Source organism: Lytechinus variegatus, chromosome 1 (assembly GCF_018143015.1).
Source record: "Lytechinus variegatus isolate NC3 chromosome 1, Lvar_3.0, whole genome shotgun sequence".
Lineage (NCBI taxonomy): Eukaryota > Metazoa > Echinodermata > Echinoidea > Temnopleuroida > Toxopneustidae > Lytechinus > Lytechinus variegatus.
Genome location: NC_054740.1, coordinates 61,067,725 through 61,139,813, shown reverse-complemented (window position 1 = coordinate 61,139,813; position 72,089 = coordinate 61,067,725). Strand labels below are relative to the sequence as shown.

Here is a 72,089-nt window from a genome sequence, read left to right as displayed (position 1 = left end):
GATTTTGATTTTTTTTCCTTCCATCTGGTAGAGCTTCATGAGGTTCACCAAACTTCTACACAGAAATTTTGACTAGAACAATTTTTATGCTAATTTATGTGAAAGTAATGTATTCATATTTTTAAAAATTTACATAAAATGCTTCTTTATTTGTTGACTGATTTTGATTTTTTTTCTTCCATCTGGTATAGCTTCATGAGGTTCACCAAATTTCTACACAAAATTTTGAAATTTTGATTAGAACAATTTGTATGCTAATTTATGCAAAATTAATTTACTCATATTTTTACAAATTCACATAAAATGCTTTTTCTTCTTTAATTGTTGACGGATTTGTATTTTTTTTCTTCCATCTGATAGAACTTCATGAGGTTTACCAAACTTCTACACAGAATTTTGAAATTTTCAATAGAAAATTATTTATGCTTATTTATGCAAAATTTATTCATAAATAACAGAAAATGCCTCTTCTTTATTTGTTGACAGATTTTGATTTTTTTTTCTTCCATCTGGTAGAGCTGCATGAGGTTCACCAAATTTGTACACAAAATTTGGAAATTTTGCTTGGAAAATTATTTATGCTAATTTATGCAATATTCATAAATCACACACAAAAAAATTCATCTTCATTTGTTGATCAATTTCAATTTTGTTTGCTTTATATGATGGCTTGAGGTGGTGATACAAAATATCAAAACAGAATTTTGAAATTCATTAAATATGCTAATTTATTCATATATTTTCGAAACTCACAAAAATTACTTATTTTTTTGTTGATTGATTTTGATTATTTTTGTTCCATCTGAGAGCTACATGAGGTTCACCAATGTCCTACACAGAGTTCAGAAATTTTTACTAGAAAGTCATTTATGCTTAATTTATATGAAATTTATTCATAGATCACAAAAAATGCTTCTAAGTCATTTCTTCATCAATTTCAATTCTGTATCAATTTATTTCACCAATATAATTCACAACAGTGTCAACTGGGCTAAAATTAAAATTATGTTAAATTTCGTTGCGAGATGCTGGATGAGCTCCACATCATTGATGTGCTAGTTGGACCAGCACCTCTACGTTGATTTATATTTTTTCAAAACAAAATATTTTTTTAATAGACCCAATTATAAAAAAAAGTATTTAGAGAAGGGGTTCTACTCGCCACTGTTTACTTCGTTAGCTAATTGAGCTGATTTTAGCGGACCATCGCATATTTGCAATCAATTATGGTGTTGTCAAGAACATTATGGACATTGTTATGATTGTGGATGTAAGGATAATGCACAAGTCCTACATGTAGGTCACATGACCAAGGTTACAGCCAATCGTCATTTATGATGACCCCGTAATGAATTAAATGTTTTATGGTCGCATGAATGGTGTTTCTTTAAAATCATTATTCCATCAGTTGTTCGCATAGTCAGCACTGCTGTTATTGCTATTGAACCGCATAATGCAGGCGAGACTGCCAGAGACATTCCACTTGTTTAATTTATAGAGATGTTTAGTTTTACTGTTCGTGTAGACAGGAATAACCGTCGTTTCTGGGGATTTATTCAACAATTTTTGACATTTACTATCATCCCCATTCACCGATTGTAAAGTGTTAGTGTGAGCTCGCATGTGTTATCACGCCCTCCCTTTTGTCAATTGACTGTCCAGATTTCGATGTAGTTTTTTACATTGAATTTACACTCTAAGAATTTATTAACTACAAGATATCAATTTATAATTTCTAATCAATTAAAAAATGTAAAAGATTTATATTGAAAGGTATGAAAATGGTACTTTACCGATGTTTTCTTGAGAATCACTCCCAAAATGGCAGCCCAAAATTACAAATGAAGCGTGCATCGACAACTTACGAATGTGATATCGATATTAATTATAATGGGATCTGCTCCACATGCGAGCTAAACCGCTACGATCACAGGTAGCAGACAACATTCGATATATTGAGACATTAACGATAATGACGTCATTCAAGATGGCAACTTGCAAGAAAAACCGTCAGCTCGGGTGAAAATGTCTAAGATGAATGGTTTCTGGATCATCCAGAGGATTTTTATCAATAACTCCGGTCCAAGGTACACAATCACTTATATTTCCCTGATAATGGAAACCATGAAACTAAAGCTAAAGTTATACGTTGGCTGTTCGTACGGGCCTCCAAGCTCTTCAGTCTATGTATTGGTGAGTGAGCCAACGTAGTTCAGCGGAACAACCCAAATACAGAGACTGAAGCTCTTGGTCTAGGATTCATGGGTGAAAATTGGTTGCTTGAATCAAACAAGGAATCTGGAACTTAATAGTAAGGCCTACAGTTTGAAGTGAATGATCTATTGTAAAATTTTGACAGTGATTTGCGATTGATTACTTTAAAACATTTTCTTGTAAATCCCCTTCAATATTTTTTTGACAGGAGTGATGGAATACACCCCAGGGGTGAACCAAGAAAGGATCCACCATGTTGAGTTTGTCCATCTCCTCTGCCTGTTGGCTGACGGTGAGAAGGTCGACCTGTGTTACACCAGGGGAGATGAAGCCCATCGTACACCCCTGGAGATTGCCTTGGATAACGTCACCAAGCTCGAGGAAAGCCTGAAACAGAAGAGCCCGATGCGGAGCGAAATGGCCGAAATGAGACGACTCATCAAGATTCAGGTGAGAAAACGTTCCCTTTTGTTTTATTCTGCATATGACTTACTTTTGTTGGTGTGAACTGGGTCATTGTTGTTGCCATACATGTGAATCAATACACTTGTGATTCCATACTCCACAGACCACTGCTCCAGTGGATCATAAGTGAGGGGGGAAATTCTCCCTGGTGTAAATTTGGTTAAATAGAAACACACACACAAAAAAAGAAAACATTGGTGAAGATTTGCCAAAAATCCATCCAAGAATAACATGGTTTTGGATTTTTGACATTTTTGTAAAATGTGCTAAAGAGCAATTTTTTATCAGCAAAGTCCCAGTCACACTCCCCTCTAAATTTCAAGGCAAGAATTCCTGATTCTGAAATAAAAAATGTATAAAATTGAATTTGAAGCATGTCAAAATTGGGCCCAATATGGGGAAGAATGATCGTTTTGAGGAGACAAGAACCACATGAGGTTATTCTTCATTTGTATAATTTTTATTCTATGTGTCATTTTGGTTTGTAGACTAGGCTGTTGTTTGGTTTGATTGTGGATGTGTGCAAATACTCAATTTTTTAAGATAATAGATTATATTTTTCATTGTCAGAGTTTTCAAAGCACAACAATTATTATCCCAGCATTAGTTTGAGCTACATATGCCACTTCATGTACCCAGATACCTCACCTGGGTTGATAGCATTATACTATGGATCAGTTTCTTGCTGAAGAAAATTACACTCTGTCTTACATTTGAAGACATCTTTTTTGAATCCTTGAGACTGGGCCACAATGCTCCATTAGATCAACATGTTTCCTCTGTTCATACAGGCCGTTCTTGCTCTGTTGACGGCTCAGGACACAAGTCTGCTAAGGATATTCTAGCCAAAGCAGGTTAAACGATCAGTTTCTTGTTGAAGGATTACACTTTGTCTTACATTTGAACCCATGATCTCTGTTTTAAAGTCCAGAGACTAATCCACTGGGCCACAATGCTCCATTAGATTTGTTAACAATGTATCAACATGTTTCCTCTGTTCATACAGGCCGTTCTTGCTCTGTTGAGGGCTCGGGATACACAGTCTGCCAAGGATCTTCTGTTAGCATTGTGGCCAAAGCAAATTAAACGATCAGCAGAAGACAAGGTAAATAAAAGCAAAAAAAAAAATCAAAATATGATGTGCTGGACACCGTTCTCATTATACTTTCGAAAACTAGTTTACTGGAAACTGGTTCAGGAAACGAGTTTGGAGATCGCTTTGCTAGCGTTCCCATTTGATCACCCGAAAATGGTTTTCAAAACCACTTAACAAAAAACCATCTTGTTGCCATGGGAACACTCAGTGGGGTGACATGTTTCGCGCGAAATTTGAAACCACAGCATCGGCATACAGTGTGTGGAATAGCGCGCTCGAAATGTGCGAGGATCGCTTCCTGTTGTGTCCACACTAAATTCAGTTTAACGAGGCAAAGCAATCTTCAAAACTCCATCGCAAGGTGGTTTTCTGAACCGGTTTGGAAGATCACTTCCAAGACCTCTTTGACCGTTCTCATTACTCATTAAACAAGTTTCCAGTATTAAAACTAGTTTTAGGACAGTAGTTAGAACGGTGCCTATGTATCCTAGCAGTCAGGAAAGACTTTCACATGTACATTTGGGCAATTTTTAAATTGGCATTGGTCATAGATTGCAAACATTTATTACTGATAAGTTCAGTTTTTGGGACACAGGGCCCTCCACTCCTGTATGTATACAGTGGAAAATTCATCATCATAATTTTATTCAGTCAGCATTTTGACTCATGAATTTAATCACTGCTCTTTCTATACAGGAGGTTGTGACTACTCTGAATGCCATGATAGAAGGCAAGAAGAACAAGGCATTTGATGCGGCACACAGCCATCCAAAGTTCTGCCAGTCGCTGATACCCATCCTGAAGCAGGTCCATGACCAGTTCAAGAGGCCGTTCCTCATCGAGGTCAGTTCAGGTTTTCTCTTCTGCGTGTTGTAATAAGGACCCAATCTGATTTTTTGCTCATTATTGCTAAATTTAATGCAGCAAATGTCAAAATCCTAGTAATTTCTTGTGAGTGGGCTGTATGTGCGCATAGCCATAGAACTTGCACTGTAACTGCATTGGCGATGTTGAATTAGGGTTTCATTAAGCTGGAGCTCTTCGCCTTTACAACATTTAATTTTCGCAGTATACAAAATGGATTTCATGTTGATACTGCTCTTTGGTTTACTTGTGAAAAATATCAGGTGAGACATTTTTGTCTCCGATTTTCCGACGGCGGCAGCGTCAACATCAAATCTAAACCCAAGCTTAAGTTTTTGAAATAATATCATAACTTAGAAAGTATTTGGACCTAGTTCATGAAACTTGGACATAAGGGTAATCAAGTATTACGGAACAATTTGCCTTGGTTTCAGGCCACATGACCAAGATCAAAAGTCATTTAGGGCCAATGAACTTTGGCCATGTTAGGGGTAGTTTTTGAATTGCCATCGTAACTTTGAAAGTTTATGGATATAGTTTATGAAATGTGGACATAGGGGTATTCCGGTATCATTGCTCATCTTGGACAAGTCGTAGGTCACTTGATCAAGATCAAATGTCATTTAGGGTCAATGAATGTACATGTAGTAGCATATTATATGAGTGGTGTTTTAGGGGGAATAATTATATCATAGTCATTTCCAAAGTCAGCACTGCTGCTATATTGAATCACATAATGCAGGCAAGACTGCCAGAGGTGCTCCACTTGTTCCACTTGACGACAAGTAGTGTGAATTCTCATTATTGCAGTTCACTGTCAAAAGGATGTTTACATGTACATCAAAGCTTTGCCATAAAAAAAGTTTGCTGGGCATTTGTGGTGATTTCCAGGTAATCTATTATGTTGACCGTATAGCAGGTTCAAGATTAAGTACTGTAGGTGACAAAAAGTAATATTGAGAAAGGGTGTCCTTAGTTAGAACCAATCTGATGCACCAGTCGTGTAATTCTTATTCCCTTAGAGGATGTTAAGTCTTTTGATTTCCGTTTGAGTGCTCTGAAATTGAAAGAATTTTCTCTGCAGGTTAAAGCGAGAAAATTTATCAAGAGTGACATTCCATGCTATGAAGTGAACATGTACATTGTATATGGTTAATGGTCAGCTCCCTTGAGAGGAAAACTCCCCTGGTGACTTCATCAAATGAGCTGTTGTTTGGGTAAAAGCTTTCTCCTGGGAGATTTTTCCCCTTGCCAGTGAGCTCTCCTCTCCAAGTGGTGTGCTTTAGGGTGCAATAAAGGGAGATGAAATCCTGCAAACCAGTTGTGAATACAAAAAATAAAAAATAAAATCAATGAAAATTTGAGAATAAAAAATGGGTGCAATAAAGGAAGATGAAATCCTGCAAACCAGTTGTGAATACAAAAAATAAAAAATAAAATCAATGAAAATTTGAGAATAAAAAATGAATGAATGAGCTTCAGATCACCAACACTAACACCAAACATGAAATCATTCCAATCTCTGGGGGTGTGAGTGGTTGGTGAATCAGGAAATTACATGTAAATCATCAACACCAGCTTCAGCAGACAGCATCCAACACCAGCATTCAACACAAACTGCCAGAAATATGTCATATTTTTCAAGGTCAATCCCAACACCAGCCTGATTTCAAGTATGGTGTTGGTGTTGGTGTTGGTGTTGTCACATCACCAACACTTAAATTCTGTACTTCAACCTAGTTAGATTACCCATTGTTCATGTGGGAATCGTAAATGGAGGAGTTATCCCATACTTGCAAACTGTCCCTCTATATATTTTTTTCACCTTCTCTGTTTTGGTGTCCCTTTTTATGTGAACATTTGCCCATACATGAAGGCTTGTTCTTTATTATGAGGTTGTCCTTTGTCCCTGTTACATGTACGTGTGGACTTACAATATTGGCAGGTAGGTTGTCCATGTGATTTTAAGATTCCCTTGTGGATGAACTTTCACCTTTACTGTTCATGGATTTCTTTATAGGTAATTGCCAAGAAGAAGGACATCCAGACGGCAAAGCCAGCTACCGTCATCCCTCATAGTCAATTAAAGAAGGCATGTGGACCCAAAATGTGGAAAAAAGTCCTTGAGGCATCAGAGAAAATGGTACTCGTATCACTTTCTCTCCCTCTCTACTAACAGTATAGGGGTGTTGGAGATAAATGCCAGTTGTGGTGACGATTTCAAAATGAGTTCTTACGGAATCCACTAAAATGACCACTTAAGTTTTTGTATGTATGAATTAAAAAGTATGTGTCAAAAGATTGGCAGACAAATATTAATAATATATCAGGTTAGCCAACTTCACTTAAAAAGATATAAAAAGATCAGCAATGATATAAATCATTTTTGCAATTTTTAAGTGGTTACTTCAGCTTTAACTTCATATTTCAATAAATATAAGTTATTTCTTTGTCAAACAAAAAAGTGAAAAAGAAGAGAAAAAGGGACAGAAAAATGAGACAAAAAAGGAGAAATAGTAATAAAGAATAGAGGACATTATTTATTGATTTTTAAAAACCGATTACGATTATGGTCCATTACGATCGGTTATGATTTCATGCATGTTATAGAGCATATCCGGGGATGGGGAAAAGGGTGTGGTTAATCTACCAGAAAATATAAGGAATAATATTCCACATGATAGTTTACCAAAATAGCAAAATTAAAACAGTCGTTACTCCCTTATGATACTGGTCCAAGAGCCTCTTTATTCGACTTTTTATCCAATATTGTAAGTTTGATCACAAATTTTGAAGATAAGAAAAAAAATTACTGTTAATGTTATTTTTTTCATATTTTGTTTTTCTTATAAGTTGGTGAAGATTTGAAGATAAAGGAAAAATTCCTGTCATTAATGTTCTTTCATATTTTGTTCTTATTTTAAATTTTCATAGGTGGAAGAAGGCAAGGCCTCCAGTTCAAGCTCATCTCCGAGAAGTACTCCAAGTAAGATGTTCAAAATTCAAGTTTTGCGGGGCTGCCAACTATTAAGAAAAATTCACAATTTCATAGCAAACTATGTTATGTTGGTACGTGTACAGTGCACCAAATAATTGTGCACTTAAATTGGTCCTAATTTCATTTTATTACTCTTTGAGTGAGGTTGTGTTATGGGAAGCCAGCAAGAAATGAACCTCATATTTGTCTCACCTGCATAGCAGAGTGAGACTATAGGCGCTGCTTTTCTGGCGGCGGCGCCGTCAACATCATATCTTAACCAAAGGTTAAGTTATTGAAATGACAGCATAACTTAAAAATTATATATATATATATTGTATAGTTTTAACATATGAAATCCCAACATTTGACAACCTTCGCATCAACGAAATGATTTTGCGTCTTGGTAATTTTTTTTAGGACGTGGTCTAAAGTTGCCGGCTTCATCAACTTCAGAAGAAGAGCCTAGTCCTGCGAAAAGGTGAGAAATTAACATTTTTAATTGGCAAGTCCTCTCCAAGATAAATTGGTTTGGATATGAATCAAATGATAGTAGACCCAAAGGTCAGTCTTTACTGATTTTCCCTTATGGGCAATCCCATGAAATGCGAACGTCAGACCCCCTAACACAAGACTTTCCGTGAAGGAATTGTCTTGTTCTTGTTCTTATGAAAAGTTATAATGCTCTCAAATTATCAAGACTAGAGCAGTTCATGAATTGAAGTAAGTACGGAGAAACAAGGTTGACTATTTCATGGAATTCTGAAACTGTCTAAATAAGGACAAAAAGAACACCAACAAAAAGTAGGCTGAAATGCCCACCCCCCCCCCCCCCCCCCCCCCGAACATTTCAAGGCAAATGATTGTAATTGCAGTAAAAAACTGATTTCATGTCTGTAAAACCAAGATCAATTTTCACAATCCCATTTTAGACCAAGATCTGGGACAGTTGCACTAATGGAACTGTAGGAATCATGAAATATCAAGCTGAAAAAAAATCACCTGAAGATCAGTAGATCACCAACATGGATAAACACTTGTGGGACATTGTATTATCATTGCTTGGAAAAATGGCACGACATTTGACTGGCATGCCATGCTCAAATATATTCAGCAATTTCATAATTTCTTCATGAATCCTTTGGTACACACATTTTTTGTATTTATGCAATGGTGCTCAAAGGTGAACCCCACCAAAAAAGTGAACATTTAAAGTGTTCAAGTTCTGCCATGTTTTAAATGAAGAGTTTGATGGCAAAAGGGGTTAGGTCCACTCCAAGAAAATCATTTGTTTAACTCTCCCATACATGTATTGCAATATTCATATGCAAAACTTAATTTTCCTGATACAATACCATGTGAACATATAATTATATAACATATAATTATAATAGTGTCCTTTGGCAAGGCGTTAATCCACACTTTGTCACTCTCGACCCAGGTGCTAAATGGGTACCCGTTAGGATGCGAAAGATATTGTATGTTTGATTTTGCCAGCGCCATAATGAGGCTGCAAGGAATGCTCTCCAGGGAGTGGAAATTGTGCAATTTCGTGCGGGATTGAAATGAATCCAATGTCCGGGGAAATATGCTGTAACGCGCTTTGAGCCATTCTGGGAAAAACGCTTTATAAAAATTGGCTATTATTATTATTATTTTATTATTACCTTGCTCCAGGGGAAGAAGCATCCGATCGCTGAGGTATGGACAGAGTTCCAAGATTGCCAAGAAGTCGTCGGATCCTGAAAAGAATCCAGAGAAAGTTGAGTGGGACAGCATCATTGACAGTGATGAGGAAGGTGAACTGAAAACGAGGATAAATGGTAAAAAGTAAGTTCTATTTCTTATTCTACATTTATGGTTATTCTTCTGTGAAGGTAGAATGGGAAAACATAATGGACAGTGATAGTGACTGAACTAAAACATGAGAAATAAGAACTGAAAATATTGGATTTGTTCTTCAAGTAAAATGAATGTGAAATTTAGAAGCTCGTATTCTGAACTCCACGTTAACTTACATGATGATATAAATCTATGGTTTAACTATGGATAGCCAATCTATCCATCAATCACAAAGAGATTGTGTTTGTTTAACCACTAGACATTATATATGAATGATATTTGCGATGCCTTTCTTTTCCATTAAAATCATCTGAAAGGAGTGAAGTTGATATAAAAAAAAAAATGGTTAAAGCAGAATTTTTACGTCTTTGGCTTTTCATAATTTAAACTCATGTTGATTTTAAACCAGAGAAATCACAATACAGGCTATTGGATTACATTGAGAAACGACATGTATTAAGAATAAGGATGTACAACCGAACATAAAATGGGGATAAAAAAAGATGAATTTGTATGAAGGGTACTGATTTTTTCAAATGCACTATGAAAATGTTATGACCTCTGACAAAGTTTCAAGTTGTCATGTTTGCATTTTGAGGGTTTCTATTGATGAGTTGTCTTTAGTACACGTATGTATGGAAATCAAGAGATTCAATTCTGTAATTTATACATAATATTAAATCAGGAGGATAATATGATAATCTACAGTGTATTGAAGTCATATTAATCTTTATACTACTCTTCAGATTCTCTTTCATTATAATTTGCATTTTTTTTCTATCAGGTGACAAATCAATCAACACTCCTGTGATAAATGCCACCCTTGGAGAAATCCCAGGTAATATTCCACATCGAAAGCATCACAAGAACCCTACACCAACAAAGAGGAGGCCCTGGTCTTCGGAAGAAGAGGAGGAACTGAAGCTTGGCATCAACCGCTTCGGGGTCGGCAAGTGGGCGGAAATCAACGAGGCTTATAGTTTCAACAACAGGACAAACGTGCAGCTGAAGGACAAGTACAGGACAATGGTGAAACAAGGCCTTATTTAGACAGATATGAATTGGACTATGATAAACTCAGGCCTCAGCGTCAACTTGTCGTCTGGCGAGATGACTGCATGATGAATACAGGACAATGGTGATTCAATGTCTCCCTAGATCAGCAACTAGTCGCCTGGCTAGTTTGTGAGACAGCAAGATAAGTCGAGGAAGAAGATAAACAAGGCCTCCGCAGCGACTTGCCATCTTGCTTCTTTGTTAGACAGCAAGATAAATCAAGAAGAATGGTAAACCTAGGCCTCTGCAGTAATTTATCATCTTGCTTGTTTGTTAGACCGCAAGATAAGTCAAGAAAAATGATAACCAAGGCCTCCGCCACAACTTGTGATCTTGCTTCTTTGTTAGACTGCAAGATAAATCAAGTACAATGGTAACCCTAGGCCTCTGCAGCAGCTTGTCTTGCTTGTTGGTAGACAGCAAGATAAATCAAGGACGATGGTAAATTGAGGCCTCCGCAGCAACTACATGTAGTTTATCTTGCTTGTTTGTTAGACAGCAAGATAAGTCAAGGAATAACATAACCAAGGTCTCCACAGGAACTAAAACTCATCCTGCTTGTTTGTTAGACCACAAGATAAGTCAAGTACAGTGATATATTAAAGCCTCCACAGTAACTAGTCTTCTTGCTCGTTTGTTTGACAGCAACATAGGTCAAGTGCAATGGTAAACGAAGGCCTTCGCAGCAACTAGTCGTCTTGCTTGTTGGTAGACAGCAAGATAAGTCAAGGACAACAGTAAACCAAGACCTCCGCATCAAAGTTTGAGATTTCACAATGTTTGTCGCGAATACTGCGCATCAATTTTCATGCATGATGATGTCACAATGACCTTCTTGCATGATAGCATTTTTACAATTGCTTTCATCCAAAATATTAAATGCCAATTGACCAATCAGATTGCTGGTATTTTGATACCCATTCTGTAATATGTTATATTTGTCAGCAGTAATCTGTGTAAAATTTTTGTCTATAATGCTGTATATTGATTGATTGTTTTATTTCCATGGAGTAATGTTTCATGGTGAAATAAGTCATTGCATATATAGGAGGGGACAGTCACTAGTACAAATGTTTGAAAAAGGTGCCCCTCATGTAGAAGGCTTACACTATATATCACGTACAGCATCAACCCGGGAATTTTGCTGCATGTGTTAACAAATTGGTGTATTGCCAGCAAAATATATGTGTTTCATCGCAAGTTGGGCGATCATTTTCTGTTAATCTGCTTACCACTTCCTTACCTTTGGTTGACCTGGTATGACTGAGATCAGGACCCCGTAGCACAAAGTTTAGCAATTGATTGTAGGGCTTCATTTTATGATTGATCACGCACAATAATCAATGCAATCAATGGGAGAAAGCAGCCCTACGATCACTTGCTATGATTTATGTTACGGGACCCAGTGCCCTGTTTCACAAAAGATTGTTGTTCAATTAATCGTAATTGGAAGTCCATGGTAAACCATGTACAAAAAGTTAAAATCAATTGTAAAAATGTTACAATCAGATGTAGATATTATAGATATCATATCTTTTAATGTTGCACCCCCTGGAATTTAATATTTTTTTATTGCTGAAGCTAATGCCGTCCAAGGCAATTAAAAACTTGACACCTCACAAATCCGCAATTTGATACCATATTTATGTGATATGTCTTCACGCTTGGATAATGAGTAGGTATTCTTCGCAGCGATGTAAATTTTGATTTATGCCACAAAGTAAGGCATGAATGCAATTAACGAACCACAGATGCCATTGATGTCGTAATCGTACACGAGTAAGTTAACATTTTTGCAAATCCATTTTCAATAAAATTTACTTGAGAATTAATAGGTTTTTTTTTTAATTATGTAAATTACTGAAAAAGTGTTTTGTAATGGAATTGAATGCAACCCTTGTAGGATTATGACATTGCCATCTGGATTCATTCATTACAGTCATGCCTTACTTTGGCACAAATCAAATTACATCACTGCAAAGAATACCTCCTGATCATCCAAGCGTAAGCACTTACCACATAAATATGGTATCAAATTATTTGGGAGAACATACTCTTTCAGGCCATACAGTGTATGTATGATAATTATGTGTTCATGACATATTTTTTCCTTAAATCGAGGATTTGTGAGGTGTCAACTTTTTTACTCGCATGGTATACTGAATGAATGTATACAAATAAAAATCATTTTGAACATCGTAGCCATGGATCACATATTTGTCGTTGATTAAAGGGGAGTTTAACCTGTCATCTTGTTTATTTCAATAGAAGCATAAACTTTGGCAACAATGACAGTTACAACTTTTTATAGTGCCAAAACATGCGAGCAGCACACTGCTCATCGTATGTCATGTAATGTAAATTCTATTGATTGCCAATTATGAATGGTTCCTGAGTGATCAATTTTCCTTTGTAGAATGTATACGTGAAATGATTATATTGACTGGCCTTGAGGGGAACGTCAAATATATTGCCTGCAAAAGAATCATATTGGCCTGAGTCTTTAGACGAGGGCAATATGGGTCTTTAAGGGCAATATATTGGATGTTCCCCGAAAGGAGAACCAGTCAATATTTTTATTATCATCCAAATCAGATATCTAGAGCAAAAATCTTGATAATGATGATATTTCTCTTAAGAATAGAGTTCTATTGTGCCATGTTAATATCAGGGTCTAGGCTCTGCACTTTACCATTAAGATGTACTAGCAAGTGCCCTAATCCAGCGTTGTGACGTATATTGTTGGTGCGCAGATCATCATGAAGCGTATCTCATTATATGCATCTTGAAATGCCCGGATGTAAGACCAGGGAAAATACAAAGGTATATTTTGCGTCGTCTCTGCATGCAAAGTCAATATTGACATTGAAAACGAGGAAAATATACCTATTCCTTCCCTATATATTCAGAAAATGTAGGGCAATATGGTTTGTGATTACCAGCTCAGATGTCTTATACGGATAATAATATGTTTTATTGTTAATACATGATTGCATAGGTAAAGATATTTTTCAATTTTCTGTGATATTTTATAGAGTTGATACTCGTATATCATGTGATATATAAGGGAGCTGCTTGCTTGTGGTTCCACAAATTTAAAACATTTACAAATCTGGTATCCTAGATCTTAGAACTGAGGGTTGTGGGTTCGAATCCCAACCATGACATAATTTACTCCAGCAAGAAATTTATCCACAATGTTTTGCTGCACCCAACCCAAGTGAGGTAAATGGCTACAAGGCAGGATTAATGTGCCAATGAAGAGGCAACAAGAAAATCATGCCTCATAAATGCTCTATATTATTCTTATCATTATTAATCTTGCCAAACCTTTGTTGATAATTTCTTTTATTATTCGGGGTTTGTTTTGTCCACCAGAGGTGAAATAAAGACTGAGAAATCTATTGGGATTTCACAAGCAACTTGCAATTAATTGCAAATCAATTTCAGTCCCGTTTTATCCGACAGTTACCATAGGATCAGTGCCTCTCAGCCAATCAAAATCATGGAAAGATGTCAGATCTGACATCTTGTCGGATGAAAATATTGATGAAACGCTCCCCTGATCACCCATAACTCTTGGTAAGACGGGGCCCAGGGCCCTGTTGTACAAATTGATCCGATCAATCGTAACTCTATGGAAATCCATTAGTGTCATAATTTTTTCTACGAAAAATTTCCTTTTTATGCAAAGAGAAGCGCAGTGAATTTTCAAGAAAACAATGAATGCATGAATATACATCACAGCCAGAAAATGTTTTGAACAAACATGCATAATAGATGTTAATGTTGCTGGCCGTCCATAGTTGCGATTGATCGGATCAATTGCATATCAATTTGTTGTGTACAAAAAACGCTCCTCTTATAAGGCATAGAAATGGGACGTTTAACGCACAGTCACTAATACGCGCCCCTGTCTTCGCATCGTGCAGGCAGTCTACGTGTATAGTGGCGGGCTGCTACATTGCGGTGCAGGGGTGTTCAACTTACATATCGTGAGCGCACTCAGCTGCGTGTTTTCACTTCTTCTCCTTTTCTTGTCATTTTTCCTCGCATTACTTGTTTTCATAAATTTCCCTCTCACTTTCCTTGTTTTCTCACTCCCTTCAGTTTTGTAACTCTTCTTGATCACTTGCATTCACTGGCACACCCCCGGTCAAAAATGGTACGGTCCTATCCAACATACACTCAAGTCGTCGCTATACGAATAATGAAAACTTGCAAAATTCTTCACGCGCTGCGTTGCATAGCTATGCGTGTGTACTGTGTACACACAATGCCATCGGCTGAATCCGCCAAACTATAGTGACCAATTATTGCAAAAGCTTTTGCAAATGTGAAAAGTGACAGAGGTTTTTTTTATCCAATCAAAATAATTCTTAGGTATTCGCAATCTACAGCATTTTCTGCAAAATGTCTTTTTTTGATAGGGTCTATTGTGACGTATATATTTTTTTACAACAATGTGAAGTTGCACCAAACGTTTCGTTTCCAGCACTTGCCCATTGGCTCATGTACAAATGGATTTCCAAAATCATCAAGAAAGGTTCCAAAAACCTCAAAAGTGACAGAACTTAATTTGACTAAAATTAAATGAAAATCATATCATGTTCAAGGTGAGAATCTGCTCTATTCTATTCTGTTTTGATAGATCACCTTGTTGACGCGTTTGGGAGATATCTTAGCAAATCCGTCAAAAACGGCGTATTTTTCTATTATTCTCCATAGGGAAATAATTTAACACGCTACGCACTGCAAAAAAGGAGCGCAAACAAATTGATATGGTAACTCTTTGTACAACAGGGCCCAGATCTGCTTCTTGCGGCAAGGATGATGAATAACTTTGCTACTGCTAACATTGATTTGTCACTTGTAAAATTGTCACAGAAATTTTTAATTGATTGGAAATACTTTCTTGGAACCCACTCCCCCCCCCTCCTTATCTTTCCATCTGCAAAAATTAAAGTGCAAGACTACACTTGACATCATTTGCTGCAGTACTGCCTAGTAGTATTGATTTTCAGTATTTAGTACTGAAAAATGAGAATACTGATGGTTTCATGCAAAATCCTGAGTTCTAAAGTTTCAGTTTCTCACGCAAAACCTTTTATGAAATATGAAATATTTTTATTTTCTCGTCATTGTCATGTGAAATGAAGTTTCATTCCTCCCTGAACACGTGAAATTCCATTATTTTAACATTTTGTGCTTCAGGCAAGGAGGTCCTAATCGTCAAATTCGTAAAAACTGAAATATTGTATAATTCAAACAATAAAAAACAAAAGAAATAGTGAGTGAGTGACATCATTGACTCTCTCATTTGGATGTAACTGGCTCGTTCATATAACTATTTTGTTGAAAATAAGCGAAACTTTAAAATGTTATAACTTATTTTACATCCGATTTTGATGAAATTTTCAGCATTGTGCTTGTCTGATTTTTCTATATTGATTCACATCAACATTTTTCTGAGGTGGACTTGACCTTTAAGGTAAAGAAAGGGAAATTGTCTGTATAATGACTGATTGTGCATTGATGATTAGCTATTTGTATAAAATGTTTTTTTAAATGAAATTCATTAATCTTCATTTATGAAATACACGAAGAGTAATGAGCGTATGACACCTTGATTTTCTCATTTGCATTCATGGGGACAGTGATTTGCCATAAAAAAAATTGTCCTTTCTGTTCTGTTTCTGAAACCTGTAACTCCACTTCAAACTTGATCTGAAATGGAAATTCTGATTTTATCATTAAAAAAATGTACATATCGCAAACATTAATTCTGTTTTCAATTAATTTTCACACGAAAAGTAAAGATTTGAAACGAGTTTCCAGTTTTGATTTACCAGGATAAATGAAAAATCACTGTCCCTGTGCTGTACATATCATTCTTGTATGTAAAATTTAAAAAAAAGAGTAAAAAACTGACATCTTCCATTCGTTTTACAACCTATTTTGAACATGTGCCTTTTATAGAATTGCTTTGTTCAAATCAATTTAATGTTGGGTAGACTTTTAGGTGTTAAAAAGTCCTTAAGGTCTATGTCATGCCTTGATCGATGCCATCATAATGATGTGCGGTACAAAAAAAAGGGACGCCTCCCCCCTATATTTTCCAAATTATCATATAGAAAGAAAGAAAAGGGAGAAGAGAAAAGTTGAAATAAGAAGGAATGGACATAAAGAAATGAGAAGTATGAAAAAAGAGGTATTTTTCATGTAACTGTGTTTATATCAAATTGATCGAAAAAAAAATGATTGAAATATATGTTCCTGGCACTGCTCCTCGTTATAACTCAAAAAACTATATAGGCCTACTGGGGTACTTTAGACCCCTTCTATTCAAGAATTTATCTTTTGTCAAATATGTACTTCTATTACAGAAATATTGTTTAAAAATATGTGTCCCTAATGAATTCATCCTTACGCACACACAGGCTACCTGTGATCTATATTTATTCCTTTTCTATAGGTACATGTATACCTTTATATGTTTATTTCTGTCTTTTATATAAGTGTTCTTTATAGCTTTGATGCTTGATTGCCTCAGCAAATGAAATGTTGTTCTCATTCAAATGAATCGAGCAGGAATTTTGTCTTCAACTGTACGTTTGCATAAAGCCATAAACCATGGCTCTAATGTGCTGCTAATATTTGATATGTGATTTGTTCGGGTTTTTTCTGTCTCAAAGCAATGGAGACAAGAAGAGGAAGAGCGAGGGGGGGGGAGGGTGGAAGGAGAGAGAAGTGGGGAACGGAGAGGGGATGGATGGAGAGAGAAGGGGAGGGGTGGAGGTGAAAGGGATAGTAAGGAAGTATGGATGGAGAGGGGAAAGGAGAGAAAGAGCTAGAGAAGATAGTGAAACATATAATAAGAGCGATTCGTGTACATCAACTGATATATGGCTGTCGATCCCATCGACTTGAATAATGTCCTTTCTGAAAGGGGGAAAAACCATTTCAGTTTTCGCACAAGAATGCGAGTTCTCACTGCATTAACACAAGAAATGGTCGTCCTTGCCCTGTGACATAGAAATATTTGTGAAAATGAGAATACGATATCTTGGGATTGGGTATGAAGGTATTTTTGCATCAGGGGGGTCGCCCTGGGAAAAGCAGCGGATTTTCGGATATTGCCACGTAAATTAATTGAATTACCGTCCCCTCTCTTCCTATAATAAGATCACATAAATTGTACTTTCTTTTTTTCATTGATTCAACGCATTAATTTTCACTGAATACCCTTAAATTTCTGACTAATTTGACCTTTTAAGTGCGAAATCCTTGACAGAATAAAAAAGTCGGATATTTCATCTTTTAATTGAGCTCCTTTTTTATGAATTTTAGTTATCATTCCTAGACTTTCATTTATAAATTTGCGTTCTCAATGGGCGGACAATTTTGATAGGGGCGGGGGGAAATGACCCGAAGTGGTTTATTTTATACTGGGTTGAATATAATGGATCTTTTAATAGGAACACGCCCATACCTGTCTTTTTATATTCTACTCGTGACTCTCTTCGCTCTTTTTTTTCTCCCCGCAGATGCGAACATTTTTTTTTTATGATGTTTAATCGCTCTGAACTTGTTTGCACTTCATTAGTTAACAGTCCGCAGCATTTTATATATATTAACCATTCGTCCGTATGGCAAGCCTTTTTTAACATTCAATCCTATTTCTTCATATCAAGAATTCATTTCTTGATTGTATAAAGAATTCGATTTCTAGATATCAAGAATTCAGTTCTTGATATCATGAATTCGATTTCATGATCAAGAATTACCAAGATCAAGAATCACACAAAACCATTTCTTGATATCAAGAAATAGGATTAAATGTTCAAAAGGCTTGCCATACATCCGTGACTCTTAGTTTGTTTTTCATGTCTCGCTCATTGTCATCTTTTTCAGATCACCTCTCTTTGTCATGTCGCCATTGTCCTTTTTGCGGGCCTTTTTGGTTCTCATGCTTACTCACGTGTAAGGAATTCTTATAAGGATCACGTTATATCCAGTCACGTGATATACATTTTAAAAGAAAAGTTCAGACTACGAGCTAACAAGTCTTGGCACTGCGACGCAGAACAGATTCAAGAACATGGTTAAATGCAAGTCAAATCACAATCAACAGCTGGGAGGTATTTGTCGAAAATGGGTGAACTGAAATAGCAGATCCATCCTTAGTTTCTTAGTAAACTGTAGCCCTCCTCTCTATCCGGTCATCGATCGTTGGATGTTGGGTGTAGATTAACGCCACCTTCTATTTCAAACATTACGTTACCAATATAGATTGGCCTACTTAGAGGCACTGCCCCCCCCCCAAAAAAAAAAAATCATGTTAGGATACTGAAATATCAAGTATATTTTCGACACCGTTCACCAATATATCAACATGAATTCGGGCGACACGCCCCTTTTGATACCTGTACAGAACCACACACACACACGCACACACAAATAATATAATTGATCTATACACCGCCTACACAATTCGCTTATGAATATAATGATTTTCGGAGATAATAGATGAACGATTCCGTGAATAATGTCCACTGTAAACCGAAACTTGTCATGTTCCGTTGAATCGAAATCCCGGCGAAATCCCTTGAAAGATTGCGCAGAGATTTTTTTTGTAGTCGGTTGAAGGAGAAAGATATCGACTCCGCTATGAAACTTACAGGGGGTTTTTTTTTGGGGGGGATGGGGTGGGGGCACCTATTGTTCTTAATTATTCTTAAGTGTTGATAGACAGTACTCCCATTCAATAACTTGTATCATATTCTGCCTTGCTTTAATCGATTCGCACAATGTCAACCTTTCATTTTTATATTTTGTTATTTTTGTTGCTGTTGTTTTTCATGATTGTCTATTGTTTTTAGCAGTTTCAGATCATTTTTAATTGCTTGTAAGTACTGTGATTACAAGTGACTGTAACTGTTAATTCACATGATTATACAAGACGGGACCAAAAGTTAAACGAAAAAAGAAATCCTTGTAGTTTCTTTTAAACTTTTTTCGAGGGGTGTAATTTTACCATTTGTTGTATTCTTTTCATAGATGCATATGATTCAAATGCTAGTAACATAGATTCGTCTTCTTATTATTATCCTCCCCCTCCTCCTCCTCCTCCTCTTTCTTCTTCCTTTTCCCTTCTTCTTCTTCTTCTGATGATGAATTCTCCCCCAAGTAATTAGTTAATGCTGGATCATTATATTTGCAGGTTTCCAGCAATTTTACAACCATAACCTAGAAAATTTCTTTTTTTTTCAAATTATCGCATATTTCTAATTGCATCTAAAATAGTCATAACAAGATTGTTTTCCCCCATTAGCCTCAATTTAAGTTGGTTCATTACATTTCATTAAAAAAAGTCTTCTAGAAAGAAAAAAAAGATTTCGAATTTGCTTCCGCATCTGTCAGGTACCTATATAGTTCGGTCATGACCATGTATAATCCTCTCACACACTCCCTGATTTTGCCCCCAATCAGTTCTCTCTCCCCTTCCCTCTCAGTGTCTGTCTGTCTCTATCCCCCACCTCTGCCCCCCCCTTTTTTTACTATACCCCCTCCCTCTCTCCTATTTTGTTCTCTATTTCAAAAGGGTTTATCATGAGACTGCACCCAAACACAAACAATAGAGTTTATAATAAAAGAGAAGTTCAGCATTCCTCTGCGTTTTGAAAGAGATGGGTTTTCATTTTACACCCGTGAAGGAGGAACATATACAGCCGTTTCCACAAAGCGAGGTCTTTCATCATCATTAATTGCTGTTATAATAATTGCTTGACAATGGCGAATGGGTATGTTGTACATTTTAATCCTTCTTTGAATAAGTTCGACTTTCTTTGCTTTCTAAAATTACCTAAAATATCCGGATAAATTCGGTAAAAAAGTATATTTATCTCCACTAAAGGATTAACCAAAATATTAATTGGGCGACCCATTTTGAAGCCAATTGTTACGGGTGTGTAAATATGAGGAAACCCGATTACCGTGATTTATTACCGTGATTTTTAATTTTAACTTATAAGGAACATGACTACGATGATCAAGCTAGATATTAAGTCAGTATTCGAAATAAGTTTTAGGTTTCTCTCTGGTCATTTATCGCTGAACGCCATGCATGAACTGCGTGGTAAAAGTTGTGTCAGATCATACGGGGTCAGATATCAGGTGTTTCCCTATTATAATCGGGAAATTGACCTTTTTGCCACGAAGAATTATAATACTCTATCCAGGCCTATATCAATTGCACTGTGTTTATCACTATTAGGCATCTGAATTGAAGTTTCTAATTGTTATTCATTTTAAGAAAAAAAAGGGTTTCAGATGAAGAATATATTTTTATGTGCTCAACAAGCTTTGCTTTTATACAGACCAACTCTTTCCCATACTGAATTTTATTTTATAATAGTTATGATATTTGCTTATAATATTCTGTTTTGTTATTTTTAGGTTGCTCACAACGAAAACAAAATAACAACGAAAATGAAAATATACATTATATATTTTTGGATGCATTTCATGAAGGCAAATAATCATTAGAATTCTGTGTAATTACATTTTGAGTGATAATACTGAACAATCGCCTATTGTAAATTTGAGGTAGCCCTATAACTAGTTCGATTTTGAAAGGAATATCTATTTTTTTATAATGCGATTGGTCTTACCTGAGTGTGAAAAGGATTCAAGATTATTTTTACCCACTTTGCCTAATTCTCTTTCATATATATACATACATATTTGTTCGAGACATATATAGTTTTTAATTGTACGGTAATCATGGTGTAAATCTCAGATTGTTTAACACCATCATCATGATCATGGTTACATTACCTTGGTTTACTATACCAGATTGGCGTAAGTACTGCATTGTAAAAACATTTAAAATTCTAAAAATTCTAATTCGTGGAGCGTTGTGACCCAGTGGATTAGTCTTCGGACTTTAAAACAGAGGGTCGTGGGTTCGAATCCCAGCCATGGCGTAATTTCCTTCAGCAAGAAACTGATCCACAATGTGCTGCACTCAACCCAGGTGAGGTAAATGGGTACCGGTAGGAAGTAATTCCTTAAAAAGCTGTGTGCGCTATGAACACCTAGACCAACCGAATCATTCGGTTGGTCTACAGTAGACGAACTGGGATTATACCATCCGGGATGGATAGTAAACAAAGCGGATGTGGACCAAGTGGTAATTTACAAAATGGTCCAGTTGGGTTTACTTTTAGACGAACTGGGGGTAGACCATGTGGGATAACACCAAACGAACAATTAGACAAAGTGGGTAAACCAAGTGTCAATAAATTTATTCAGGTGGTAGATTGATTTCTTTCCCAAACTTTCAAACTTTACTTTTTTTAATCCTGTAGTCGCATTTTTCTTCTTTTCTCCATCAGTCATCATTACGAGTCTGGCGTGCCGATCGTGAAGTCGAAAGGGACACCGAATTCGGTGATTTGTGTCGTACTCGTCATCGTGCTCATAATCATTGCCGCTCTCGTTGGCATCGCGATGCACATCTATACCTTAGGTGAGATCTCAAAGAGAGAGAGAAAGAAATAGGGGAAAGATAGAAATCAAGAGAGATAGATATACATAGAAAGAGGAGGGTGGGGAGAAAGCAAGAAAGGGGATTTAAAGAGAGGGGGAGACGGAGTTGGGGAGAAGCAGAGGGGGGGGGGTGAGTATAGTAAATGAACTTTTTTTGATAAAATACTTTGGATTACTATGTATTTTATTTTGTTTTAATACTTTGCTTAATTTATTAGAAAATACAGAGAAGCCCATTCAAAAATATATTGGTATCCCACGAGGCCATGTAACAATGTACATAAAGAAACATTACTTCACAAAACATTATACACACGCATATATATATATATATATATATATATATATATGAGAGCTATATATGAGAGCTATATATGAGAGCTATATATAAGAGCTATATATGAGAGCTATAAGAGCTATATATGAGAGCTATTTTTGAGAGCTATGCTCCTTTTAAAATCTATGATTTTATTTCTACGGCATTTACTATACCTTTTATGATTATTTTATTCCATATGCCGAAGCAGACTATTTCTCTCTCTCTCTCTCTCTCTCTCTCTCTATATATATATATATATACAATGCGTATAAAAAAAAGTTTATATTTAGAAAAAATCCTGTAAATTTATACATTTTTTAATATCCTGAAGATTTTTCTACATTTCAACATTTTGTACAGATCCATAATAAGCAAATGACGATATAACTGTAGAAAAATATTTCCACTTGAGTGAGTACCACTTACTTTTGAATAGTGAAAATAATTTGCGCAGAACTTTGAAATAATTACGCGAATAAAAGGAGACCTTAATCATGAAGAACACGTGGGATATGGCTAGTAGAATTGATTTGAAGATATCTTTTACCATTTTTAAACTTGTTTCCTTGCCCAAAACACTTCGAAGAGTGCATTGCGCCCCGGGCCCCACTCCCCCACACACCGAGGCCATTGTGACGATATTTGCCTTACACTGAGCTGTGATTTACATGAAATGGCATAGGCTTGATTTTCATTTTGTTAATCATTGTCAAGCTTGAAAAAAGTGTGGAGAAACTAGTATTAAATGAAAAATGAAATGTAAACCCTCTTTAAATGATAAAAACTTAATGAAAAATGCAGGAGCTGTCTGATATAAACTTTTGTTGAGATTCAGTCGACCTCAGAACCAGCTGGCACAAAAAGGATAAAGGTTGTACTTACTAAGTGTTGAAATTTCAATTTTGGTGGCAAAATTGTTACAAAATGCTTGAATGTGTCCGTTTTATTTCACTTGACTAAAAGTGCAAGGGAAATGTATGAGAAATGTTTTGCAGGGTAAGTTTGAGTTCGCTATTTCCCCTTTACACAACGTGAAAATCTGCGCAAACAAATTTCTGCGAGCTTTACAAAAATGGACAGTTCTCACTCAATTGTAACATTCTGTCCAAACTGTTACTTTCTTTGGATAGATAAGACCCAAACCCAAGATTATATGTGAAAAAAAAATACCCACATGTTGTATATTTTCGAATTCCCAGGGCTTTTTCAAAGTGTAATTTTTGTTTGATACGCACTATATATATATATATATATATGCACAAGTAGAACAATCTCAAAGCCAAAATGATATTAGTTGGATCTGGATGTGTAACCATCCGGGGTAACCATATAACAGAAAGACCTTTATGTGATGACGATAACTTGATAAAAACATCTTTGTTGAATATTTTCACATGAATAGTTTTACCTATTTTGCGTTAACCTTGCATTTTTCTGGGCCTTTCCCCCACTCTTTCCCCTTGGTATGTTTCTTTCATTACCATTGTTCTAACCATAATGACAAAAATTACACAAGCCGAAAAGTGCAATGAGATTTGTCTGTAAACAAATGATGAAAGCAGCCTCATTGAAATTGATTTGTATTGAAGGAAAAAACACGATTGGTTCAATCTGAAAGGGGAAAGAATACACAGTCGGCGGCTAAACGTCAATCGTGAGCCTAAAATTGACTTCGAAAAAAAAACCGTTCTAATATTCAAACGCCATACAAATTCTTAAGCATTGTTCGAAAAGTATTTTTATGTTTTTGTTATTGTACTATATATATTACATAAGAATTTTTTCATAAGTTTATAAAACCTTATTGGCTTGTAGGGCCTATGTGTTCATCCTTCCTGGTGCTCGCATTGTCTGTTTAGTGAGATAAATAATCATGCTCAAGGAGGTTAAATTCATTAATAATAAAAAAACATGGACCTACAACAAGTTTATGCTCAAAACGAACCTCTTTAACTCACCGCATTCGCTTCTTCTTGCCAATATCACACCCCGGTAAATCTAAATGTGTTACCATTATAAGTCTTGCAATTAATTGTGAATTCGCGATTGATTGCTAACCTACTTCTGGAAACAAGAAGTGTAATCTGATTTGCGATACAGTTACAATAGAATTGATTTATCAATTGTAAAATTGGAACAGAATATTTGTAATTGATTGCAAATATTTTCATGCAAGTTTCAACACTCCCGTGGAGTATTATCTTGCAACGAAAAATAAAAACATGCTATCCATTTTTAAAAGTGTCGATTTAAGTACTTACTTCCTCTAATAATGTTTTCTTCCTGGTTGATAAGTGTATACCCTTTTGTTTTCTTATTTTCCCTCTTTCCATGATTTGTAATTTGTATTACAATATGTTATTATTTTATAGCTGTTGATACTAATTAGTATATATTCCAAAAAATATTGAAAGATATTTTTTTGATATATATTTCTGATTTATAATGTATTGCATTGACACTAACTGTATTCTATCATATTCGCATTTCTTTGTTTTATTGCTCACAGGCTATTTGAATACTCAAAAGCTGATAAAATGCATAAAATATACATGTATATCAGCACACCAATTTGTCAATGTAATGGCAAAGTGAATTGTACGTCAATTTTTTGGTGTTAAATCGACAGTTATTTGATCTTGTATCTTGTATTTTACTCTTATCATTATTTTCCTTAAAGACTTTCAAGTAGACAGTGAACAAAAAAAGTTACTGCGGGTGTTGCTGCCGAAGATGCTACTACCATTATTACCGTTGTCATTTTGTTGTTACTACAATTATATTGTCTAATAGGTGTCACACGCTTAATTGCAACAAGAAGGCAAAAAGTATTAATTCGACCAAACACATACCATGGATTTGTAATTTGACATTATTTGGCCAATAGGCCAAAAGGCCTTTTTACATAATGCTTAACCATCTAACGTTGATTCTAAGAAGGGCATTCACTTCACTTTCTTAGAAGAAATATCACTTAACTTTTGGAACTATTTGACTGGAGGAATTGATCCGGGTTGTCTAATTCTTTCAGTAGATGAATGAGATCTCGTCACTAAATTTTTCATACATGTTGATTTATTTTTTTTTTTCATTAAGCAGTCAATGATGATCAGCTATGATATCTCAGATATATTTCCTGTATACCGGTCGTAAACGTTCAGTCCCCCTAACTTAATCCTAATTTTATAAGATTTTATTGTGGATACTGCCATCCGACTTGTGTGTTTACTGAGGAAATATTTACAGGTGTGACACCTTTTCACAATGAAATACCAATTATATGGCACGATCCTTGTACACTGTCGCACGTTAGTTGAAATACACATTTTAGATATATAGTTAAAATTGTCTTATTTTCATCCCCTTCTCTCTCTTTCTCTCTCCCTCTTTTCCACAGAGCTTTCCAGACAAGGTAATTTGAAACCAGTTCCAAGTAGGCATATATGTTACTTTTAGCTATTTTTTGCATTATGGGACAGAAGTATATAATCAAATTGTGTCATTGTATGATGTCAATCGCTGACATTTCGTGGTTTTTATTGTTGCAATTCAAGAATGATTAGAAATATTTATATAAATCAAATTTTCTTTAATCAAGAAGAACACTTTCCCATATATCAGATACACAAGCTTAAATTTGATAAGACAGTAGTAGTTGATTCTATTTCAGACAAACTAAATATAATACATTACAAAGTTAGATGTATTTTTTAAAAGAATTATTGTGCCAATGCACGAAATTCCCATATTCATATAGTTGTTAGAAATCAGATTAAGTGACCAATACGTTCAGTGGAAATTTAACCACAATAATAGGCACTTGAAAAATGAGGTTGCAATTGGCATATAGTTTAAGATTATTGATTCTAAATTACGGTACGGGACAGAATTAGGGTGGCCTGTTACAAAGTAACATGACTGTGTTTACTACGCAATAACAACCTATAGAAGTAGGAAAGAAATATAACTCGAAGAACAAATACGTTTATGTTGATGAAATTTGGTGTAATAATGGATAAGTAGTTGATCCCACAACAGGATATCAGGGTTTTACTTCGGGCATGTCGGGTGTACACTGCAAAAACTCTGGTGTTGATTTAACACCAGCCCGGAATCTATGTCCACATCAGAGAAGTGTTAAACAACACCAGTTTCGTTTTGGTCTTACACCGGATAGGTGTTTATACAACACCAGTTAGTATTAAAACAGCATCGGTTTGATTCCAAACTGAAGTAGTTTCAATATTTCCTTGTGGTGTTAATAATCAACATCGGAGTTTTTGCAGTGTATGGAGCAATACTGTGGATAGGTAGAAAACTAGTTTGGTTTGACGGTAAATTATAGATATATCTGAAACAACTGATTCATTTGTTCCCCTCATGTTATTTTTATCATTAGGTGGCAAAGGTATGGTCAATAAGACGGTTACCACGGAAACGCCGGAGTCGATGACCACGACTACCACTATGCCAATGACTACCCCCGAACGTATGTACTGCGTCTCTTACTTTCCCAATATAGCATGAATCTGGGTTTTTTTATCTGCTGTATCCTTTAACCCCCTACTAATCTCTTAGTTTGGGATAAGCACTGTTTGCCACAGGTCTATTGATGTGTAGAGTATTACAGGGACTCCCAACCTTGGTCATAAAATGTTGTGCGAGAACAGGGGCGGATCCAGGATTTTCCAAAAGGGGGGGGGGAATTTTTCGGAGGAAAATTTTGACTTTTTTTTTCAACCACAAATTAAGGATATTTCCTACCCGAAAAAAATTGACAAGCAAAAAAAAATCAAAAGAGGGGGCACACCTCTGTTTTAATGGCAATTTTACATTACAAATTTCAATTTTGCTTCTCAAAAGGGGAGGGATTCGTGCCCCCTGTGCCCCCCCCCCTGGATCCGCCAGTGTACCAGAAGGAGAACAGTAAGTAAAAAACAGAATGGTGAAAGTTTGAAAGAAATCGGAGAAGTAATAAGAATGTTATGGTTGTTTTAAAATTGAAATGAAAATTTAAAATTGATAACTAAGTAATAAATTATGACAATCGGCAAAGACAATTTTTCCATGGGCCATGTACTTAATTATCAAGGATTTGTGATTTTCCTCACAAGTACCTATTTCCCTGGAGCAGTAAAAAAAATATCACTCTGGTAGCATATTGTTTAATGTCCTCATGAAAAAAAATATAATTTGAAGTAATTTATTTTGAAAAAAAAGTAAAAAGTAATTTTAGCTATTATTTGGTTTGGGGTAAATGGAAGATAAGTCCTCGCCTTAACATCGTATGACATCACAAATGCGGCCAATTTGAAGTCTTGAAGTGATTACCAATGTTTACAACTTTGAAAATTCATAACTTTCTTATTGTTTGTCCGATATTGTTCAAACATTCACCTATCAGCATGTCTGATTTTTCCTTTTCCTCTAAAAACAACTTTTTTTGTTGGATGGATTACCCTTTGAGAATAGTGAGCTTAGTAGGTTAGATTGCTCTTTCATTTTGTGTATTTGTGTGTATTGTATTTCTTTACATGATTTATGAATTTTCCTGCATGATAAGGTCTTATTTGCATTAATTATTTTGTATTGACCTCATCAACATTTGTCATCGTATTCATCTACATTAATTAATTACATTTAGTTGCTGCATTTGTAACTGTAACTCATTTAATTTCCATTATTATTCTACTTTCATATTGTACTTGCTTTTACATTCATCTGTTTGTTTGCACTTTTGCATTTTGTATTTGCATTTTCGTATGCATTGCATATGCATTTCCTGCTTGTATTGTCAATTGTGTTTGCTTTTGTATTTGCATTTACATTTCATTAATATATGAATTTGAATTTGCCTTTTTTTGCATTTTCGCATTTGTTTTTGTTAATGCTTGTTGGCAATTTAATAACGACGATAACATCAGAGATGACCACCTCATCTATGGATACCACAGTGGATATTACCACTCCAGAGCGTAGGTATATTTTGCACTTATACAAGAATATAATTGAATCTGTCAGGTTATTCGAATCTTTTAGATGAATATATACGTGCATGCTTATTTATTACTACCTTGATAGGGATATCCTTTTCATTCATTCATTAATTCACTCAATCACTCACTCATTCATTCATTTATCGATTCATTCGTTTGTTTGTCACATTTATTATATCCATGCCAGTAAACAATTATCTAGTGTTTTTTGTCATTCGAAGCTTTTAGTTGTAGATGCTCTTACATATATACATGTATTTCAACTCTATATTGTCTCATTTTAATGATCACTTTCATGGACACAGCCAATCGTATGTTTTTTTAGTGACGGGAGCCGGTGTAGGGGGGCAAATATACGCGAAATGTTCCAGAAAACCGAGAGAGGGAGAGAAGCAACGGAGCTGTGTTTTTTTTTTAATAAATTGATGGACCTAGTACACACTTAATGTAGAATCTGAATGAACTATCAATAAAATGGGGGGGGGGGTGAAGACTTTTGTTGGTGTCACGGGGGTCACGGGAAACAGCCCATTCACTGCGAATTTAAGCGGACTGCCGTGCATTGTTTGCCGTAAGAACTGAATGAATTCTGTTTTGATAAATAGATTTGGCCTTTGCTTTTATAATTGTATATTTTGGGGGTTTTATGGCCGTGCGAGAAAGGAGAATTGACTGCTCATAATAGATCCATAGAAATCAGGTGTGGGGTCAGGTGATTGCACAAGTACAGAACATGAATAACAACATGGTTAAACACACAAAACGCCCTCGCATAACAAACTTCCACAACTTATGAGAAATGTCTCCACCAGTTTGGGTAATGCCACATGGGGATGAGCGCCCCCATTTTTTTAAGGTAGTCGGGAAAAAAGTGGAGAAGGTAAAGGGGGAAAGAAGAATAAGAAGAATACGAAGTAAGAGGAGATAAGAAAGAAAAATGATGAATTTATACAAACGAAGTCTTTGTTATATAATGACCCCTCCCCCCCCAAAAAAAAGACGTCGACTTTACGTTGTCTCACCCCCCCCCCTCCTATCAAAATATCTTTGCGTCAACCCTGGTACTTTTGTTTTCCCTAGTATTTTTTTTGTCATATGATATAATATCGAACACCTCCAAAATAACGCATAAGTCCAAGTTGGGGGTAACCAGGGGCTGATATTATTTTGTTATACTATTGAAATCTACTGGTAACATTCTCATTTACTTAATCGTTTTATGATCGTGTGGACCTATGTTGTTTCTACAATATCTATTTACATGCCAGTGTCTTCAAAATTATCTAGAAATTTCTGTCTTAAAATTTTTCTTTTTTTTCTATTTATTTGTGGATAGGGTCTATTTTCCCCCTTGATCTTTAAGTTCACTCATGGATGAATGTGTCCAGTATTTGCGTATTATAGCAGAAGTGATCTTTTTTCAGCCGGTCTTTAGGGTTTTTGTTAATTTCCCAAATCCTAAAACAATTTAGGTAATTTGTTTGGAAAGTTAATGTTTTCACGAATTAAAAATTGTATACAAATAACGTGGCTACATATGATTTTGATTTCTCTTTTACATTTTCTCCATTTTATAAGTTTTCTGGGCCTGAATATATACCCTGACATGTATTTCTTTATGTAAGGAAACACAACTGCCGGAAGTTAAAAAGGATTTGTAACTTATGATTTCAAGCTGTACTTGGCATCTTATAATTTGAAGTGATTGTTATCATCATCGTGATTTGTATAAGGGTTCAAGCATCTATCATTGATGATAATTTTTCTGATATCTCTGATACTTTTAATCAATGTTGAATCATTACATTTTTTTTTCATACATTTTTTTTTCAAATACAGCTTGCTTGATGCCAGAGAACGTTTCCGTTGGTAAGTTAAATTTTTTTTTCTGTATCTGGCAAGCAAACTTTCATAATTATCATGTAATGTTGATTTGATTTGTGTATTCTCGGCGATTGAATGTTATGAAATCATTTATTTTATAACCTTGTTATTCTACATTTTTATCGTCATTACTATCATCATTATCTTGGTGGGCGTTTTTTATTTCGAGGTGGTGGGTTTGAAATTAATTTTTCAGCATGCTATCTTTGTACTTTGGAATCATTATTAAATAAAAAGCCATTGCATGAATCAGAAGGGCCTTTAATTCAATATTGCAATTGATTCACTCGTCAAGAAATAAATATATTCTTCTTGTATTCATGTCAATCAGTAAAGGGGATTTGCATTTCAAAAGGTCCTTGAGCGTACATGATTCATAAATACACCTACCACAATAGGAGTGTCTGTGAAACGCAGCAAACAACGACCGCAAGAATTTTTTCCACAGTTTTGACGGAATATACATTAGATTTGACAATGCAGGAATTGGACCGTAAAGATACCTGTTGGTAAAATTCCTCGGCTTCAAATCCAAGAACAAGCAGGCCTGAAAAAAAAAATTGCAGGGATGGTGTGCAAATTTTAAGATTTGATATGAAAGGCTTGGCGTGGGGGCAAAACTGACGATACGATTAGGGGGGACAAGGGGTATGGGCCCCGGCCAATGAGAAATTATTCAACGAAGATTGGTATGGGGGGGGGGGTAAATGTGAAGTTTGATTGATTATAAGTCGAGTAGCATTAAATATAATGCGAGCGTGCGATTTGACAGAAAGAAAAAAAAACATGTGAGTTTTATGTACAATATAATACTCCGTAAATCTGTTCTGCTTTTGCGAGAAATAATTTTAGATTAATTCGAGAAGGCGGTTATATCAAGTTGAGCGCCTGATGGCGCGATAACGTGCGATATGGTGATCGATAGACCTTAAAGTGGGGGAAATTGTCATGGCTCCGAATAAGGGAGGCAGTTTTATTTTCCACTACTGGGATGGGGGGGGGGGGGGGGGGGTCCGTGAATCATTCCCGCAAAATAGGTTTTTGATCATTCGTATGCAAGGAAACTCATCGATCAGCGAGAAAACTTGCATTTATATGTATAACGGTATAAATGGTATAACTGATTCGGCTAATCGGATATTGTTTATCGTCGTCAAAGCATGTAGTGTCATGCCCTTTCTGGAAAATGAATTTCAATTTGCTTGCGTGTATACGAGAAAGCTAAGCGACCGAGGAAGAGAATTTGTTATTCTAGGCCGGGGAAACATACACTGTAAAAACTGCGGTGTTAGAACTGACACCAATTGGTGTTAATAGAGGACCACACCCTGAGGTGTTGAAATTACACCCTAGAGATTAAACATAACACCAAAGAGTGTAAATGTAACAACCAAAGGTGTTGTAATAACACATATAGGTGTAAAACTAACACCACTAATTCAACACCGGTGTAAAACATCTGGTGTAGTCCTCTATATACACCGGTTAACATCACAGTTTTTGCTGTGTAGCGTTTTGAATATCATTTCTAAGTATTATTATTATTTAACACGTGCACACATGGTTATTGAATTCTTGATTCATAATTATTAAGAATGAATGCTCTTGGGTTCAGTCAGTGATGTGCCGGAAACATAGAACCCTAGACTTTTCAAGACATATTTGAAGTCAGGTTCCTTGACCACTCGGCCACGACGCTTTCACATTCAAATGTTAAAAATAGCTTTCCATTAAGCAGGCAACCGGTAAGGAATGACTGTCATGAATGAATCCCGATGCAGTGATGTCATAATCCTACATGAATTAGTAAACATATTTGCGAATCTCTTTTCAATGAAATTAACCGTAGAAGTGATATTAAAACGTGTTATTAAACAATTATAATGTAAATTACGGAAAAGGTGTTTTGAAATAAATTTAATGAAACCCATGTAGGTTTGTGACATCATTAACATCCGGCATTAATATCATTATTCATTCATGGCATTTATGCCTTACTTTGGCGCAAATGAAAACTTACATCAATGCAAATAATACCTCCTTCTCATCCAAGCGCTAAATATACCGCATGAATATGATACCATATTTGGGAGAAGATCAAGCCATGATCTCTCCATCTCTCTCCCTTTCTATTTCTTCCTTTCTTTCTTTCTTTATTTCCTTCCTTCCTTCATTCCTTCCTTCCTTCTTTTTTTTCTTTCTTTCTTTCTTTCTTCGTTCCTTCCTTCCCTTTTCTTTATTTCTCTCTTTCTCTCTCTTCCTCTCTATATACTGTTCCTGCTTGATCATGATATATTATCATTCAATTATCAATTTGCAGAGGAATTTGACCTGGTGGTCGGTGGGGTACTAAATGTGACGTCACCATGTTTCCCCTCCGAGGACGACCTCCCTCCCGGCACAACCATGGTGTTCAACGCTCCGGACGGATACAGGGTCAAGATCTCCTTCAGCGAGTTCAGATTCGAACCATGTAAGTCACACAAAAATACGTTAACGAATGATAAGAAATCAACCATCTTTCATGACTTAATTCATTATACTGTATTTCAATATTTTTACATTCCTTCACCGTTATTTTTTATGAATTGATAAAATGTATAGATGGGTTATAGATACCACTAGTCTTCAATAACAACATACCCCCCAAAAAGAGGACCATATAATGACATTGTTTTTAAAATAAAAAGAGAAAAAACAACGTAACCCAATTTTTAGACAGAATGAAAAATTTCAGTGATTATTCTGGAAAAAAACATTTATCGATTTATCGAAATTGGAGTCGAAACTATTAGAAATAAATCAAGCATTTAGCGTTTTAAATGAAGAACATCCGGGAAGAATAGGGGCGATTTTTTTTTCTTCAATTATCCGATGTTCATTGCATAAACAAACAGTGGTTTAGTCTGAAATGAAACTTGGAGAGGGGGCTGCCGCTCCATCCCCCACCATTTTCCAAAACCGTGTACAAAAACGAATGACCATCCGATTGTGATTTTTTTTGCATGTTCAGCCCCCACTTTCGGCTCATCCCCTCCCTGCCCTTCAAAACCGTTCCAAAACGCTGTTTCAGTGAACTGAGTTACTTTTAACGACAATGGCCATTAAAAAAAAAAACTTATATTTTCATTCTCCCTGGACAGATGGACTGAATCGAATGTGGCTAGGTAACGGTGAAGTTCCGAGGTCCTCCGAAGGGTTCATAGGATTCTTCCAAGGCTACAATCTCCCGCCCGACTTGGTGTCTGCTGATAGCACTATGTGGTTGGTGATGTTTTCTCCTTATGATTACATGAATGCTGCATTTGAAGCCGAGGTATCGGTCGTCACCGATCAAGGTAAGGGCACTTCCGCGAAAAAAAGGTCAGAAGACAAACAGGTCTGCAAACATGCGAGGACGGGAGATTTTTTTAATTTGATCTGCGCATGCATATTCTTAAAAAAAGTGCCTGGACTGAGCATGTGTAGGTCTTGCAGCTTTCATCCTCTATGATTTCTAGCACATAATAATGATAATACTAAACGAATTTGCTGCATAGTTTGACAACGAGTACAAAGACCCCTATTTTGATCTCTTAATTATATCTTCCGATACTTCTTTGCAATTTGTGAGGAAAATTGATTTAGATGAAATAGAGCATCTTTGTACTTTAAAAAATTCTAATCGAGATTTTACAAGTCTTTGTATTAATTTAAATACGCATCATTTTGTGCAAACACTATAACATCATCATTCAACATCTAACTTCTTTTTAAGGTGTGGATCGCCTGAATTAAAGTCCCGCCTTAGTTTCGATTGGCGAAATTCTGAGCTCAATAATGAACCTATTAGTAGGGTCCATGGTTTAATACATATTTGATCTATATACATACCAAAGCAAATCTGTGTAAAGTCTGATGTGAACCGCCGGACGTCCTTAAGTTCGTCGCAGAAAGTGTCTCACGACTGTTGAGCTCCTTAATTTTCTTTTGAAAAAATATTCGCTTTTGTTCTGCATTCTGCACCCCGCCCCCTTTCTCTCTCTCTCTCTCTCTCTCTCTCCCTCCGTACAGACGCCCAAATAAACTGCACAGGTACATCTCAACAATGTCGGTATGCTTTGATGTGTTTCACTGAAGAAGAAGTGTGTAGTGGAGAGTCTGATTGTCCAAGTGGAACCGACGAAATTGGATGTGGTCAGTGTTTATGGGCAGCCAAACGGGTCAAAATTAACTATCTCGAAAATTAAGAAACTCTCAGAAATAAATTTAGTATCCCCGTCTTTCAGAAATAAAATGCAGCCTCTCGGACTCTCTTGGAAATGAATTATTTTTGTGATAACATAATCATATCCCCACAAAACTGTGATTGTGTTTATTTCCAAGAATTGTTTTAATTTCGTGTAAACTGATGATTCTGCAGTTGTCTTTATTTCTGTGGTTGCTTTACTTCTGCTGTTATCGTTACTTCTAGAGGTTTCTTATTTTTGAAATTGTTTTATTTGCGAGGTCATCTTTATCTGAACGATGACATTCATTTGTAAAATATACTGCTATTTCAATTACGATATTTTTTGTGTGAATATGTCCTATAATTCTAAATCTTTTATCTGTGATTGACAAGATTTATTTCGGAGTTGTCTTTTATTTCTAAATTATATCCATTTCTGGTTAAATACTTTTATTTCTGACTTATGTACTAGTCGTCCGAAATTATGTATTCCTTTTATAATGTTATATTTCTGAGATACCACATTTATTTCGGAGAGTTTTTTTTTATTTTTGAGGTTGTTAATTTTGGTCCTTTTTGCTGCCCATAACTGTCTACGTTTTGAATGATCGTGATTGAGCAAAAAATTATGCTGCTTTGTGTTTCACATTTATAACAGTTTTTACTTTATTATTATCCCGCAACTCTCCGTCTGATTCGACAGCATTAGTTGCCATAAATGCATCTGCCCACAAAAGAGAAAAACTTATCTTAATAGTGATTCAGTTTAATTTGAATAGTGTTTCTATTCAGGAGAATTCAAAATTCTGTTCGTTTTCCTGTTCTATATTGTTTGTGTGTGTGTTTATTTCTCTTGAAGCGCCATGAGCACTGAAAGGCGCTATAACTGGAAATATAATTTCAAAATCATGCTATGCTTTCAAGTATCTTGTACAAGAGGCTTTGTAATCACAATTTATAAATTAGTCTCAGTGTGAGCACTTTACTTTGACCTGTTTTTTCCCTTTTATTTGTTTAGATTGTTTGAATGCCCGAGATATCAAATGTCCAGATGGACAATGTATCCGACGTGACCAAATGTGTGACGAGTTTCCGTCTTGTGACAACGACAATGTCAATTGTAGTAAGTTCGTTTTCTTTTGCAACGAAATCATTTAGATTTATCATCACTGGGGTATAGATGGTGGCCTTGGGGAATATTGACCCCCAAAAAATTCACGATTAAGAAAACAAAAGAGTAAAGGGAAAGAAATGGAAAGGAGAGGGGTGAAACATGACGGTTTATTTCCAATTCGTCTAATGCAAATTCGTCCAATTGCCAACTCGTCTACTGTTATTTGTTCTACCATCAGTTCGTCCACTCACCACATGGTCAACTTTCATTTAAGGACATTCCGTCTAATAACCAGTTGATCCAATAGTCATTTATAGTCCATATACCATTTGGTTATTAGACGAAATGGTAATAGACAAGCTGGTGATTAGACGAAGTGATGATTGGACCAAATGGTTATTGGACTAAATGGTTGTTAGAAAAAATGAAGGTAGACCATGTGGCATGTGGACGAGTTGGCAGTAAATGAGTTTGCAATTTGCCAAACATGACATCATTTAATGAATATCATGTCAAAATCTATCAGAAAATCGATTTTGTTTTAAAAGGTCCAAAAAATATTGTCCTGTACGCCAGTCTGACCCCTCGGAATAGTAGAAGTAACAGTAGAAGTAGTAGTAGTAGTAGTAGTAGTAGTAGTCATAGTAGTAGTAGTAGTACTAGTAGTAATGGTAGTAGTAGTAGGGGTAGTAGTACTAGTAGTAGTAGTAGTAGTAGTAGTAGTAGTAGTAGTAGTAGTAGTAGTAGTAGTAGTAGAAGAAGAAGAAGTAACAGTAGTAGTAGTAGTAGTAGTTATAGTAGTAGTAGTAGTAGTAGTAGTAGTAGTAGTAGTAGTAGTAGTAGTAGTAATAGTAGTAGTAGTAGTAGTAGTAGTCGTCGTCGTAGTCGTAGTAGTAGTAGTAGTAGTAGTAGTAGTAGTAGTATTAGTAGTAGTAGTATTAGTAGTCGTCGTCGAAGTAGTAGTAGTAATAGTAGAAGTAGTAGTAGTGGTAATAGTAGTAGTAGTAGTAGTAGTAGTAGTAGTAGTACTAGTACTAGTAGTAGTAAGCAGTAGTATTAGTAATAGTAATAATAGTAGTAGTAAGTAGTAGTAGTAGTAATAGTAGTAGTAGTAGTAGTAGTAGTAGTAGTAAGTAGTAGTAGTAGTAATAGTAGTAGTAGTAGTAGTAGTAGTAGTAATAGTAGTAGTAGTAATAGTAGTAGAAGTAGCAGAAGTAGTAGTAGTAGTAGTAGTAGTAGTAGTAGTAGAAGTAGTAGTAGTATAGTAGTAGTAGTAGTAGTAGTAGTAGTAGTAGTAGTAGTAGTAGTAGTAATAGTAGTAGTAGTAGGAGAAGTAGTAGTAGTAGTAGTAGTAGTAGTAGTAGTAGTAGTAGTAGTAGTAGTAGTAGTAGTAGTAGTAGTAGTAGTAGTAGTAGTAGATCTTCATTGAAATTTTTTCATTGTATTTGTAGGTCTGAAGAGAACTTTGTTGAATGTTCAATTTTTTTTCAATTAATTATACACCAAAGCTATAAAATCATTTGTGTAGTAGATTTGCTCGCTCTCTTTTGTTTTCTTGTAAAGTCCAGAAATAGTGCAATTGCCATGATTTGCATTATCATGATATGTATTTGTTTAATCTTTGTGCAGCCTTTCGGTGTCCAGAAGGATTTAACATATCCACCTTACTATTCTGTGATAGTGTCAACGATTGTGGGGATCATTCAGATGAACAACAAAATTGCGGTAAATCTTTCCAGAAGTCTTTTATTTTTGCACAAAATAATGTCGGGCCCGAATTTTCCAGCAAAATACTCTAAACGGGCTTTCTTTCTGAATGAATGTAGAAGTAACTTCTTTAATGCAGGGTCAATCGAAATTATGAACAGGGCCCTGTCTTACAGATAGTTGATCAGATCAATCGCAACTATGGGCGGCCAGCAACGTCAACATATATAAAATGCTCGTTTGTTCAAAAAAAATCTAGATGTGAATGTATATTCATACATTGATTGATTTTTTGACAAATTGGTGTATTCTCCGTTGTTAACAAAGGACATTTTACTATTTCCTGTTGAAGAAATTATGGCACTGTGGATTGCCATAGAGTTGCCATTGATTTGATCAATACTCTTTTTAAGACTGAGCACGCAGCCCGGCGCGCACTACGCGATTGGGGTAACGTTTTATCAGCCTTTTGCCCCGCCTTTTGCTAACTGACAATTTGTCGCCTCTAGCCTGTATGGCAACTTTCCCTGTTTCTGATTGGCTGAGAGACTGTTACTATGGTAACTGTCGGATAAATCATCCGAAAAGTCCTCTCATAAAACACTCCCCCGAAAATAAATCAACGTATGACATCTGAACGATCAAACTATTGCTGTGAAAATATAAATCTAAATCCTGCGAGGTTTATTCTTTCTCATTCTAATGTTGCTTTGATGTTAATGATGCATTTATTCATTAACATTATCCAATCTGCAAAATGATAATGATATGTATATATATATATATATATATATATATATATGCATTTTTTATCAGTTTGTAGAAAAAAAAGGGGAGGTTATGAAACAAATAAATCTCAAAATAAAATCAATGGTCAATAAGTGTAAGAGACTGAAATGTGATGATAGATTTACACAAGTTTGAAATAAACATTATATGTGTTGGTCTTTGTGATTGCCAGCTTGTGACCACGACAATCTTCACTTATGTGGGAGCGGGGAGTGTATCTACGATTACAATGTATGTGATGGCGTATCGCAGTGTAGTAACGGCACCGATGAGGAAAATTGTGGTAAGTAGACAACGACGATGATAACCGCAATGATAGCGACGATGATCTCGATTATGAACTTACCTTTAATGATTGTGAACATCTCCTCAGACTTTTTCTAAACTAACCAAAAAGTTGATTTAAATATTAAACAACTTTTTGTTAACCAAGTCCTTTTATTTAATGTTGCATGTAATTTAATTTGTTTTACAAAAACTTGGTAGGTTCGTGTTGGAATTAATTTCTATACTGGGTGAAATGTCTGAGAGTGCAGTGGGGTTTGCCATCCTTCTTGGGGTTGGAGGGGGAGACGAGGCCCTGGCTCTCCGTGAATCCCTTGTTTGTGAGTACTTTAATTTACGAGAAGACCTTGTCTCACGGTGAGCATGAAATTATGTGAAGTATGATGACAATGATGGTTGTGAATGAATATGACGATGGAATTTGCATTTTTTAAACTTCATTATCTGATTCGTGAGATGTTTCTGAATGTTTCACTGACAAAATAAAAGGTGGGTCAAACGTGTGGTCTAGTGGTTTGAGCTTTGGACACATAATCGCAAGGTTGTGAGTTCAAATCACAGCTCTGCCATTGTCCCCACTTTGATTGAAAAGGCCCAAGACATATCTGTAAGATCAGCCACTATGCCTGATTAATTTAGACGTAAAATGTTTCCTATATCATCGGTTATGTACAAGCTTGGCGTTTATCAGCAAAAAGTTTTCCTGTCAAGTTCCTACGGCAGTTACAAGAAACAGAAACAAATACATGACAAAGATGAAGATGATAACACTCCAAAACTCAAGGTTTTTAAAATAAATCAAGATTGGCTGGGGATCGTGACCAGCCGGATGTGGGATTTATTTTAAATCTTTAGGATTAACTTTCAAATCTCAAAAGATTTAATTTCAAATCTTTTCGATTTACATCTAAACCTGCAAGGTTTAAAATTAAATCGAATATTATGTTGGTCACTATATTCACAGCCAATCTGGATTTATTTTAAATCCTTGATTCTTAAAAGGTATGATAATAGCTGATGATGATGTGGATGTGGATGCTGCTGTTGTTGCTGATGATGATCGTGACAACGACGACGATGATGATGACGGTGATGATTGATGATGATTGATGATGGTGATGATGATGATAATAATAGTTACTGTGATGATGACGATGATTATGATGATGTTGGAGATGATGATGATGATAATGATGGTGATGATTGATGATGGTGATGATGATGGTGATGATGATGATGATAATAATTATTGTGATGATGTCGATGATTATGATGATGTTGGAGATGATAATGATGATGATAATGATAATGATGATGATGATGATGATTATTATGATCGTGAATTTCTTCCTATATACCCATTAATCTCAGTGCAGCACAATGTGGGTAAATTTCTTGCTGAAGAAAAACACACCATGGTTGGGAATCGAGCCCACGTCCCTCAGATTGAAAGACGAGAGTCTTAACCACTAGACCACGACGCCCCCGTCGTAATCGTCGTCGTCGTAGTAGTAGTAGTAGTAGTTGGTACAGATGAACACGATGGACTTGGATGATTTCACCAAGATCCTGGTGTAAATTATGTAAAATACTGATGGTATCTCAGTAAAGAATACGAGGATGATCGTATTGAATTAAGGGGCATGTACAATATTGTGATCGCTATTTATCATTTATTATCATGATCAATTCTGTGTTTTCCAGTTTGTCAGAGTTGGCAGGTGATTTGTCCGAACAATAACACATGTATGCCCTGGTGGATAAGATGTGACGGTGTCGACGATTGCGGTGATAACAGTGATGAACAGGATTGTCCAGGTATTTGATATATTATGTGAGGATAAAGAATAGGAGTAGTAGTAGAAGGAATAGTAGTAGTAGTAGTATCAGCAGCAGCAGTAGTAGTAGTAGTAGTAGTAGTAGTAGTAGTAGTAATGATATAGTCATTGTACATTTATATTTATTTATTTCTTGGTCAGAATGGTCAAAGTGGGTCGATATGCTAGAAAGTGCAGAACACACAGAGCAGTGCTGTATGCGTGCAAACTTGGACCACTGTTACATGATAAACTGTGTATTCAAAACCACTGAAGCGAGACCAATGATATGTTTTTCATAGAAGTTAGAACATGAGATGAGCTTTCTAGTTCCATACATTTCATTGAGAATAATTCTTATTTTTGGAAGTAATTTAGCCGCATATCAGAGGGACATTTGGGGGGACGCCTGTATGTTAAACAATAATGGAATGATATTTTTTCTAATATATTTTGTTTGTATATACATCACAGTGTGTCATGAGAACGCATATGATTGTGGCAATCATCAGTGTATACCAGGTTCTTATCGGTGCGATGGACTCCCTGACTGCTATGACGGGCAAGACGAGGAAAATTGCCGTAAGTTTTCAGGAGCATGATACACTCTTCAAAATGTTGGGCAACATACTTACTGTCAACACAACATTTGGTTAAAACTTTATCAAATTCTGGGTAATTCTAAACCAATAATGTGTGCTTTTGGCGAAAACTACACAATATTGGTTGAAAACTACCCAGAGTTGGATTTTTTTTAACCAATTGTCGTGTGGACAGTATGTTGCCCAACATTTTAAGAGTGTAAAGAAGAGATGTCGAAACAAGACAAGGGAAAGACGGCGGTTACTTCGATCTGCGCATGCATGTCATAAAATTGAACAAAAAAATGATCATGTGATATCTCTTACCTCTTTATAACCTATGGGATGTTCAGAAATTAATAATCACATTCTAATTTGAAAACTGTCACCCTCGCGACATAACAAGTTTTTAACCAAGCTAGAGTGAATAATATCAGTATAAAATAAATAGATATGGGTTTTAACATTAGCCCTTGTTGTTTATTAGTTGCTGCATTCCATTTGTGGAATTTTATTTAGACTTCTATGTGATTTTGTCAGAGTGAGATAAGAACAAGTAGTGTGGAACCATAGGCAGAAATATATTGCTGTTGATCCCACACATCATTGACGGAGAATAGAGTAGGGTATAGTAAAGCACCCTGTGGAACTGAAGAATAAATTCATAAAACACGTTTCCTCTCAGAAAAGAAATTTGAAATGTGGTTGTAGATTCGTCAGCATTTTTGCCCTATATAGATCTACTATAGATTAGAATGATACATTCTAAAAAAAAGGTTTACCAAACATATTGCGTAAAATGGGAACATTCAGTTTCAGTTTTATTTTTTCTCATTTCCAACAAAACAGTAGACAAAATCCATCTTCAATACAGTTATAATAATTGAAATGTAATAAAGAAACATGTAACACAATATATATATATTTATCTAAATTATACATTTGAAACTTGATATGGATTATGGAATATTTGTGGCTGAAAAACAACATGCTGGAAATGGAGAGGTCCACTGCGAAGCTGCGCTTGTAAATCATGGACCACTCAAAACAAATTATTCATTAATATTAAATTACATAATTAAAATAATGATAGTGGCCAAAAGAGGGAAGAAAATGTGAAATAAACAATAACATGATGCATGAAATGAGTAATGTACGAAGAATAACAAGGAGAGACAATGAGAAGAACATATCTGCATGTAGACTAAAATAACTAGGAAAATGTTTCACAGGTGATGTATAACGAGTATGAAGTAAACGCGTAAAGGAAAAGGATCAAAATGTATGCCTTAATTGTTGAGAAGTGGTGACGAGTTCTTCGGATACCAAGAATAATAACAATGACGTTAATAATAGAAATAAAAATAAACTTGATGATATTGATATCCATAATAAAAATAGTAATCATGACAAAAATAATCACGATAATAGTGATAATATTGACAATAAAAGAAGAAAAAAGGGGCAAAATAAGTATAACAGGGAGAACTAGGTTTTATACGTAGCCAATAAAAATGTCTTAAAGGAGAATGAAACCATTGGAACAAGATAGCTTGTGTGAAAACAGAAAAATCAAAGAAACAGATCCACAAAAGTTTGAGAAAAATCGGACAAATAATGAGTAAGTAAAGAGCATCTGAATATTGCAATCACTAATGCTATGGAGATAGCAAATTGGCAATGCGACAAAGATGTGTGATGTCACTTGTGAACAACTCTCCCCATTACTTTATTATATATTTCACTTGAATTGCCTCTTTTATCACATCTATCCATAAATCATGTGTTCTTTCTACATGAGGGTATGTAATACATATTTTTTTAGAATACATCATGGATAAAGAGTTTTTATCATCATAAGAAAAAGCAAACAAGAGACATTTTGAGGGTATTTTAGTAGTCCTCCAAAGGGAAAGTTGTTCATCAGTGACATCACACATCCTTGTCGCATTGCCAATATGAGGATCTCCATAGCATTAGTGATTGCAATATTGAATTGCTCATAACTTTCTCACTATTTGTCTGATTTTTCTCAAACTTTCTTTATTCTTATTCTCTGATTTTTCTGTTTCTACACAAGCCTCTTTGTTCCAAAGGTTTCATTCCCTTAAAGTTTTCTTTTGAAGACTGCGAGTGAAGGGGAGTTTTTCAAATCTATACGCAAAAAATTCCAAAATTTAGGGCCTTCAAAAATTAATGTATTTTGTGCTGAATGTGTTTTTAGTAAAGGTAAATGAAATTCTTCAGACTGTCTAGTGGGATATTTTTGAATAGTTTGATTCTTTATAAACATGTCATGAAAAAATAAGGGAAGGGCACCAGAATTGAATTTATACATAAATTCTCCAAGATGAAACAAGTAGAGATCGTTTACTTTGAAAATGTTATGTTCAAGGAAAATTGGATCTGAGTGGGCACGAAACGGAGCATTGCAGATTATACGAATTACTTTTTTTTGTAACAATATAATTTTTTTCTATCAGAGTTTGATGGGTGTTTCCCCAAGCAAAAGTCCATATTTTAAGTAGGGTAAAACAAGAGAATAATAAAGAATAAGCAAAGATCGTTGTGGAAGATGTGATTCATAAAAAAAAAACGCCCAATCTTTTGTAATTTTGTTGAAATAGCCCAATATGGGGTAAAAAAAATACCCATCAAACATGCACGTCCCCTTTCTACCCAATGTTGGGTAAAATTTTGCTCAGTGTTTTTAGGGTGTATGACATACACACACCAAATAATAATAGTGTATATTTGTAGAGCGCACACACCGTCAGTAGACGCTCATGGCGCTAGCCGAGCAACAATTCTCTTTTACAATGTAAAAATGAAATTTTATAGAAAATACTACACAAGAACAATGGACAAGTACAATGTAAGAATAATAATTTCACATCTGCTTCATTCACCCCAACCCATCCATCGGCCCATCATCATGCGGAACCCAGTGCCCTCTAGCTGCCCCGTTCACTGACAATTTAAGGGATAAACCCAGTCAGTACATAACTCACAGGAGCTCTAGCAATCTGAAGACACCAGGTCCCACATGAACAGCCAGTGAATGTGAAGGGATCATCTTTCTTTTAAAAATATTGTGGTGTCGATCGGTATACATAAAATACATATCTTACACCCTTAGTTGGTATTACAACACCTTTGGTTGCTCATCTAAAATATTTTGGTGTGTTTAAAACTCTAGGGTGTAATTTTGACACTTTAGGGTGTGGTCGTCTGGGGACACCAACTGGTGTCAGTTTTTAATACCCAAGTTTGCAAGCCATATCTGAAGCAAGTCATAATTTCAAAAATTGTTATACCACACTTTGACTCCACACAAATATACAATCTATATGTAATTAATTTCCAAATCTATGATTGACTATACATGCCTATTTCATCAATACACGATACGACGACTTCTCCACAAGCGATCAATGTGTTGAAAATATCGAAATTACGTATAATCAATTTTTACAAATTGAAATTAATATGCTACATTGTCTATTATTACGATGTTTCCGTTTACTTTTGTTTTTTTACAACTCTTACTCTTACCACATCTATCATTGCCTGTTTTCAATGGGCATAGTTGCTTTATCCCATCTTAGTAAAATTGTTTAATATGCTAATTCCATGTTTATACATGTATAGCCTGAAACAATTTAATCAATCACTGGATTTATGTGTCTTGTTATTCCCGTGTAAGCCATTTATACCTGATTAATTTACATTAATACACTTATCTCATTAAAAAAATCCCTTTAGCAGTTCTACCAACCTTATTAGCATCCTTTTCATTTGTTTCCCCCCTTTTCTTATATATTATCTTCAAGTCTTCAAGAAATAATTTCTGTTTGTTATTTTGCTCATGCAAGCAAATGAATTACTGACTTTATCCCCATACAATCATATTCTGGTTACAAATATCCAATATTAATATCCCATGTATACAATTAGTCTACTCTATTTTTTTAATTTCAACATATAACATTGATTTTATTACTTTCACATGTCATTTTGTTATGATCATTGATATTGTATATATTTTGTATTTTACCTTCTAAAGAATTTCACAATTCAGCCTTCGGCTGCGAGAAGTGTTCTTGATAACCAATTTCAATTTCCATTATCATGTAGCACCACCGCAACCATGTCAGGAGGGCGAGTTCCAGTGCGAGGACGGAGCGTGTCTGCGCCAGGCCCTGGTATGTGACTACGTCGAACAATGCGACTACGGTGAAGACGAAAATGCAACACTTTGCGGCAGAGGTATTAAACCTTGAATTTGCCTTTAACTGTCCTTGAATTTACCTTGAATTTGTCAAGAATTTACCTTGCATCTACCTTAATTTTACCTTGAAATTACCTTAGTTCACCAGTAATGTACCTTGAAATTACCTGAATTTATATTGAATTTACCTTGAACTTGCTTTGAATTTACTTTGAATTTATGTTCAATTTACCTTGAATATATATGCTTTGAATTCACCTTGATTCTTATTAATCTTAAATTTACCTTAATTTCTCTTTAAATATACCATAAGAGTACCTTGAAATCACCTTGCATTTACCTTGAATCTACCATAAATCTATCCTAAATCTTTTTTTAATTTACCTTTAAATTGCAATGAATTTATTTTTGATCTACCCTGAATTTACCCGGAATTAACCTTGAACCTACTATTGAATCACCTCGTCATATTCCAACTTATTTCATTCACATACATTGTAGTAATTTTAAGTAAGTTTAAGAGGAGGAAATATCTATGATCCACTTACATAATTGTATCTAATTCTTTTTTTTTCATGCCCATTAATTTTACTTCACTTATTTTTAACAACAATAGACAATATTAATTTGCTCGTTAAAGTTTCGTTACCCCCCCCCCCCCTCCCCCGCCCGCTGCATGTGCCTATAGCATTTTGTTACTACGCGCTATCCAAATTATTCATATATCCTAGATGAGGAAGATTGTTACGAGTGTGGTGACGGGTCTGATTGTATCCCTTGGGATTGGATATGTGACGACTACGGTGATTGCTTGAATGGAGAAGACGAAGAGGACTGTGGAGAAGAAGAGGAAGGTGAGAGTTAAACGGTGGCAGGGTTGTTACGTTTTCAAGCTTTGCTTTTGTGACGATCCTTGCAACCATCCTATTTATTGTGTAACAGAAAATACCACTTAATATTTTTCATTCATGTAAGATATATTTGATGATTTATATACAAAACTATTGTTCATTGTCTTGATGTCAAATTTCAGATATGTATTTTCTTGTCCAGAATTTTGTTATGAAAAATGTCGCAAAAACCAATAAATGAAATGAAATGGAAGCAGGGGCAGATCCAGGGTTTTCCCCCAAAAGGAGGGGGCACATTTTCCCCGAGGAAAATTTGACAAGAAAATAAAAAAAGGTTCTCACTAAAAATGAAGGTCAATTTGTCCCATGTAAGATCGAACAAGGAAAAAAAAAGGGTTTCACTAAAAAATGAAGGTCATTTTGTCCCACTTACAATTTGTTAGGCAAAAAAATCCTCACCTGATGAACGACATATTCCCATTAAAAATATTTGATGTTACTCGAAAGGGGGCACACTCGTGTACGAACGACACATTTATATTAATAATATTGACACGGGCTGGATGTACCCCCCCCCCGATCCACCACTGGCAGGAAAAAATCAAATATAGGGCCACTCAATCTAGGGGTTCGTAGAAACACCTTAAGTAATGAATAAATAAATGAATAAGTAAATAAACATATCGATAAATAAAATCTATAAAGAAATAAAGAAGAAACGATAACAAATGAATAGATTGAAACAAAAATAAGAAATGAAGAAATTAAAAATAAAAATAACGATGAGAATAGAGTAAACAAATAAATAAACAAAGTTAATCTAAGAGAAAAAAAAAAGAAAAATAAGGTAAATTGAATAAAAAATAAATGTTAACCATCTTTGGAGTTGATGACCATTTTCATTCTGTATAACAAATTCTCGTGGAGGAAAATCTCAACCAATACTTTTTTTTCTTATCAAATTCATGAGAAGGTAAAGTCGACCATACCTTGAGTTCATAACCTTTTTTATCAAATTGTTGACCCATTCTAAATCAATATTTGACACTTTCTATATAGCTCATAATAGCTCGGAATGTGTTATATGTTGAATCTGAATTCAATTCCAAGTCATGTAAAAGTGTGAAAAATTAAGTTATAAAAATGACGATTCATCATTGGCATGTTCCGTAAACTTTTTAAAGAAGAATAGATTTCTGTAAACAAACTTAAGTACTTCATTATTAATAGACAATGTTCAGTACACCCATGTATATATTTCTAATATTCTCATTCGATTTTTTTAGTTTGTAAGGTACGTGTAATAAATTCATCAACAGTATACCGGCTTGTGAGCAAATCTTATTTCTCCTGTTTCCCTATTTTGTAAATATCGTCATGAATGATTATCTGAAAGACAAAAGATAATTATGTTTTTTCATGAATCTGATGCAGTTTTTCAATATCTGAATTAATCTCCAGAGCTTTAATCAAATTAGGATTACAAGTATAATCAGAGTATGGGCTTCTTGATCGATGTACTACTAGTATTATAGTATTAAATAAGAATACTGTTTTTATTTCATTTTTTCAGGGTGTGGCTTGTGTTGTTGTTCAGATTTGAATATTTAATTATGATATCAAATAGTCTTTGCTTCAATGTTGAAATGTTGCTCCCCCCCCTCTCTCTCTCTCACTCTCTTGCTACCTCAATTAAATATTAACCAAATGCCTTCTTTTAAACTTTCTTTTAAAAAATCTTCTCTAAAAGAGTGTGACGAGGGGTATTCTCTGTGCCCCGGCCGATCCTGTATTGCAAATAAATACCTCTGTAACGGAATAACTGATTGTCCAGGAGGAGTAGACGAGGTCAACTGTACAGCCACACCTCCAGGTAATATAACTCCAAGAGGTTTTCATGATAATTACTTCATCAAAGTTTTTAGTCGTACTGGCCTATTCTACAACAACACACACACAAACATGCAAACACCCTTATCACCTACATAAAAGACCATCATATTTTCTTATATGATAAGGAGTAGGAGCTTATTTTTCATGTTCCCATATTATAATGACCCTCCGGAAATGATATATTTCTGTGCTCTAGTTCATGTGAAAATTTGTAATACTTTGAATGGTCTTCACATGGACGATTGACGAAGTGAAATAACAATGAAGAAAGAGTGGTGGTCAGACCTGCAAAGATGTTGATGGGAGTTACCCTACAATAATGATAGTATATGATAAAACGATATATCTGTAAAGCGCATATATAGAGACGACGGGTCGTTCCGATGTGTTAAGCGCTACATAAATGCGGAATATTATTATAATTAATTACACAATATATTATATCAAGCATACTTTAAGTACACTTTTTAATAAAGTATACTTTTTAGTATACTTTTTCCACTTTTTTCATTTCATTGGTACGTACGAAGACCCTGCATGTGTTGTGCAGTTGATGCATCTTTTCATTGTAAAATTATGTTTTTCGAGATGTACTGTGATGACTTGTGGAATATGAATATATCAATAAATAAATAAAATAAATAAATAAATAAATTAATTTAATTAATATGATATATTAAGAAAATGATAAATGTATATGGATATCGTTCAAATTTTTTATGAATTTCTAACAAATTTCATCAATTTCATAGATCCATGTGTATCCATCAATGGCTCGGAATACTTTGTGTGTGATGGGAAAGAGGATTGCCCCGGAGGAACAGATGAATCACGACCTGAGTGCAGTGAGTATACCCTAACTTGCCATTTATGTATATTGTTGGATGATCGATTGATTAATTGATTGATTGATTGATTGATTGATTGATCGATCGATCGATCGATCGATCGATCGATCGATCGAGCGAGTGAGTGAGTGAGTGAGTGAGTGGTTGGTTGGTTGGTTGGTTGAGTGAGTGAGTGATTGATTGATTGATTGGTTAAGTGAGTGATTGATTGATTGATTACTTGATTGATTGAGTGATTGAGTGAGTGAGTGATTGATTGATTGATGGATGGATCAAGCAAACTGAAGACAATAAATGAGAAAGAAAAAAACAATAAATCACTTAAAAATTTAAAAACAAACAAGATTATTCATGCAACACATACCTGTGTAAGAGAAGTAAAATTGCAGCCTTTTCTTATGAATAAAAAAAAATCTTACAAGTTAGTTGGTTTACGTTATAAGAAGAGAAAATGTTCGAATCGTCAGCAAACACCATGAATGGTAGTGATTTCGAACTTTTAAATATCATTAATACAAAATAAGATAAAGAAGAGGACCAAGTAAGCCACCCTGTAGTACTCCACATGTAATAGGAAGAGCAGAAATAACGTTAACTGATACAAACCTGTCAGACCTGTCTTTTAGGTAGCTCCTAAACCACTTCCCCCAAATACCATGAAAATTAATTTTTAGGAAGAATTATTTCCTGGTTAATGGTGTCGAAGGCCTTGGAGAAGTCCTAGTCTACAAATGTAGACCCACATCTGCAGTGTGTGTACCTTAGCTGATTCAACGAGTCTGCATAGCAGACTAGGTCTATACAGCTCGCTACGCTCGCCCTTTCAGGCCGGTTTTCTTCGCAAACCAGTAGCAGATCCCACCTCATGAGCCATTCAGAGTCTGCATAGCAGACTAGAGAAGTCCAGGAAAAAGTATGACAATCTTTATCCTTGGAAGAAGTGATTTTATCAATAAAAGACAGTATTGCATGTGAGGTGCTATGATTTTCACGAAACCCAAATTGCGAGTTCGAAAAAGATATTGTGTTGATTAAAGAATGTAATTGTACGAGTATGTATAAGTTTTTCAAGAATTTTAGATAACGAAGTGAGCAATGAAATAGGACGGGACTTAAAAACAAATCGATTATCCCCGTTCTTTGTTAAAAGGGGTGACTTTTGCTATTTTCATGAGATTATAGGTACCTTACCTGTGTTCATAGAACAATGAAATCTTTTTACACGACGATTCATCATTTTCTCTCAAATAAAACACAGATAAGGCTGGACAATGACAAGATATGACAAGACAAGAGCAATAAACTATTTTATTCATGTGGTTTGTTGTTGCAGATTGCGGAACCATTCCTTTGGCTCAGTCGAGAATCATCGGTGGTCGGGATTCGGAAAAGGGAAACTGGCCAATGCAAATCTTAATCAGCCGTGAGAACAATTATCAAATATATATTATATATATATATATATATATATATATATACATAGACTTTGGGTAAAAAAAGTAGAAAAGTTCATGGAGGGGTAAGATTTCGGACGGGTAGTGTCTTTACCTTGGATTCCACATGTAGATGTGTAATATAGCTCTGTGAACAAGTCGCCGGACTTTGAACCACGAGGTCCGGGGTTCAAACCCCGCCATGACACTCGCGTATTCTGTCAATGGGTTTATGTACATTTGCCACTCTCCATCCATGTGTAGGAATTCCTTAAATGTGCCAGGGCAGCTTGCAGCGTTTAGAAACATTGTTTTAAGCGCTATGTAAATGTTGCATATCATTATTCTATTACTATTGGTATTAGTATTATGATTATCATTATTATCACGTGATGATTTATCACAATGTTCAGCATTTGAATGATCACTTCCATGATGTGCAGTCCCCAGTCCCCGGCGATACCGACAACGTAAAAATACATGTATATTGTAATTCGGGAAGAACACAGAATTCCCAGAATTTTACGGAAAACACAATTGTCAGGCTTAGTGAGTTGAATAAAAAAATGATAACATCGAAAATCAAGGAAATAAAAAAATTGCATGATTTAATAATCTTTCTTTCAAACATCTTCGCATTATTAAGCAAGTGTTTGCCAATCTTTATCTGCATAGACACAAGCGGATCCAGGATTTTCTAAAGAGGGGCATTTAGTACGAGTAAATTTTGACTCCACAAAAAGTCTACTCCAAATGGAAGTCGTTTGTTGCAGGAAAAATTACCAAAGAGATGTTATTATTTCCATGAACATATCTAAAGTGGGGATGGGGGTGGGATGTCCTCCCCCTGGATCCGTCATTGTTCATAGATACTTACATTTTCTTAGATTTCTAGTACTTACAATATTGCATTACTTAAAAAAAATCGTTTTGAACATATCACCATGCAAAGAACATGGAATGCGATGTTTAGAACAACAAAGAACATCAAATTGGCATTTTAAGAATCCAAAATGGGGTCTGGCATAAGATTTTATAAGCTTCCCTTATAGGTCAGTTTAAAAGTCTAACTGTAGGAATTAATTATTGGCCGATGTCTACGAACTCATTTCATTATCATTGTTGTTTTATGTTACATTTTTTGTCACTATCAGTGTAGTTATATTAGGATCATAAGTAAGATATTACTAATATATATGTTAATTTTCACCACCCATTCAGCTGAAAATACGTCGGCCAATCTCTTTTGCGGAGGCACTATTCTCAACCGTCGTTGGGTACTGACTGCTGCTCACTGTGTGTACGTATTCCAGGTGGCCGTTTCATGAAGCTGTTCGTAAGTTAAGAGCGATGTTAAGAACGACTGGTGATCCTTTCTTGTGGTAAATGGTATATTCATTGGAGATGGTTACGCGCGTAAAAAAGGTTCACCAGTTGTTCTTAAAGTCGCTCTTTAACTTCCGAACAGCTTTATGAAACACCCACAAGGGCCCTGTCTTACAAAGAGTTAAAATTGATCCGACCAACCTCATCTATAATGGAAATCCATCAATGTCATAATTGCTGCTATACAGCGAATTTGAAAAATATCCATTATGAATAAAGAGAATAAAGAATTTCCAAGAAAACAATGTATAAAATAATGTGCACGATATCTGGATATTTTTGAAAAAAAGAGAGAGGAAAAAAACATGCAATTTAGATGTTGACATTGCTGGCTTTCCAGAGTGGTGGTTGATCGGATCGATATTTGAAATACGGGGCCCGGATAGGGAGCGAGGAGGGGAGAAGAGTCGGAAAGAACGAGATGTAGAGAGTGAGAACCAGAGACGGTAAGAGAGAGAGAGGAGGAGATGAGATTTTTTTTACAATATGTTTTTCTTGAAAAACTGTTTGCATTTCATTCTGTCAAAGTTCTAATGTAAATTTATAAAGTGATAGCCGAGGGTAAATGTGTGTCTTTCCACGCACTATAATACTGTATTAATAATCATTTGTATTATCGCTTGTAGTGGATATTCATTTGCATTGTATTTTTTGTAATTATTTTATTTGATGTATAATTTGATTTATTATTGTTGTTGAGAAATTACAATAAACTTGAACCTTGAATCGCGATGATATAGCCATGAAAGTAAACTGTCATGCAATAGTAATCACAAACCTGGGTTTCAATGATGAAGATATCACAGTGTATAATTATGGTCATAACATAAAATATATAAATACACAAACATTTCAGGGGGGTCCACGAGAATTTAGGAGGGGACGCAGGAAACAAAATTGACAAGCAAAAAGAAAAAAAAGGTTATCAACTGAAAATTTAGGGGGACCGTCCCTCCACCTTAAATTTAGGGGGGACACGTCCCCCTCCCCCCGCTTCCGCCGCCTATGCAACAGACAATATCATTTCGGTCATTTTCATGACCTTATTTTGTCCTAGTGAAGGGATAAATTACCATTATTCTTAAAACTTAGCATTCTGTTCGAAACTCGTAGGTTACCAAATACGGTTGGAAACTACTACGTTGTCGCGGGTGTGACGGATGTGAATGAAGACAACTCTACCTGGCAGTTCAGGCTCATCGCTGACGCCGTATGCAATCCCGAGTTCGCCTTCGAAGGTAGCTTTGTTGAGAATGACAACTGTCTCTTGCTCATGGATGAACCCTTTGAGTTCAATGACTACGTGCAGCCAGCCTGCTTACCTGGCTCCAACTTTACCCTCGATCGTTACGCCACCGCCGTGGGATGGGGACAAACAGGGGGAGGTGAGAACAGCAACACGTATCTCTGTTTTATGTTGATGTAATCGGAGTGAAGGGGGTCATAAAGCTGTTTGTAAGTTAAGAGGGACTTTAAGAACGACTGAGAACCTTTCTTACGCGCTAACATATTGTTTTATACCATTTACCAATTAAAAGAAAGGACCACCAGTCGTCATTAAAGTCGCTCTTATTACGGACAGCTTTATGAAAAACCCACTTGGGGCCCATCGTAGTAAGGGTTATGCTCAAACACAAACTCCAAAAGTCAAACGCAACTAGACTTTCATGGAATACGAGTATTGGTACTTGTGGTTGATTTCTTGTCTTGCATTTCAACACTAAACTATTTCTTTAACGGACCCCTGCATGGTCGCGTTTATCGGTTCTTAAAAGTCAAGTCCATCCGAATGAAAAATAAAAGTTGAGTTGAATGAAAATAGGACAATCTAATCTAAATGAGAAATTTATATTACCCCCCTCTCTCTCTCTCTCACTCTCTTTTCACAAACGCACTTTTTGATGTCATTTTTACTTGATGATGAATATAGGCTGTAAATGACCAATATATAATCGGAGACGAATATATTCACTTGAAAACGAATATACTTTATATTGATGACGATTATAGTCACTTGATAAATATACTTACTTTGTGACGATTATAATCACTAGATGACGAACATACTCTCTCTTGGTGATGAATATATTCACTTTATGACGAATATACTCTCTTAGACGAAATTACTCTCTTGATGAAGAATATATTCACCTCATGACAATAAACCCTCTCAGACGAATATACTCACTTGATGATGTGCATGCTTACACTCTATATGACGAATATTCTCTCTGGATGACGATTATCATCCAGAGAGAATATTCGTCATATAGAGTGTAAGCATGCACTCTATATGACGAATATTCTCTCTGGATGATAATCGTCATCCAGAGAGTATATGACGAATATTCTCTCTGGATGACGATTATAATCATGTGATGACGAATATATTCACTTTAAGACTAACATAACTCTCGGTGATGAATTTACTCTATATTCTCTTGTTTGCGAATATACTCTCTGAATTGCGAATATATTCACTTTGTTCACTTGATTACGAGCATAATAAGGAATGTAATCACTAGATGACGAATATATTCTCTCGATTACGAATATAATTGGTGATAAATATGTCCACTTTATGACAATTTACGCTCTTATACGAATATATTCACGTGATGACAAATATACTTTCTAGCAGAATATTCTCTCTTGATGAAGAATGTTTTCACTTGTAGACGGATAAATTCACCTTATGACAAACATATACATTGATGGCGATTATACTCCCTACTCTCTAGATGACGAGATATATTCACTTAATGACGAATATACTCTCCTGGGATTCCTCTCGTGATGACCAATACACTGGTAGTCACTTTGTGACAAACATGTCTACTGGTAGCGAATATACCCTCTCGAAGAATAAATTCACTCTTGATGACGAATATATTCACTTGATGACGAGTTATCTAGACGACGAGCATTCTCTCTAGACGATGAATATAATCACCTATTGACGAATATACTCTCTTAATGACGAATATACACTGTTGGGGATGAGTATACTCTCTTTGTGACGAATGTACCCTCTTAATGACGAATATACTCTCTAGGTGACGAATATACTCTCTAGATGACGAATATACTCTATAGGTGACGAATATACCCTCTTATTGACGAATATACTTACTTGACGACGAAGATGCTCTCTGAATTACGAACGTGCTCTCTAGATGGCGAATCTACTCGCTTGGAGACGAATATACCTTCTGGATGATATACTTTGTTGGCGACGTAAATATTCTATAGATGACGAATTTATTTTCTGGATGACGAACACACTCTCTTTGTGACGATTTTACTCTCTTGGTGACGAATATACTCTTTGAATGACGAACATGCTCTCTTGACGAATATTCACTCCTGATGATGGATTGATGATGAAGATACTCATGCTCTCAAAAATATTCTGCTGCCAATATACCCACTGATGACGAATATACTATTTTACTCTTCATATTTATTTCTTTGTACTTACATAACTGCTATATTCGTTTCAAATACCAGCCCCCCCCCCCCTCTCCCTTTCTCTCTATTATTTTCGGAGGTCGCAAATTCGAGTCTAAAATATTCTACGTTCATATATTTATTTATTATGTTGATTTTCATAAATATTATTGCATGTATTCAAACATGGTCTGTTGTTGTTTAATATTACATCTTTTCTATTTGAAAAAAAAAAGAGCGTTCATGAGCAATATGCTCGGATGGTATGCAGTAAAATGTAGAAAGATCCACAATATTACATTTTGTAGGTCATAAGTAAAGGTTTAGTCGTTCTAATCGTCATTTTCTATTTCTTCGAACCATCTCAGGATACCCAGCTCCTAATCTTCAGGTGGTCCGCCTACCCGTGTGGCCAGACGCCATTTGTGACAGATATAGTTACATCGGCAGTGATGATGCTGAAAGAATAATCTGCCTCGGTTATGAGAAGGGAGGCCATGGATTATGCTATGTGAGTACATTGCGTTTTGTTGACAAAAAAATCTCGAAACATAATCAAATGAAATAGAGGGAAAAAACACGTGCAATCTTAGAATCGAATAAATGTATCAATAAAGTTGAGGCCGTAAAATGAAATTACAAATATTATGCATTTATTTTCTTTCTAACAAATGTTTTATGGCTATTGAATGTAAAGAAAGTGGACAAAACACTTACGAAATTTTTAGCGGTATAAATGAGTAGATGTCAAGTGAGTTGCGATTGGCTCAAGGTAAACACATTTAGGCTTGACAGCCAATCACCGCTCGTCATTCATCGACCATGATCTTTTCGGTTCTATGACATATATCATGATCTAGCATTCTATTCGCCGATGTGATTTACACTAACGAGTGCTTGTTAAGGACCTTTCGTATTCAGTTTTTTTTTAATCATTTCCAACAAAACAGTGGATAAAATTCATAAAAAATACAGTTATAACATTTGAAATGTAATAAAGAAACATGTAACTATTCATCTTAATTCTACATGTACATTTGAAACTTAATATGGATCATTTTAAATATCTGTAGCTGAAAATAACGTGATGGAAATGGAGTATGGAGTATGTTTATTTCTATTGCTTTTTTCGAAGTTGCTGTACCAAACATATGATGCTATAAAGCAATATTTTTCATCGTTTTCCTTTTCAATTCAGGGCGACTCTGGTGGATCTATTCTTATGGAGAGGGATAATCTCTGGTATGTCGTCGGGACTGTGTCGGGCGGGAGTGAATGCGCTGCTCCGTTCACACCCAGCTTATGCATGAAAAATTCCTACTATTACCAATTCTTTAATGACACCATAAACAATGTCTACTATGACTATTAATGAAGAACATATCATAGAGAGAGCGATTTATGATGACAGTTGATGGTTGGTTTAGTAGCAAATCTGTCAATGTCTACTTTTATTGTCTTCTTCTTTTTTTTTTATAACAACCATTGTTTCCTTTGGGTCTTTTTAAACATTTATTCATTCATAAAAAAATTATCAATATGTTGGGTAATTTTATTTATCACATGAAAAGAAGTAGTAAGACAATAATATTCTATTAGATTGACGATGTAATTTCTTATCAACGGAGTAATCAATTTTTCTGTATAGTCAGACGTACGGTAATAACAACCCTCTTGCAAGTTCCGACATGCATCAAATTCAAACCTTTTTGAGAGACTAAGTGATTCGAAAGAATATATTCAAGTACTTGTAGTCGTGCACTAGTAGTCTGCAGAAAGTTTGAAAAAATGATAGTGTTCTTTTATTGTTTGCTCATGAACCTTTAATAACACTGTCATTTTGTTTTCTCTATGCATGAACGGATTTTATATCCTTATAGAATATGAACTGAAATAAAGACCCTCGTCATCACACACAAAATGTAGAATATCCCACTCACCATAGACCTACTAATGGTAGCATCATACTTTGAATCATTCAGAATACAAATGGCACATATGTTGTTTGTTGATATCCTTTTAATAATCGATGCAAGTTTGAAATCTGTTTCTTTATATACTTGCCAAATATCATATTACGTTGGTGTATTAATAGTAAAATGCTAAATTTTTATCGTTAAGTGTTTATCCCTCATTTGGTGAGGTCCATATTCTGATTGTGTATAATATGAGGAAGAATAGAAAAGTTTATGAAATCTATTGAATGTCATATACCTTTACATTTTTCGTACAAACAGTAGTGAGTAAAAAATTTAATCCCGGTGACATTTTGGGGTATTGAGGTTAGTTGCGATGTCATTTTCGTGAGGTGAAAGGGAAAAGAGTTTAAAATATCACAATGTTGATTGCATTTGTATATTATGTCACATTCATATTCATATCACTGTGCTGTAGATTTAAACTTCTTAGTAATCCCCGATAGATGTATATTCATGTTTGAAATCAATGGCATTAAACGGATATGAATAGTCTGCAGACACAGACCCGTGGCGTTCGCAATTCTTATAATGCATGATGCAGTCTGAAGTAGTGAGACTAGATTCACTGTGTACTGTGGCTGGCTCTTTACAGTACACAGCCCGAGAGTTCACGTCTCAATTATAGTCTTCACTGTAGACATGGTGGTTAAAGTGTCAAGTGTGGGTCTGTGCTTGCAGACTAGGATATGAAAGTGGATACTTGAGAGAGTCTATCAGCAAAGGTAAGATTATTTGCTGATATGAATTAATTTATCCACGACAATATGGGTGTCGATCGGTATTCATTATTGAGGGGAATCCTGATTACAGGGGGGGGGGGGGTAGATTGTTAAAAAGTTAATTTCAAGTATAAAAACCTAAACATGTTATTCTATTTCATCTTGAATTCTTTTTCTCCATCCACCTATTTCTAAAAATATCCGAAAGGAAGAGTACAAAATACCGATAGAAAAAAACAATGGCAATAGTGCGTATAGGACAATTGATATCATCATCATGATCATCATGTCCCTCTTAATATGATTATGGTCAGGGGCGGATCCAGGATTTTCCAAAGGAGAGCTGGGCACACTATTTCCGAGGAAAAATTTGACAAGCAAAAAAAAAGTGTTTGACCAAAAATTAAGGATATTTCGCCCCCAGAAAAATTGACAAGCAGAAGAAAAAAAAAGTCTTCACTTCCAAGGGGGGGGGGCACATTTCTGTTTTAACGGCATTTTTACATTAGAAATCTTAATTTTTGCTTGTCAAAGGGGGCACGGACCGGTTTTGCCCCCTCCCCCCGAATCCGCCAGTGATCACGGTGATAAAGATACCAGGAGCTCGTGAAAAAAGCTTCCCAATCATCGTAGAAGAATTTCTTTACGATTGATTCTATTGACGATGATCAATGTACAATCAATCGTGAAAATAAAGCGTGCGATAAATCACTTACTTTTGTGTTACGGGGCATCTTGATCATACTTTTCACATGATTCATTTTAAATATTATGATGTTCGACCATATCGAAGGATCATGATGATACAGGTCATCCCCCACCTTGAAAATTGGAAGGGTGGGTATATCCCCATCCCCCGTGATCGACACCCATGGATAAGGATATATGTATCTGTCTAAAAATGATGTTGAATAATGTGTTATAAAGTAACAGATTTTATAAATGAAATGTTTAAAATTAATGTAGCCCTATAGAGATGTATATAATAATATACATCTCTATGATGTAGCCTTATAACCTGTCTTTCATTCATGCATTGTTTTACAGTGTGTAATAAGTGAGATTCTGAACCCATGCAATATACTCTCGGTACATTCTTAACAAATGGTTTGAAATGTATTGTGTGTTTTTATATAAGAATAAAGAGCATTGGTAAGTCATATAGTATTGTCAGTGTAGTCATTGCAAGTGTTTTAGTTAAGTTTTTGTTTTAAGATTTCTAGATCCATTGTGATTTATAAAGAACGTATAATTTAGGAAACAAATTAATGAGAGAGAAATATGTCTGGCTTTATATTCCAACTGATTTGTGTGAGTGGTATTGTTGTTACCTTTCAATTCCCATTACGCCCCAAACCTCTTTCTCGCTCTGGGTAAGAGCAGCTGAATCCAGCTCCTCACCCCCCCTCCTTGAAAATGTGAAAATCTTCGAAAGAAAAAGAAAATAGAACGTTTAGAAAAAAAATGCCCCCTCCGAAGTCAAGGGGATTTTTAAAATCATTTTTTGTTGGTTTAAAATAGTATAAAAAATAAATTTGGGGGACCTTTGACCTTCATTATGGTAGTTTTTATATTTTGCGTATACATTTTTTGAATTCTGGTCAATTCTGAATTCATCGCTAGTTGAGAGGGGGGCGGTTATGGATGGGTTTGTGTGCATATGCACGGTGTGTTATTATGTCTTGGGATATATCAACCCACTCATCTTTGGCCGTATGAAGAGGTATGGGGGGGGGGGGGCAAAAGCCAAAATTCCCCGGTCATAATCATAGTATGAACAGGCAGTGGTGTAATGGGGCAACATTTTTTAGGGGTCCAGATATGGCGTATCGGGCAGAATTTATTTTTTTTAAGTTGCGAGAAAGCGTAGCGAGCGAGCAAAAATTTCGAAATTTTTTATAACTGAAATCAAATTTTGTTACAGATTTTGACATAGTATTCAGAAAATGATGTTATTTTTCAGCCTTCACTCTTTCCCTTTCTTTCCTTCATTTTTTTTTTTGGTTGTACGCCACTTTGAGTGAACAGGTTTCTTTTCAAAATCATTTTGCGGGAAGATCTATGCAGCGGTAGCGTGAAGAGTTGTGCCAAAAAGCTGCGTAATAAAAGTCCCGAGCGAGTGAAGCGAGCGAGAAAAAAAAACTTTTTTATGAGAATATTGAGAACTTTGAGACATTTCTGACATTTTAGTCAGTAAAAAGGCCCTAAAATCATAAGAACTATCATATTTTGCACTTTTCCTTTGCTTTCCTCTCCTCCTTTTTTGTTGTTGTTCTTGGTTGTAGAACTTTTCGGGGGGCATGACCAAACTGCAAGTGCTACGCGAGTGGGGTCCAGGGCGGAGCCCCTGGAACCTCTCGATATCGAAGCCATTTCAAACCTTATTATTCTGTCGCTATTTTTTTATCAAATCGCAGATATATTCAGTATATTATATTTTACACAACACATTAATTCTACGCAGTTGCGCAATGAAATAAATATTTTGAGGAGTCACAACATATTAATAGCAATGTGGAAAAATTTGTAAAAAAGTCGCCAGCGAGCGAGCTCCCCCCCCCCAAAAAAAAAATGTCTATTTGGAATGAAATTCTGATTATTTGACAGATTTTTACATTGTATTCAGCAAATAACATATTTCATTGTTTTCCATTCATTACGTTGCCTTCTCTTTATTTCCCATTCGGTGTGGAACCAGGACCCCCCCCGTACGCCAGTTAAATACAAAGCTTAAAGGAAGGGCCTGAGCCCCGATGTTACATGATTAAGAAGAGCCCCTATAGCTGTATGTGGTATGGGGTAGAGCCCCCGGTAGCTTTGGATAATTATGTTAGAGTTTTTTGTCCTGATTCGGACCATCATTTCATAAAATTTAGAAAACTTAATGTTATATGCAGTCAATCTTTCTTCCCGTTCAATCCTATATCAGCAGCCCGTTCGTGTCTCTCTTTTTTTCTTGTCCCTTTTCTTCGTTATCGAAATGGTACCTCATCTTTTTAAAAATTGTAAATACATGCAATGTATTTTTAATAAAGGCGTAAATAATGATCCAATAGTGTCATTTTTCTTTGTCTTTACTTATGATATGCAGCTGGTCTTATTCTTTTATCTTTTCTGATTTTGATGTAAGTTTTTCAGGACCTCGATGTAAAATAGTGTTGTCTCCTGTAAAAATATATTTAGATAAAAATAAAATGAAAATTAACTCTTAATTGCCTCATTCCATTCTACCTTTTCCCGCTTTCATTGTCGTTGCTATTTTGTCATCTTTTAATTTATCTCCCTTTCTAATTACTAATCATGCTAATGTATTAGTTATTATATCGGAATAATTTGTTCTTTCTCACATGTTCCTCTTTCATTCGTTTTCCGCTTCCCTTCGGTTTTCCCCATTTTTTATGTTTTTTTTTCTTATGATTCTTTCCCCTTTCCCTTTCTCTATCCCTCCCTTATCTCTTTTTCCCGTTTTTTAATTTTCCCGGTGAAACCCGCCAGAGGGGCAGGCTGTCCCCCTGCCCTCCGCCTGTTACGCCACTGGGCACTGGGGCACATGCCCCCTAGCTGACTCCTCGCGAGATCTAAATAGAGCTACAAACGGAGAGAATAAAATAAATAAAACGACTGGTCGTACGTCTATTGCTGTTTTTGTTGGACGGTCGTCGTTGTCGACTTGGAAAGTCCGGAAAGAAATGCCTGAAAAAATGACGAATCTTTACACTCAACTAAGCCCTGATGGGCCCCAGGCTGGTAGTGGACTTGTAGGGGGCCATGCAGACCTTCCTCCATTAAATTTATTCGAAAGAGAAGCAAATGAAGTCAGAAATCACCGTGTCAATTGGCAGTCATATCTTCAGTGAGTACCGGTAGAATCCCCTGTGTAGCGCACGTATCGGTATGGTAATGCAAGCTAGCTCTCGCTGCACTCTCTGCAATGAGTGGTCATGTGATGCGGTTTTGCAAACGATAGGCCTACTACAATGCAGATTGCAGGTGTATGCTAACTTTTAAGTTTTAGACTACCGGTAATGTAGACTAATGTATGGCAGTGTAGCCTATTGCCAGACATACAATCAATGCCGAAAAATTTGCGCTTGCTATTTAAGATATTACAAAAATTATGAAATTATTTCATACTAGTAGTACAGACAGTAGGACTAGGATGGGGCATGTATTGTGGGGGGTCGGATGTCCGGACACTTTTTTGTATCCTTTTTTGTCTTTGGATTACACTAAAAATACGAATTCAATAGTTGGAATCATCTTCTTTTTTGTTCTCTATAATATTTCCTGACATTTTGTACTTATAACTGATAAAATGTCCCTTGTAAATTTTTCCAAATGACTTTCTAAAATTGATCAGACACACCACCTGTCTGGACACACAACAACTGGGTATACTTACCAACCGTTTTCCATTGCACACACTTGCTCCCTACCGATCCACGGAAAACAATAATTTTCTTACGAGACAAATCACATCATGATTCTGGATGCGCGCCGGACGGGTAAAGTTAGTCTTTATTACAATGATGTAATTTGTGTGATTTTTTTTTATCAGTTTCCTAATGGTTTAGTTACCCATGGAAGACTATTCGATTGCCATGACATTTTGCATGGGACATTTTTATCTCTGGACCTAAGCACAGCATCTTTGAGACTGTTATAGATTTCCGAAACAGATTTCTGAGTTGAATTTAAAGCGAAGTGTTGCTCATTGAACTGACTCATATCTACGCATTTGATCAAAGTCACCTTTGTTAGTCAAGTAAACTTTATGTCTTGGTTTCTTGAGAAGCTTGGGTTTTGACACAACAGAAGTTACAAGTATGGCAGTGTATCCTATTGCCGGACACTTTCATTTCAGTGCTTTAAAAAAGACAACTAGAGGAAATACAATCAAGAAAAATCACTTGCTATTCCAAATATTCTGAAAATCATGAATATGATGAAATTATTTTATATTTTCCAACCATTTTCTTTGCACCGCACTTGCCGCATACCCCTCCGCGAAAAACAATTATTTTCGTGCGTGACAAATTATATTGTAATTCCGGACGCGCGCCGGACGGGTAAAAATATTCTTGATTATAATGATGTAAGAAAGAATTGGTGTGATTTTTTTCGAGATTAATCATCTCATGAGTAAATTCTAAGTTTTTGTTTGCTTTCTTATAACGATTCTGATCAGATCTTTGTTATAAATTTGCGTTTGCTAACTAATTTCCTTTTTTTTAATTGCGCGTTCGATATTGCACTTCCAAGTGTTAATGATGCTCGTTCATATCGTAAGACTCAGTCATCAATTTAAGTTCTATCGATGCGCTGTCGATCATTGATGGCTCTCCAACACGGTAAACCTCGCGCACGGCCGGGATTTCTAGGTATGAATGTAGATTAATGTTGTAACCCGCAAGTGAAAACCCGAACCGTACCGTCCCGTATAATCCAATAATTTGCAAGCGGGACCCGCTGACCCGTCGGGTTTTAACCCGCAAGTCAATTTATCTTTGAAAAATGAAAAACATTATTTCTGCAATCCCCACACTATACAGGCTCAAATCAGGAAAATATATATCTACTACTACCTAGCCTAGAGTAAATTTACTTACAATTTGCAAATTCGCCTTTTATTCCGGAGAGAAAATGTTTTTTGGGTGACTTTGTACCACGAAATGGGTCCGCTCTGATCTCGATTTTGAAAGCATTACGCAATTAATGCCTCGGATCGGAGCTAGCGAGCCGCAGCTCAGCGCGCTAGCTAGGCCAGGCTGCCCAGCAAGGATCGGCAGACGGCAATGTTGTTTTTCAGTCCAGGTCGGTCGACACTGCGACTCACAACAATCATAATTACAATATTCAATTCTATGGGACCTCGTCTATAAAGTAATCAAAATTGCAATAAATACCTTGATAATGATACAGTCAATTTTTTCTTCTCGTTTATCTCTATATTATTTCCTTCTGTTTTTGTATTTCATTCGATAATATGGCCGCTAAAACTGGATGTTCAGTTTCCCGTCGCCCGCGTTTGAAAATCAAATTCTGAAAATAAACTATTTGGATATCTAGATTCAAAACTGATTTAAAACATTAATATAAGCTTTTCAGTAAGACAATTACTTTTATATCTTGTAAATACCTGCAAATCTTTTCTTTCTTTCTTTTTTTGTGAATGGAATGACGCTGCATGCTCAACCATACCTCGAGGGATGTTCGTGCAGGCTCCACTCAACAACCGGTGGAGCCTGCACGAACATCGCTCAAGGTATGGTTGAGCTACCTCAATAAATCCCAAAGTCTAGTAACCTCGCGTTGGTGAGTTATCATACGGCCTAGTACTCATCCAAAATAATTTATCTTATTTGCTAATTATAACTTAAAAATCATTTGTTTTATTTTTCCAGGGGATGAGTTAAATATCAGACAAAAAAATCATCAAAGCTCAATCTGTTACAAGGCCGACGGGAGACTCACCCACGTACGCATTGGCGCTTGTGCTAGCTAGTCTGAGCTCTGTCTCTCTGCCAGAGCTCTGGGGGACAATTCGCTCTGTAAAGGCCTCAATGATGATGATTTTCTGCTTCAGACAGAGTTTATATTTCGGGTATATTTTTCAAAACTGCCAATGAAGTTTGATGATTTCTTCATTGTCATGTATATTTAAGTTATTAATGAGTTCATTCTCACCAAATTTAGACTCCCCCATAGAGAAATACAATTTTCGTGGAGATCTGCGTTTTCAAAGAACTTCAGGAAAAGTAAGGGTATGTGGGCCTTTATTACATGGCCAAGTACTGGAATTAGATGGAGTAAAAATTAGATATTAAATTCATTTATATCAAGTTCAACTCACAGTCTCACCCACACAAACACACCCACATCCAAGATTCTAGGCATGAAAAAAACTTAAAAAATCATACAATATTAAACAAGTAATAATTAATTTAATAAGTGAACAGGTATTCCTCAAAATACAAAAACGTAGCATTTGAAAAGAGCCCCTGAAATATTGCAAAAAAAATGAAAATGGAGCCCCCCCAAAAAAATGATTAATTTTTCCCTGGCTTCAAGTTCCACGGAATAAAGTGCGTTAAAAGGTTACAAAAGGTCAAACTTTCATCTTCTGAAAAAAAATGAATAATGAAATCGGTTCCTCATTATGAGCTGGAAAAAATGGGACGGGAAACTCAACATCGAGTTTCATTGGCCCATGCGGTTGCTTTTGACTGCGCTGCATGCACGCACGCACTGGCGCTGGCCTTTGAAAGAGAGCAACTCGATGTATTTATCATGTTGAACTGTCTCAGACTCAGTCCTGTTCACTATTCACAAGACAAAAATACGCCGGCATTTTTAAAAGGAAATATCTACGTCTCTTAAAGAATCTGCCACGTAAGAAGCACATGATCTTAACTCAATTTTAACTGTGAATGTTTTTATTATGCGTCGTTTATTCTCCCTTTTTTTCGCATGACGGTCTGCGGGTTTGAGAATGAACTCGGCCCGGCCCGCAACCCGCGATCAGAGGCATACCGGCAGGTTAACCCGTACCGCAACGGATGCGGGTTACAACATTAATGTAGATCCATAAATTCATTGATTTCTTGACAATTTGGTGTGTTCTCCTTTGTTTACAATTGACATTTTGCAAATTTCCTGTAGAAAAAATTATGACACCGATGGATTTCCATAGAGTTACCATTGTTGGATCAATCTAGGACGGGCCCTGGTATGAGTCCATTCATTATACCGATCATATTCCAGAGCCAGATGTTTTTTAGCAACATGTTTAGAGCATATTGTGCATGGTTACCATTGGTACTTGGGCCCAGGGTTTGGGTGTACATTCCCACTATGAGCATGTGTAGGGCAATCAATAACTTCAATCTTGGAACACTAGACCCGTACGTATTCAATGAAATGGGGGTGTGAACTATGTAAATCCCACAGATTTTGAATTCATTTTTCTGGCATGATTGGTAGAAAACAAATATCTAGCTAGGAACAGATTGTATGTCTTATTCCATGGAGCTGAACTCTGAACCTGAAAGTCCTTGCCCTTATATGTTTGTAAGGCTTGTCTTTAGGACATTGATTGATGAATCAATCAATCAATGAGCTATAGGACAGACCTGTAACATCACCATTTGATAGATACATGTATGACAGGGGTTTGTGACTTCTGCATTATTTAAAAAAATAAAAACTACCCAATGTTCTTTCCCCACCCTCTTAGTTCACTCCCTTGCAAGGTCGTCCGTTTACATGAAATCTCCTTGATTCTATTATCCCAGTATTGGTACTTGGTACATAGCTTTTCCTTTATATTGATAGTAAAATGAGACCTGTATGTACATGTAATTTATAGCACCCAAGGGGAAAAGAAAAGTTGTTCACGCAGGTGGTCTTTATGTGGAGGTTTCTCTTATGCTTGTTTTATTTTGAAATATAGGCAAGTTCAATTAACTTGTCTTTACAGACAGGTTGTCCTTTTAATACAGGTTTGACTGTCCTTAAAACCTTTATGAATGCATCCCAGAATAATTGTAGTGTATTCAATAAATTCCTTTGTGTTTAACTGGATAAAGCTTGTGTGTACAAACAGATCTCTATCACAGGAAGTGAGCCAACCCTGTACTACACATTTGGCTATATCTCCATGCTAGGAGGTAGGATTTACAATGAAGAATTGAAAATGGACTTACTCATTCATGCAAAATATTACTTCATGAACTGCATGATGATGAGAAGCATACATGTACTGTGATTTTGTTGTTGTGTATAGTAATTTGTTTCCTGTATCAATTATTTATGTGCATTAGTTCTCAATAGATATTCCCTATAAATGATATAGGCCTACTGTAATTATAATGGGCAAACTTTGAGCAATATAATTGTTACAAACCAGTTGATGTGATCTCATAATTTATGAATGTATTTACGGTATGGAAATTTCTATTGAAACACTTTACAATTTTGAAGAAAACACACCCTAATCCCCTCCCCCAACCAAAAAAATAATAATCCTTAGGTCTCCATGCACCTTGAGCTCTTTGTAGAGTGAATTCGATGCTTCATGTGTCACATTTTTATTTGATAGTTTATACCTTAGATTAAGCCAAGAATTTGCATGAATGCCCTTCTGCAACCATTAAGATGGTTACCAGAAAGTTTTGTGCTATTAAAGGGTCTGTGCAGCTGAAATGCATGAACAAATGATAAATTCTTATGGCAGGGAATAATTTTCCTGGTACATGTATTGCATCGCAATTTGCTCCACATTTTTTGAAAGACTGCTATGCAAAAAGTCTTTTGTATAGCATATTTTCGCATAGGACTGTACATTAATAGTGGAGAGCTTTTCTCTTATGACAAAAAATGCTATTCAAATTTGTAAAAGCAAACTTATTCTTTGTATGGTATGAATTTACTTTTCTTAGTTGACCAATGTCTCCTAAGATTCATTTTAAATGAGTTTGTTGATGCGCTCCCTATTACACTCAAAGGTGTCTGGTGGTTTAGTCTTGAAAGTGAAAACCTGCCCTCTCAACTCTCTTAATTCAATTTTGTTTGCAACCTTTAAAGACTTACCTTCATTAATCTATTTGCTGTCATTTTGTGTTTAGGGGCCAGATGATTTCACAGGAGGACTTTGCCTTCATCAAGGACTACGATCTCGCTGGACCTGAAAGGAGGGATCAACTAATCCAGGCTCTGGGCCCCCTCTGTGCCAAGACCCTGGTCCGTCTCATGGGGCGTATTGCCAAGGAGATGACAGTTCGGTACATCCTCACCTTAGTGGATGACATGCTGAAGGTACGTACATTGTAGGACCAGTGATATGTATAGTGTAGAGGTTTCGTGGGTAGGCACACTATTCTTTTATGGGCTTTTCTTCCTTTAATGAAATTTTTTTTTTTTTTAATGTATTAGTATTATGAGTTCATATACGATTGTATCAGTTAAAGTGATCTTGGACCAAGCGGAACATAAACCTGCCATCTACATGTGTTCATTACATGCAACGTTTAACTAACTCTGTGCTATACTGTGTGCTATCTTATTCGCTATATGAATTATCCACATATGGCTAGGTTTTCATTATCTACTTAATATTTTTCATTCAAATTCTAGTTTAGAAGGAATATGTAGTAGCCACACATTGATGATAATTGTTTGTGATGTGCTTCCATTATGACAGGAAAAGCCAGAGCGGGTTTCAGTGTTTGCTGAGCAGGGCAGGAAGAGCAAGACGAGTCCATGGGTCCCATTCCTCACATTACTCAACAGAGAGGACCAGTTTGCTACCACACAGGTACATAAATATTGACCAAGCTCAGTGAAAGAAAAGTATCTGATCGTTGTGTTGTCACTGTGGTGGTCGGTGCCTGTCAGAACTTTCCATCACTCAGACTTTCCACTCGGCGCTCTTTGCATTATCACACCCGCCCACCCTGACACTACTTTCCCCACTTGCAAAATATGAAAATTACAGTTTCAATATTTTAAAGGTTACGACAAGTTGTATCTGTATGTAAACCCCTCAAAAAAAACTTTTGGAAATCTGAGTTCGGCCATTAATTTCTCCCAACTCCCAGTTTTACACAATGCATATTTGACATTCAAAAGATAATTTAATTTTCTTTAAAATGATACTATGCTTGTTATGATCATGCCATCACGAAAAGAGTAGGATTCAAAAGTTATGGATGAAGTCTGAATTGAAAAGTTGCAAAACGAGCAAAAAAAGTTTGGAAATCTGACTTTGGCCATTAATTTCTCCTAACTCCCAATTTTCCACAATGCATATTTTATATAATTCAAAAGATCATTTAATTTCTTTCAAAGTGATACCATGCTTGTTAAGATCATGCCATCATGAAAAGAGCAGGATTCAAAAGTGTTGGATGAGGTCTGAACTGAAAAGCTGCATAATGAGCAGAAAAAGTCATGAAGGGTCAATATAACGAACATGATTCTTTTGTCTGTGTCAATACAGATGAAAATTCATACAAATCAAGCCCCTGCTTCTGTAGTGATGTTTCTGTGAGATAACATGGTTTGAGTCATGGTTTGAAATACCCATGCATATTTGTTTGTTTGTTTGTTATGTATTTGCTTGTGCAGAGGTGTGTTTGATTCCATGTTAATATTGAATTTAAGGTGCATGAAAATAAAATAAACCGCTGAGAAACTCACTCATCACCACAGAAAAAAGAACAGTGACATTCAATATTGTGTCATTTTTGCAACTTTTGAATGTTGACCTTGCCCCCACATTTTAAGGCACTGCACCTCCATGTGAACCATAATCACATCATTTAGGGTATGAAAATGGTTGTACTTTGTATCCTCTGGCAAAAATCCACCTATTAGAATGCACAACATAATCAATTTTAGGTTGAGCACAGAATCACTAACTATCAACATATATCTGCTTTATTTTTTCCAGTCTTGCCGAATCGTAGCCAAACTTGCCACATACGGCAAAGATCGTATGAACTCCAGCGATCTCAAGTTCTTCTTTAATTGGATCCGCAATCAACTGACGACACAGAACAATGAGTACATTCAGACCGTGGCCATGTGTCTGCAACAGATGCTCAAATACAACGAGTACAGGGTCGGCTTCATGGCAAATGATGGAATCAGCACGTATGAACTGCTCTTTTTTTTTTGGTGTCGTACTTAAATAGAAAGAGGGAATTTTACAGCGATGCACCATTTTGTAAATAAAGAAAAATTGCTTTATTTTATTTTTCAAATCATTCATTGATATACCTTGAATGAGATTCATTTGATTGGTCATTTCGTAAGAGTATGTTCCTTTTTTCGCGGGTTCAAGAAAAAAAAATCATGCTTCTTTGCGTGATTTATTGTGATTGTATCGTGTAATTCTATTTTGTATGTTAATGTTCTCCTACTCTTCCATTCTCCATTTGTAGGTTGATTCTTGTGTTATCAGGAAAGGTGAGCTTCCAGATTCAATACCAGCTAATCTTTTGTATCTGGATGGTGTCTTTCAACTCATCCCTGTGTGCACAGATAAACAAGTGAGTATTAGATCTGAGATGTTAATAGGGTCATTACATGCGTTGGTGTCTTTCAACCAATCCCTATTTGTACACATGTACGGTTTAGTTTCTTATACGAATAGGGTAAATGGTGTCCTTCAACCCGTCCTTGTGCGCACAGATATGCAACTGATTTAAAAGTTTCTAATGTGAATAGGGTACCTGGATGTGGTGTCTTTCATCCCTTTCTTGTGTATATAGGCCTACTGTCAATTCGAATTAAATTTCATATTTCTAAAAGTTAAAATATTTCTATCTGATCTTTATCTGATATTTATATCAGATCTTGTGCTGGGAAAGAATTTTCAGAGTGACCAATTTGTCAATTTCTAGGTTATACATTGTCAGAAAGTTATAAAATACTTATCTGGCATGTGAAATTTATCGATGTTTACTTTTTTATGACTTGAGCGTCTTTATGAACTGCAATTCAACATAATCCTCTCTGACTTAATTACATGTTGGTATGTCTAAAAAGCTAAAGCTTGTAGGCTGTTGGAAGAATTATGTTCAGGTATTTCTTCAAATTTACTTTAAATAAACTTATCCATTTATAAAACAATTGTTTGTAAAGGTACAAGATTGTTCCAGTTTTGGCTGATATCCTAAGTGAAAGTGTGAAGGAGAAAGTGACAAGAATCATCTTGGCCGTCTTCAGGGTAAGTTAATTCTTCATGGCATTATTCAGTGTCTTAAGCAAGCTCAATACAGACCTGCCAACTGATACGTTTTGGCCGTATTTAGTACGTTTTTGCAACCAAAATACAGCAGTTTTTTTTTTTTTTTACAAAATCGTAATTTATTGAGAAAAATCATCTCTGTATGTCTCTATTTCATAAAACTTACACAAGAATGATTGTGTAATTCAATTTAATGTCAGCTAACTTGTTTTTTTTTTTCAATCATTTTGTTAAAACCAGGTTGAGATATACACGTTTCAATGTTGTTGTTTTTTTCAACTGCAAGAGCAGTGCGCATTTTAGCTTGCATACAGCTTGAGCACCGCAATGAGCGAGCGCGCCACTCATTTTATTATGAAATACACTTTTTTGGGGGAAAAACAGGGGGGTTTTTGTCTCACCTGCGAAGCAGAGTGAGACTATAGGCGCCGCTTTTCCGACGGCGGCGGCGTCAACATCAAATCTTAACCTGAGGTTAAGTTTTTGAAATGACATCATAACTTAGAAAGTATATGGACCTAGTTAATAAAACTTGGCCATAAGGTTAATCAAGTATTACTGAACATCCTATTAGAGTTTCATGTCACATGACCAAGGTCAAAGGTCATTTAGGGTCAATGAACTTAGACCATGTTGGAGGGATCAACATCGAAATCTTAACCTGAGGTTAAGTTTTTGAAATGTCATCATAACTTAGAAAATATATGGACCTAGTTCATGAAACTTGGACATAAGGTTAATCAAGTATCACTGAAAATCCTGCACGAGTTTCACGTCACATGACCAAGGTCAAAGGTCATTTAGGGTCAATGAACTTTGGCCGAATTGGGGATATCTGTTGAATTCCCATCATAACTTTGAAAGTTTATGGATCTGATTCATGAAACTTGGACATAATAGTAATCAAGCATCACTGAACATTTTGTGCAAGTTTCAGGTCTCATGATTAAGGTCAAAGGTCATTTAGGGTCAATGAACTTTGGCCGAATTGGGTGTATCTGTTGAATTACCATCATAACTTTGAAAGTTTATTGGTCTAGTTCATTAAACTTGGATATTATAGTAATCAGGTATCTCTGAACATCCTGTGCACGTTTCAGGTCACATGACCAAGGTCAAAGGTCAATGAACTTTGGCCGAACTGGGTGTATCTGTTGAATTACCATCATAACTTTGAAAGTTTATGGATCTGATTCATGAAACTTGTACATAAGAGTAATCAAGTATCACTGAACATCCTGTGCGAGTTTCAGGTCACATGATCAAGGTCACAGGTCATGTAAGGTCAATGAACTTTGGCCATGTTGGGGTTTTTTGTTGAATAACCATCATATCTCTGTAAGTTTATTGGTCTAGTTCATAAAAAGTAGACATAAGAGTAACCATGTATCACTGAACATCTTGTGCGAGTTAGAGTAGTATTCAAAGTCAGCACTGCTGCTATATTGAACTGTGTGGTGCAGGTGAGACGGCCAGAGGCATTCCACTTGTTTATAACAGAATACACTTTTTTCATTCCCAGAGGTTAGCAGGTATGTCAATACATACTGCACTATCCATTTGTGATCCAATTTTGTAAAAAAATAATATGAATATTTCAACCTTAAAGTCTCAAGTAGACTTTTGTGAGTTATTGATGTAACTTGATTTCTTTTATCATTTTCCTTGTAGAATCTGGTTGAGAAACCTGAAGAGAAGGAGGTCACGCAGGAGAATGCTCTGTCTATGATCCAGTGTAAGGTCCTGAAGCAGCTTGAAGTCCTGGAAGGACAGAAG

The 72,089-nt window shown here is 35.8% G+C and overlaps 3 protein-coding genes across 4 annotated transcripts in view; all 3 read left to right on the top strand.

The window, feature by feature from the left end:
- LOC121418757 (telomeric repeat-binding factor 2-like) overlaps positions 1-10,671 on the top strand; it is a 12,410-nt gene extending 1,739 nt beyond the window's left edge. The window contains exons 2-9 of one of the 2 annotated variants that reach the window (XM_041612854.1): positions 2,423-2,664; positions 3,686-3,784; positions 4,472-4,618; positions 6,660-6,731; positions 7,574-7,625; positions 8,037-8,097; positions 9,294-9,439; positions 10,243-10,671. In XM_041612854.1, the coding sequence (XP_041468788.1) occupies positions 2,423-2,664; positions 3,686-3,784; positions 4,472-4,618; positions 6,660-6,731; positions 7,574-7,625; positions 8,037-8,097; positions 9,294-9,439; positions 10,243-10,508 (1,085 nt within the window). In that variant the 3' untranslated portion in view covers positions 10,509-10,671. Of the gene's footprint in view, positions 1-2,422; positions 2,665-3,685; positions 3,785-4,471; positions 4,619-6,659; positions 6,783-7,573; positions 7,626-8,036; positions 8,098-9,293; positions 9,440-10,242 lie in introns of both variants that reach the window. The other variant, XM_041612844.1, reaches the window with a different exon arrangement.
- A 9,505-nt stretch (positions 10,672-20,176) lies between these two features.
- Positions 20,177-56,850, top strand: LOC121418749 (suppressor of tumorigenicity 14 protein-like). Its single transcript, XM_041612831.1, has 23 exons — positions 20,177-20,317; positions 21,914-22,047; positions 25,784-25,798; positions 26,786-26,875; positions 28,311-28,361; positions 30,222-30,251; positions 32,587-32,739; positions 33,410-33,604; positions 34,320-34,442; positions 35,495-35,599; positions 37,220-37,315; positions 38,259-38,369; positions 40,076-40,189; positions 40,663-40,770; positions 44,907-45,038; positions 45,732-45,854; positions 47,602-47,724; positions 48,497-48,589; positions 49,926-50,015; positions 51,247-51,325; positions 52,525-52,796; positions 55,230-55,372; positions 56,060-56,850. Exons 1-23 carry the CDS (start codon positions 20,307-20,309, stop codon positions 56,231-56,233), a joined length of 2,565 nt encoding a protein of 854 aa, XP_041468765.1. The 5' UTR covers positions 20,177-20,306; the 3' UTR covers positions 56,234-56,850.
- A 4,323-nt stretch (positions 56,851-61,173) lies between these two features.
- The window catches only part of LOC121418740 (V-type proton ATPase subunit H-like), a 15,711-nt gene continuing 4,795 nt past the window's right edge, over positions 61,174-72,089 (top strand). Inside the window, exons 1-7 of the mRNA XM_041612820.1 lie at positions 61,174-61,412; positions 67,186-67,375; positions 67,761-67,874; positions 69,012-69,214; positions 69,505-69,612; positions 70,208-70,292; positions 71,985-72,089. The exon at positions 71,985-72,089 is cut by the window's right edge and continues 74 nt beyond it. Of these exons, the coding sequence (XP_041468754.1) occupies positions 61,249-61,412; positions 67,186-67,375; positions 67,761-67,874; positions 69,012-69,214; positions 69,505-69,612; positions 70,208-70,292; positions 71,985-72,089 (969 nt within the window). The 5' untranslated portion in view covers positions 61,174-61,248. The remainder of the gene's footprint in view (positions 61,413-67,185; positions 67,376-67,760; positions 67,875-69,011; positions 69,215-69,504; positions 69,613-70,207; positions 70,293-71,984) is intronic.

What these genes read in the sequence shown, in the direction of transcription:
- LOC121418749 (XM_041612831.1), top strand. An exon ending in CGAGTTCAGATTCGAACCAT is followed by an intron (nt 32,740 to 33,409) that starts GTAAGTCACACA and finishes CTCCCTGGACAG; the next exon opens with ATGGACTGAATCGAATGTGG. An exon ending in AGATGAACAACAAAATTGCG is followed by an intron (nt 37,316 to 38,258) that starts GTAAATCTTTCC and finishes TGTGATTGCCAG; the next exon opens with CTTGTGACCACGACAATCTT.